This window comes from Moschus berezovskii, chromosome 2 (assembly GCF_049115385.1).
Source record: "Moschus berezovskii isolate FMDL1 chromosome 2, NW_MosBer_1.0, whole genome shotgun sequence".
Taxonomy (NCBI): Eukaryota; Metazoa; Chordata; class Mammalia; order Artiodactyla; family Moschidae; genus Moschus; species Moschus berezovskii.
This window is the reverse complement of record NC_142461.1, coordinates 41,271,497-41,343,585: the sequence shown is the minus strand read 5'-3', so window position 1 is coordinate 41,343,585 and position 72,089 is coordinate 41,271,497. Positions and strand designations below refer to the sequence as shown.

At 41.0% G+C, this 72,089-nt stretch overlaps 1 protein-coding gene across 1 annotated transcript; it reads left to right on the top strand.

The window, feature by feature from the left end:
* Positions 1–36,789: 36,789 nt before the first annotated feature.
* Positions 36,790–67,431, top strand: CPO (carboxypeptidase O). Its single transcript, XM_055398074.2, has 9 exons — positions 36,790–36,857; positions 48,169–48,268; positions 50,217–50,318; positions 54,445–54,549; positions 55,800–55,910; positions 57,429–57,519; positions 59,953–60,155; positions 66,299–66,383; positions 67,169–67,431. The coding sequence occupies exons 1-9, from the start codon at positions 36,790–36,792 to the stop codon at positions 67,429–67,431; spliced, it is 1,128 nt and encodes a 375-aa protein (XP_055254049.2).
* Positions 67,432–72,089: the final 4,658 nt, after the last annotated feature.

Genomic DNA, 72,089 nt, shown 5'->3' with positions numbered 1-72,089 from the left:
TTATGACTTCATTTCTACTGTGATTTTTTTTTTCTTTCAAAGATGAAAAAACTTTATACAGTCAGAAAAAACAAGACCAGGAGCTGACTGGCTCAGATCATGAATTCCTTATTCCCAAATTCAGGCTTAAATTGAAGAAAGTGGGGAAAACCACTAGACCATTCAGATATGACCTAAATCAAATCCCTTATGATTATATAGAGGAAGTGGGAAATAGATTTAAGGGACTAGATCTGATAGAATGCCTGATGAACTATGGACAGAGGTTTGTGACATTGTACAGGAGACAGGGATCAAGACCATCCCCAAGAAAAAGAAATTTCAAAAATCAAAATGGCTGTCTGAGGAGGCCTTATAAATAGCTGTGAAAAGCAGATAGGTGGAAGGCAAAGAGAAAGGAAAGATATACCCATTTGAATTCAGAGTTCCAAAGAATAGCAAGGAGAGATAAGAAAACCTTCCTCAACGATCAGTGCAAAGAAATAGAGATCTCTTCAAGAAAGTTAGAGATATCGAGGGAACATTTCATGCAAAGATGGGCTCGATAAAGGACAGAAATGGTATGGACCTAACAGAAGCAGAAGATATTAGGAGAGGTGGCAAGAATACACAGAAGAACTGTACAAAAAAGATCTTCATGACCCAGATAATCATGATGGTGTGATCATGCACACTCACCTAGAGCCAGACATCCTGGAATGTGAAATCAAGTGGGCCTTAGGAAGCATCACTACAAACAAAGCTAGTGGAGGTGATGGAATTCCAGTTGAGCTATTTCAAATCCTGAAAGATGATGCTGTGAAAGTGCTGCACTCAATATGTCACCAAATTTGGAAAACTCAGCAGTGGCCACAGGACTGGAAAAGGTCAGTTTTCATTCCAATCCCAAAGAAAGGCAATGCCAAAGAATACCCAAATTACCGCACAATTGCACTCATCTCATACACTAGTAAAGTCATGCTCAAAATTCTCCAAGTCAGGCTTCAGTAATACGTGAACTGTGAACTTCCAGATGTTCAAGCTGGTTTTAGAAAAGAGAGAGGAACCAGAGATCAAATTGCCAATATCCGTTGGATCATTGAAAAAGCAAGTGAGTTCCAGAAAAACATCTATTTCTGCTTTATTGACTATGCCAAAGCCTTTGACTGTGTGGATCACAATAAACTGTGGAAAATTCTGAAAGAGACCACCTGACCTGCCTCTTGAGAAATTTGTATGCAGATCAGGAAGCAACAGTTAGAACTGGACATGGAACAACAGACTGGTTCCAAATAGGAAAAGGAGTATGTCAAGGCTGTGTATTGTCATCCTGTTTATTTAATTTATATGCAGAGTACTTCATGAGAAATGCTGGGCTGGAGGAAGCACAAGCTGGAATCAAGATTGTTGGGAGAAATATCAATAACCTCAGATATGCAGATGACACCACCCTTATGGCAGAAAGTGAAGAACAACTAAAGAGCCTCTTGATGAAAGTAGAAGAGGAGAGTGAAAAAGTTAGCTTAAAGCTCAACATTCAGAAAACTAAAATCACTGCATCTGGTCCCATCACTTCATGGCAAATAGATGAGGAAACAGTGGTTGACTTTATTTTTCTGGGCTCCAAAATCACTGCAGATGGTGACTGCAGCCATGAAATTAAAAGATGCTTGCTCCTTGGAAGGAAATTTGTAACTAACCTAGATAGCATATTAAAAAGCAGAGATGTTACTTTGCAAAAAAAGTCCATCTAGTCAAGGCTATGGTTTTTCCAGTAGTCATGTATGGATGTGAGAGTTGGACTGTGAAGAAAGCTGAGCGCCAAAGAATTGATGCTTCTGAACTGTGGTGTTGGAGAAGACTCTTGAGAGTCCCTTGGACTGCAAGGAGATCCAACCAGTCCATCCTAAAGGAGATCAGTCCTAGGTGTTCATTGGTAAGACTGATGATGAAGCTGAAACTCAAATACTTTGGCCACCTGATGTGGAGAGCTGACTCATTGGAAAAGACCCTGAGGCTGGGAAAGATTGAGAGCAGGAGGAGAAGGGGATGACAGAGGATGAGATGGCTGGATGGCATCACCGACACAATGGACATGGGTTTGGGTGGACTTCGGGAGTTGGTGATGGACAGGGAGGACTGGCGTACTGCGGTTCATGCGGTCACAAAGAGTGGGACACAACTAAGGGACTGAACTGAACTGAATTGAACTTGCCCATGACCTAAGACATTTTACATTGCCCTTGCTTGGGATCCTCATCCAATCCTGAGGAACCACACATCCTTTTTTCAATCCTAGGAGTGTGAACTCCCCTGCAGCCCTCTCTTTGTTCACCTTCTAAGCAGCTAGATTTGTTGTTGTTCAGTTGCTCAGTCATGTCCAATTCTTTGCGACCCCTTGGACTGTAGCACGCCAGACTTCCCTGTCCTTCTCTATCTTCCAGAGCTTGCTCAAACTCACGTGCATTGAGTCAGTGATGCCATCCAACCATCTCGTTTTATGTCACCCTCTTCTCCTCCTGCCTTCAATTTTTCCCAGCATCAGGGTCTTTTCCAATGAGTCAGTTCTTTGCATTAGGTGGCCAAAGTATTGGAGCTTTCAGCAGAAGCTAGATGCACATCTCTTATTCTTTAGGTTTTCTAGGTAGACAACATGGCCACATATGAAACTCTCTGGGTAATCGTCTTGAAGCCTCTTCCTTTGTCATGAAATGAAGGATAAGGATTCCAGGGGACCCTCATAGAATTCATATCCCCTGAATACAGTCTCCAAATGCTTTCTAATCTCTAAATCCCAACCCCTTTATATCCTCCTATGGATCAGAAGCTTGAGATCACAAAACTGGCTTTTCTCCTTCTTTAGAAATTATATGCTCTTTAACCTCACTTTGGAATGTAATATCTTGATGCCTCAGTGGAACTTGCATTAAAGAAAATCTGGTTCCACTTGCAATTGTAAAAAATTAAAAATTACCCCAAATACAGCAATAAGGGATTAGTTAAATAAATTTCTCTACAGTATGCAATGCAATATTCTACAACTCCTTCACAAAAAAAGAATGAGGATGCTCTTTATTTGTTGATTTGAAATGATCCTTAAAATATAATATTAAGGGGAAATAACATCAGTGTATTTGATGTAATTGCCATTTTTAAAACGGTGAAAATACATGTGTTTTTGCTTGTGTTTAAAAAAGTATCTTTGTTAGGGCACATAGGAAATTGGTTGCTTCTAGGAAGGAATATTTGGGAGCTAGGGAAGCCACTCCAGTACTCTTGCATAGAAAATCCCATGGATGGAGAAGCCTGGTAGGCTGCAGTCCGTGGGGTCCCTAAGGGTCGGACACGACTGAGCGACTTCACTTTCACTTTTCACTTTCACACATTGGAGAAGGAAATGGCAACCCACTCCAGTGTTCTTGCCTGGAGAATCCCAGGGATGGGGGAGCCTGGTGGGCTTCCGTCTATGGGGTCACACAGAGTCGGACACGACTGAAGTGACGCAGCAGCAGCAGCAGCAGCAGCAGTAGCAGCAGCAGGGATAGATTTTGATACTTTTTGAATTTTAAACCAAGTGCACATTTCAGTTCAGTTCAGTCGCTCAGTTGTGTCCAACTCTTGCAACCTCATAAACCGCAGCACGCCAGTCCTCCCTGTCCATCACCAACTCTCAGAGTCCACCCAAACCCATGTCCAATTGAGTCCGTGATGCCATCCAACCATCTCATCCTCTGTCGTCCCCTTCTCCTTCTGCCCTCAATCCCTCCCAGCATCAGGGTCTTTTCAAATGCGTCAGCTCTTCGAATCAGGTGAGCGAAGTATTGCAGTTTCAGCTTCAGCATCAGTCCTTCCAATGAACACCCAGGGCTGATCTCCTTTAGGATGGACTGTTTGGATCTCCTTGCAGTCCAAGGGACTCTCAAGAGTCTTCTCCAACACCACAGTTCAAAAGCATCAATTCTTTGGTGCTCAGCTTTCTTCACAGTCCAACTCTCACATCCATACATGACCAGTGGAAAAACCATAGCCTTAACCAGATGGACCTTTGTTGGCAAAGTAATGTCTCTGTTTTCTAATATGCTATCTAGGTTGGTCATAACTTTCCTTCCAAAGAGTAAGCATTTTTTAATTTCATGGCTGCAGTCACCATCTGCAGTGATTTTGGAGCCCAGAAAAATAAAGTCAGCCACTGTTTGCACTGTTTCCCCATCTATTTGCCATGAAGTGATGGGACCGGATGCCGTGATCTTAGTTTTCTAAATGTAGAGCTTTAAGCCAACTTTCTCACTCTCCTCTTTCATTTTCATCAAGAGGCTCTTTAGTTCTTCTTCACTTTCTGCACATTTAACTGTATTTTAAAAGAAAGTGAAAGTGAAAATCACTCAGCTCTGTCCAACTCTTTGCGACCCCATGGGCTGTCCATGGAATTTTCCAGGCCAGAATACTGGAGTGGGTAGCCTTTCCCTTCTCCAGGGGATCTCCCCAACCCATGGATCGAACACAGGTCTCCCACATTGCAGGCAGATTCTTTACCAGCTGAGCCACAAGGCAAGCCCAAGAACACTGGAGTGGGTAGCCTATCCCTTCTCCAGGGGATCTTTCCAACCCAGGAATCGAACCGGGGTCTCTCGCATTACAGGCGGATTCTTTACCAACTGAGCTATCAGGGAAGCCATCATGAATAAATTGAAAAAGTTCAGTTCAGTCACTCAGTCATGTCCAACTCTTTGAGAACCCATGGTCTGAAGCACGCTAGGCCTCCCTGTTCATCACCAACTCAAGGAGCTTGCTCAAACTCACGTCCATAGAGTCGGTGATTCCATTCAACCAACTCATCCTGTCATACTCTTCTCCTCCTGCCTTCAATCTTGCCCAGCATCAGGGTCTTTTCCAATAAGTCAGTTCTTCACATCAGGTGAGAGAAGTATTTCAGTTTCAGATTCAGCATCAGTCCTTCCAATGAATATTCAGAACTGATCTCCTTTAGGATGGACTGTTTGGATCTCCTTGCAGTTCAAGGGACTCTCAAGAGTCTTCTCCAACACCACAGTTCAAAAGTATCAGCTCTTCGGTGCTTAGCTCTCTTTATAATCCAACTCTGACAACCATACACGACTACTGGAAAAACCATAGCTTTGACCAGACCAACCTTTGTTGGCAAAATAATATCTCCGCTTTTTAATATGCTATCTAGGTTGGTCATAGCTTTTCTTCCAAGGAGCAAACGTCTTTTAATTTCATGGCTGCAGTCACCATCTGCAGTGATTTTGAAACCCAAAATTAAAGTCTCTCACTGTTTCCATTGTTTTCCCAACTATTTGCCATGAAGTGATAGGACTGGATGCCATGATCTTATTTTTCTGAATGTTGAACTTTAAGTCAACTTTTTCTCTCTCCTCTTTCACTTTCATCAAAAGGCTCTTTAGTTCTTCTTCGATTTCTTCATAAGGGTGGTATCATCTGTTTATCTGAGGTTATTGATATTTCTCCCGGCAAATGCATGTGCAATAAGGAAGTAAAAATTATAGCTTATTCTTTCGAAGAGCTTGGCTGTGAAGAGAAAACAAAAAGGCAGGAGCTAGAACTGGATGCAGCATCAAGAAGTGATGCTTTATTTTGGGGGGGCTTCTTAACAGACACAAGGGCAGAGGAGTGGAAGCAATTACCTTCCCCTCTGTTTGCACATAACAGCTGTCCAGACATCATGCAGTGTGATGGGGCTTGAGTCCATTTTGAGAACATTGGTGGGCAGAACCCCCAGGGGAACTCTGCACCCCAACACAAAGCCCTAGCTCAGCCGAGGGGAGGCCAGCAATAAGTCATACTGAAGATTCAACAGGAGTCTTGAGGGGCTACTGAGCCCAAGGCAGCCATGATAGGACCTTGCCAGTGGCTGATAGGACCTCAACACGGGATCTGGCAGTGGTTTGGCAGAGGCAGGTCTCCAGCAAGGAACAAACACACCTTTTTTAAGAACACAAGTGAGACCCTCTTCCTCCCATTTGGGAATCTCAGATATACCTAGGGGCAGTAGTGGGTGGAGGTTGGGGTTAGGAAACTTGTTAAGGTACAGGAAAATGTTTGTAACTAGTGGGTTATTTTTTACCTTGTACAATCCAGGTTTAATCTGAAATTTGATGAAGCTAAGAGTAGTCATGTATAGATGTGAGAGTTGGACTATAAAGAAAGCTGAGCACAGAAGAATTTTTGCTTTTGAACTGTGGTGCTGGAGAAGACTCTTGAGAGTCCCTTGGACTGCAAGGAGATCCAACCAGTCCATTCTAAAGGAGATCAGTCCTGGGTGTTCACTGGAAGGACTGATGCTGAAGCTGAAACTCCACTACTTTGGCCAACTCACACGAAGAGTTGACTCATTGGAAAAGACCCTGATGCTGGGAGGGATTGGGGGCAGGAGGAGATGGGGACGACAGAGGATGAGATGGCTGGATGGCATCACCGACTCAATGGACATGAGTTTGAGTGAACTCTGGGAGTTGGTGATGAACAGCGAGGTCTGACGTGCTGCGATTCATGGGGCCACAAAGAGTTGGACATGACTAAGCGACTGAACTGAACTGAAGAGCATTTCAGTTCAGTTCAGTTCAGTTCAGTCACTCAGTCATGTCTGACTCTTTGCGACCCCATGATCACAGCACGCCAGGCCTCCCTGTCCATCACCAATTCCCGGAGTTCACTCAAACTCATGTCCACAGAGTCGGTGATGCCATCCAGCCATCTCATTCTCTGTCGTCCCCATCTCCTCCGACCCCCAACCTTTCCCAGCATCAGAGTCTTTTCCAGTGAGTCAACTCATCGCATGAGGTGGCCAAAGTATTGCAGTTTCAGCTTCATAATCAGTCCTTCCAACGAACACCCAGGATTGATCTCCTTTAGAATGGACTGGTTGGATCTCCTTGCAGTCCAAGGGACTCTCAAGAGTCTTCTCCAGCACCACAGTTCAAAAGCATCAATTCTTCGGTGATCAGCTTTTTTCACAGTCCAACTCTCACATCCATACATGACCACTGGAAAAACCATAGCCTTGACTAGGTGGACCTTGGTTGGCAAAGTAATGTCTCTGCTTTTTAATATACTATCTAGGTTGGTCATAACTTTCCTTCCAAGGAGTAAGCATCTTTTAATTTCATGGCTGCAATCAGCATCTGCAGTGATTTTGGAGCCCAAAAAAATAAAGTCAACCACTGTTTCCACTGTTTTTCCATCTATTTCCCATGAAGTGATGGGACCAGATGCCATGATCTTTGTTTTCTGAATGTTGAGCTTTAAGACAACCTTTTCACTGTCCTCTTTCACTTTCATCAAGAGGCTTTTGAGCTCCTCTGCACTTTCTGCCATAAGGGTGGTGTCATCTGCATATCTGAGGTTATTGATATTTCTCCCAGCAATCTTGATTCCAGCTTGTGCTTCTTCCAACCCAGCATTCCTCATGATGTACTCTGCATATAAGTTAAATAAGCAAGGTGACAATATAGAGCGTTGACGTACTCCTTTTCCTATTTGGAACCAGTCTGTTGTTCCATGTACAGTTCTGACTGTTGCTTCCTGACCTGCATACAGGTTTTTCAAGAGGCAGGTCAGGTGGTCTGGTATTCCCATCTCTTTCAGAATGTTCCACAGTTTATTGTGAAGAGCATTTAGTTTGCTTTATTTTAAAATTTATTTATAATTAAGTGCGTATGTGTGTGTGTGTGTGTGTGTGTAAGAGAGATGTATATGTTTACTATTGAGTAATTAAGAGTAAGATCCTGAACTTAAGAAGATAAAAGTGAGGGAGGAAATAAACCAATTTTTTCAGGTTTTGGTCCCCGATTAATTGGGGGATAATGATAGAGAGCTAGGATAAGAAAGGGCACTATTTCTGGTTTTTTTTTAGTCAAGAGGGGAAGTGTTGAGATGGAAATGGATTTTCAACATGGAGTGCACTTGCTCCTTGTAGACAGAGGCTATCTCATTTGTTGAGAGGTGAGAAAGGCAAGAGTAATCTGAGTGTCTTGAACCATGAGGTCTTAACCATTCTTTCAGGGGAATTGCGGTTGACTAGATAACTAGGGGCTTCTCTGATGGGTCAGCGGTAAAGAACCTACCTGCCAATGTAGAAGACTTAAGAGACAAAGGTTTAATCCTTGGGTTGGGAAGATCCCCTAGAGGAGGAAATGGCAACCCATTCCAGGAGTCTTGCCTGGAGAATTCCATGAACAGAGGAGCCTAATTGTCTACAGTCAAAGAGTCAGACACAACTTTTGTGACCTAGCACGCACTCAGACAACTACAGAAGATTGCTGAGTGGTGCCTGGGACCCCACTGGAATTGAAGACCATGAATTTGAAGTGGCATAGTCTTCCCTTGACCTCCTCTATCTCTGGGTTAGGTGCCCTCCTGTGGGCTTTCTCTGTAATTCCATCCTGAAGATCCTTGTCACATGATGTTGTGAATGTTGAGCTTTCCTGCCCCATCAGACATTATTCTCTAAGAGGGAGTAGATCTGGCTTCATTTACTGTTACATTCTTCTGAGATTACTATAGATTCTTCTAGTGTTTTTAATGCATACTAGATGCTCAATAAATATGAATTGAATAAGATCAGCAAGATGGTAGTTGTGAGGCTTCACCCATAACTCTCAGAAGGCAGAGTAGAAAAGCGATCAAGAGGTTTGCAGGGTGGGGTCACCTGGGGTGAAGATGTTAAGGATGCTGGCAGGATACTTGTTGACACAATGATCCAGAAGGGCTGGGTTGGGTAGGATGTGAGAGGTGGTGCCTGTCAAGATGGGGGAGAGGTCTGGGGTGAGGCCAAGGGAGTGGAGGGCTTATGGGAAGCATTAGGGTTGAGGCAGGGTTGGGATGTGACCTTGGCAGGTCTAAAAGTGCTTCTGGCCTTTCAGTTCTACTTCTCGGAGCATTCCTCACAATCCAATGGGAACCTCCCATCCATCAGGGATAAGGAGGGGAGAAAAATCTAAACAATAAATAGATTCTACTTAGGAAGTAGATTTGTGAGTGGGAGAAGGGAACAGACATTAGAACTTGGTTTTTAAATGACAACATTGACATTAAATTCCTACAGATACTTTTTTAAGGTAGTTAAAATAAGATTTGCACTGTCATATGGTTAAAGTTTGAAACTCTCATAGCTTTTGGTCACTGTTATCCTGGTTTGGAAAGCAGAGGCCACGCCCAAGTGATCTTTGTAGACCCTGGGCCTGGCAAATAGGATATTGTCCAGAAGGCTGACATTGCCATGAAAAGCCTCCAGGTCTTGCATTCATTTATTTTACTAGTAATTAGAACCTATTTCCAAGGACATCCCAATCAGTTAAATTTACATGTCTGTTTTAACAGTCTTTTTGAGCTACTCAAGAGTTTCCTATTCCTTTCGCCTCTGCCATGTAGAGACTGGGCTTCCCTAGTAGCTCAGTCGGTAAAGAATCTGCCAACTGAGACCCAGTTTCGGTTCCTGGGTTGGGAAGATCTCCTGGAGAAGGAAAATGGCAACTTATTACAGTATTCTTGCCTGGATAAACCCATGGACAGAGAAGCCTGGCAAGCTACTATCCATGGGGTTGTACGAATCAGACACAAATTAGTGAGTAACCACCACCGTGCCATTTAGATAACCCAGAGAAGATCTGGGAACTTTATAAGGAAGGAAAACTCACAGGTTCAGGAAGACTCCATTAAGACTAAGGACTGAGGGACTTCCCTGGTGGTAAAGTGGTTAAGAATCTGCCTTGCAATGCAGGGAACATGGGTTGGATCTCTAGTCTGGGAACTAATTTCCCACACACTGTGTGGGAACTAAGCCCGTGCCTATGAACCTCAGCTAGAGAGCCCTCGTGCTGAACTAAGATCCAACACAGCTAAGTAATCAGATAAATAAATAACCTAAACTAAGGACTGTTGGGATAATTAAATCTCACATCACTCTAATAGCGACTGAATACTCTGTGGAAGACAGTGAACAAGGGAAAACAGATACTATTCCTGCTCTCAAGAAGTTTACAGTCAGAAAATGATGAAAATGAATCAAAGACCTATAGGAGAAAACAGGATTGTGAAGGAGTCAGAAGAAAGATGGAAAGGCAGTGGAAATTTAGCAAAGAGAAAGAAACTACTGTCTGTGATACATAAAGAGCTTTCACTAACTACACTATTATAAACAAATGTATATTAGTAACATATTTTATATTTCTGAACTGTACATTTGTAATAAAAATATGGTATTAAACTATAAAAAGAGAAGTCAGTTCATAGGATGCCATACCAATTACAAAGACTATAATTAACATGTTATATGAAATTAATGCTTGGAAATCAAGAAGCAGTATAATAATTGAGAAAGGAATTATTAAATGATAAAAGAATGTCACAATTGGATATTAATGTGGAGAAAAATCATTTAAATTCATGTCTCTTCCCTGTGTATGTGCTTAGCCTCTCAATCGTGTCCAACTCTGTGGCCCCATGGACCATAGCCCACCAGGCTCCTCTGTCCATGGGATTCTCCAGGCAAGATTACTGGAGTGGGTTTCCATTCCCTCCTCCAGGAGATCTTCCCAACACAGGGATCGAACCTGTATCTCTTCCACTAGCGCCACCTGGAAAGAAGCCTAATCTTTAAAATCTCATTAATTTCCAAATGAATTAACGAGTTAAGTGGTGCAAGATTAGAAGAAAATAAAAGTGTATTTCTCCCACCTACAAAGAAGAGATATGTGTCTATTAAATTACACATTTTACCTCATTTAATAGAATAAATCTAGGAAATAAGACACATTTCTCTGAGTGAAAAAACTGTAGGATTAATATATGATGGAAACTTACTGTTAAAAATAGAGAAATTATATATTCCATGCATGCTAAGACACTTCAGTCCTGTCCAACTCTGTGCGACCCTATGGACTGTAGTCTGCCAGGTTCCTCTGTTCATGGAATTCTCCAGGCAAGAATACTGGAGTGGATCACCATTTCCTTCTCCAGGGGAACTTCCCAACCCAGGGATCAAACCCATGTCTCTCGTGCCTCCTGCATTGGCAGGTGGGTTCTTTACCACTAGAGCCACCTGGGAAGCCCCATACAAAGTCAATATTTGAAATGTAGTGGCTTCAAATGATAATCATTTATTTCACACTTGAGTCCATGGGTTTGGACTGGCTCAGCAATCCTTCTGCCTGTCTCTGCCAACTTACTCTGGCATCTATGGTCTTGCCTCTAAGGGATGGCGAACTGTCAGCTGGAGCCCTGGGGTCCCATGCTGTCATCATCTGAAAGTCTAGTCAAGCTTTGTTCACATATGGCAGAAAGTTTCCAAGTGCAGCCAGAGGGCAAACTCCGAAGCACATGCACTTGGCATGTTTCTTGCTTACATTACATTGGCTACGATGTGAACCAAAAGAGTCCCATGGTCAGTCTCAGAGTCCCCGGGGGCACTACTGAAGTATGGAAATGGGGAAGGGGCAGATTTGTGACCATTTTTACCATGCATCAGTGATTGGTAAAGGAGACTGCTTAGCTACGAAGAATAGTAGGTCATCACGTGGAAATTTTACCTTGTTACTGGTGATCAAAGAAGCATACATTCTTTAATGAAGAGTGAAAAATAAAGGCCTTCAGTCTTTATTTTGTAGAGAAGGAAACTGAGGCCCAAAGCCTTGGTAAGATGGTGTCACAGGTGACTTCCCAGCCAGCAGACAAAGCAGGGTCTCTGATGTCAAGCCCAGCAGTAAATGGCAAACTTGGGCTCGCCCTTGTTCTGCCATGTCCGATGGTGTAATTTTGTATAATATCTCTAAGCCTCAGTTTATTTCCATAAAATTGAAAAACAGCTACCTCACAGATTATGAAGATTAAATGAGATCATGTGAAAATACTCTCTACTGGCTCAGCTCACACTTCTTCCTTCCCGTGTCTCTGCTGCAGTCTTGTAAAAGCAGCAAAAAAGCAAAGTAAAACAAAAAGCCCAAACAAAAGCAATCAGCAAAGAAATAAATAAAACTCAGGAACCAAGAAGCAATTGCTACATCTGTGTATAAGTGGGGACTGCATACAGTTATTGATTCCACAATTATTGGGTGCCCTTCTGGGCATGACACTGTGTAAAGCACTGAAAATAGGTGATAAACAGAAAAAGGCAAACCCTTGCCCTCATGGAGCTTAGAGTCTGATGGGAGAGTTAGACAACAACCAAATCATCATATCAATAAATTGCATCCTTAATTAATGTTACAAAGGATTCTTGGTTAGTGCTCATACAAGAGCATATAATAGGAAGCTAGGATCCAGTTGAGAGTAGGAGGGGGCAAGAAAGACTTTGAGAAAGGAATGAGTTGAGGTATTAAGTGGACACTGAACACTGTCTAGACCAGGGAAGGGTTATAAGAAAGTATCAAAAGACGCTTTCCCTGCAGGAATTGACAAGGAGATTATCTTAACCCTTAAAGCAATGGGAAGTCATAGAAAAGTATGGCCAAATTTGGGATCTCAAAATGTTTCTCTGGGATTAGGGTAGAGAACAGACTGGCATGGAGAGGGAATGGTTGCAGGTAAATATAAATTAGAAGACTGTTGTTGTAATCTATAGTCTACAAAGTAGTTCAATTTTCCATAAAGTAACTGTAGACCTACTAATTCTTTCTTGGCAAGTCCTAAAGAAATATACGTCAAATGAGAGTACATTGATCAAAAGTGATCAGTGACTAACATTATACTGATAATAATACATTTCAGAATGAATAAAGTTGATTAAATGAGTTTTAGAAAGCTGAGTCAGTATTAAAATCCATATATACACTTTAAAAATTTTTATTGAACTATAGTTGAGATATAATGTGTTTAATTTCTATGTACAGCAAAGAGATTCAGATGTATTTATTTGTATTTATATCCATGTGTATTTGTATTTATATACATATGTTCTTTTCCTGTTCTTTTCCATTTGGTTTATCATGGGATTTTGAATATAGTTCCTTGCGCTCTATAGTAGGGTCTTGTTGTTTATCCATCTTATGTATGGTAGTTTGCATTTGCTAATCCCAAAATCCCGGTCCTTCCAACTCCCACCCCACCTTCCCTTTGGCAACCACAAGTCTGTTCTGTCTGTAAGTCTGGTTTGGTTTCTTATTTTAGATTCCACTTTTAAGTGATATCCTATTGTTTTTGTGAAGGGCAACAAAGTATGAGATGGTTGGATGGCGTCACTGATTCAATGGACATGAACTTGGGCAAACTCTGGGAGATGGTGAGGGACAGGGAAGCCTGGTGTTTTGTAGCCCATGGGCTCGCGAGGAATCAGACACAACTTGGCAACTGAACAACAACAACATGGTATTTCTCTTCCTTTCTTTGACTTATGTTAAGCATGAAAATCTCTAGGTCCACCTCATATATAGTTCCAGCAACCAAGAAGCCATACTTACTTTATCATGATTAATTTTAGAAATCCATGTACTGCAGTCCGGTTGCCCCTGACCTGATGTTAAAACTGTAGGGAGACTAACTAACGGCTGTGCCATTTCAACATGAAGAGATCCTGCACAGCTACCACCTACAGCAGGAAAATGTAGGTGATGTGAAGATGTAAAGTACAAGACAATCTGAATCCAAATTATTGGCAGCACACGTATTACTACAGAAAACTCACGAACAAAGTTCAGAAGAGAAATTGCAATTTTTCTTCTGGTCTGGGTACTTGAAAGATTTAAGAGTAACTCTTGAGTTTAGCAGTAGGATTAGGAATAAACATGCTCTCCAAAGAAGGCTGAGAGACTGCACTTCCTGTACCATATCCTTGTACTTGAGCTGTTAGTCACACATTCCCAGAAGTAAGACTGTAATACATAAATCCTCAATCCAAATGCTCAACTTTAGCATCATCATGGTAATAACTGTATGTTCCAAGTTTCTGGTACTTTGTAGTATCTTTGTCCTACAATTGCAAAATGCCTGTGGAAAGTGATTTCACCTCAAATATTTCAGCTTAATAAAAAATAGAAGTCGGAGGTAGATCTGGAAAAAAATCAGTTATTTGGAAAGTAATTTGTAAAATATCAGTGAAATTTGGTGACCGAAAATGAAATTTCAAGTTGCTGCCAAATCTAGAATAAATTTAGACCACATTGCGACGGGCCGCGCAGAAGCGCAGCCGAGAGGAGCTACCCCACGTCCGGGGTCAGGGGCAACGGCGGAGAGGACAAACCCCACGTCCAAGGAGCAGCGGCTGCCTGGGCACAGGAGGGTGGAGAGGAGCTACTCCACGTTCAAGGTCAGGAGGGGCAGCCCTGAGGAGATAACCCTAGTCCAAGGTAAGGAGCAGCAGCTGCACTTTGCTAGAGCAGCCGTGAAGAGATACCCCATGACCAGGGTAAGACAAACCCAAGTAAGGTAGGGCATCAGAGGGCAGACACACTGAAACCATAATCACAGAAAACTAGCCAATCTGATCACAGGGACCACAGACTTGTCTAACTCAATGAAACTACATGCCGTATGGGGCCACCCAAGATGGATGGGTCATGGTGGAGAGGTCTGATAGAATGTGTGGAGAAGGGAATGGCAAACCACTTCAGTATTCTTGCCTTGAGAATCCCATGAACAGTATGAAAAAGCAAATGATAGGATACTGAAAGAGGAACTCCCCAGGAGTGCCCAATATGCTACTGGAGATCAGTGGAGAAATACCTCCAGAAAGAATGAAGGGATGGAGCCAAAGATAAAACAACATCCAGTTGTGGATGTGACTGGTGATAGAAGCAAGGTCCGATGCTGTAAAGAGCAATATTGCATAGGAACCTGGAATGTTAGGTCCACGAATCAAGGCAAATTGGAAGTGGTCAAACAGGAGATGGCAAGAGTGAACGTCGACATTCTAGAAATTGGCAAACTAAAATGGACTGGAATGGGTGAATTTAACTCAGATAAACATTATATCTACTGCTATGGGCAGGAATCCCTTAGATGAAATGGAGTAGCCATCATGGTCAACAAAAGAGTCCAAAATGCAGTACTTGGATGCAATCTCAAAAACGACAAAATGATCTCTGTTCGTTTCCAAGGCAAACCATTCAATATCATGGTAATCCAAGCCTATGCCCCGACCAGTAATGCTAAAGAAGCTGAAGTTGAACAGTTCTATGAAGACCTACAAGACCTTCTAGAACTAACACCCCCAAAAGATGTCCTTTTCATTATAGGGGACTGGAATGCAAAAGTAGGAAGTCAAGAAACACCTGGAGTAACAGGCAAATTTTCCTTGGAGTACGGAATGAAGCAGGGTAAAGGCTAATAGAGTTTTGCCAAGAGAACGCACTGGTCATAGCAAACACCCTCTTCCATCAACACAAGAGAAGACTCTACATGAGGACATCACCAGATGGTCAACACTGACATCAGATTGATTATATTCTTTGCAGCCAAAGGTGGAGGAGCTCTATACAGTCATCAAAAACAAGACCAGGAGCTGACTGTGGCTCAGATCATGAACTCCTTATTGCCAAATTCAGACTTAAATTGAAGAAAGTAGGGAAAACCACTAGACCATTCAGGTATGATCTCAATCAAATCCCTTATGATTATACAGTGGAAGTGAGAAATAGATTTAAGGGACTAGATCTGATAGAGTGCCTGATGAACTATGGACGGAGGTTCATGACATTATACAGGAGACAGGGATCAGGATCATCCCCAAGAAAAATAAATGCAAAAAAGCAAAATGGCTGTCTGAGGAAGCCTTACAAATAGCTGTGAAAAGAAGAGAAGTGAAAAGCAAAGGAGAAAAGGAAAGATATAAGCATCTGAATGCAGAGTTCCAAAGAATAGCAAGGAGATATGAGAAAGCCTTCCTCAGCGATCAGTGCAAAGAAATAGAGGAAAACAATAGAATAGGAAAGACTAAAGATCTCTTCAAGATAAACAGAGATTCCAAGGGAATATTTCATGCAAAGATGGGCTCGATAAAGGACAGAAATGGTATGGACCTAACAGAAGCAGAATATATTAAGAAGAGGTGACAAGAATACACATAACAACTGTACAAAAAGGATCTTCACGACACAGATATTCATGATGATGTGATCACTCACCTAGAGCCAGACATACTGGAATGTGAAGTCAAGTGGGCCTTAGGAGGCATCACTATGAACAAAGCTAGTGGAGGTGATGGCATTCCAGTTGAGCTATTTCAAATCCTGAAAGAGGATGCTGTGAAAGTGGATGCTGTGAAAGTGCTGCACTCAATATGCCAGCAGATTTGGAAAACTCAGCAGTGGCCACAGGACTAGAAAAGATAAGTTTTCATTCCAGTTCCAAAGAAAGGCAGTGCCAAAGAATGCTCAGACTACTGCACAATTGCACTCATCTCACACACTAGTAAAGTCATGCTCAAAATTCTCCAAGCCAGGCTTCAGCTATACGTGAACCATGAACTCCCAGATGTTCAAGCAGGTTTTAGAAAAGGCAGAGGCACCAGAGATCAAATTGCCAACATCTGCTGGATCATGGAAAAAGCAAGAGAGTTCCAGAAAAACATCTATTTCTGCTTTATTGACTATGCCAAATCCTTTGACTGTGTGAATCACAATAAACTGTGAAAAATTCTGGAAGAGATGGGAATACCAAACCACCTGACCTGCCTCTTGAGACCTGTATGCAGGTCAGGAAGCAACAGTTAGAACTGGACATGGAACAACAGACTGGTTCCAAATAGGGAAAGGAGTATGTCAAAGCTGTATATTGTCATCCTGCTTATTTAACATATATGCAGAGTACATCATGAGAAATGCTGAACTGGAGGAAGCACAAGCTGGAATCAAAATTGTCAGGAGAAATATCAATAACCTCAGATATGCAGAAGACACCACCCTTATGCAGAAAGTGAAGAGGAACTAAAGAGCCTCTTGATGAAAGTGAAAGAGGAAAGTGAAAAAGTTGGCTTAAGGCTCAACATTCAGAAAACTAAGATCATGGCATCTTGTCCCATCACTTCATGGGAAATAGATGGGGAAACAGTGGAAACAGTGTCAGACTTTATTTATGGGGGCTCCAAAATCACTGCGGATGGTGATTGCAGCCAAGAAATTAAAAGATGCTTATTCCTTGGAAGGAGAGTTATGACCAACCTAGATAGCGTATTAAAAAGCAGAGACATTACTTTGCCAACAAAAGTCTGTCTAGTCAAGGCTATGGTTTTTCTAGTGGTCATGTATGGATGTGAGAGTTGGACTGTGAAGAAATCTGGGCGCCAAAGAATTGATGCTTTTGAACTGTGGTGCTGGAGAAGACTCTTGAGAGTCCCTTGGACTGCAAGGAGATCCAACCAGTCCATTCTAAAGGAGATCAATCCTGGGTGTTCACTGGAAGCACTGATGCTGAAGCTGAAACTCCAATACTTTAGCCACCTCATGCGAAGAGTTGACTCACTGGAAAAGACTCTGATGCTAGGAAGGACTGGGGGCAGGAAGAGAAGGGGATGACAGAGGATGAGATGGCTAGATGGCATCACCAACTCGATTGACATGAGTTTGAATAAACTCTGGAAGTTGGTGATGGACAGGGAAGCCTGGCATGCCATGGGGTCGCAAAGAGTTGGTCACGACTGAGCAACTGAACTGAACTGAGTAATAATCAAATTTTCCTTTTCATGGTAAAACTATAGCTACATTAAAAAAAATAAAGTTTTGAAGCTTTCTGGAAGTGACAATAAAAATCAAAATTAATCTGCAACCTTAAACTATGGGAGAGAGTGTGGATCTTGGCAAAGATGGGTTTGGTTCAAATCCCTGCCCTTGGTTGGGCAAATCCCTTTGTACTTCTGACCTTTCATTTCTTCATGGGAATAAAGGGATAAAAATGATTGCCTTTTAAGGTTGTTAGGAAGTTGAAATTAGGTATTACACAAACCAGTGAAAGTCACTCAATCGTGTCCAACTCTTTACGTCCCCATGGACTATATGTCCAAGGAATTCTTTAGGCCAGAATACTGGAGTGGGTAGCCTTTCCCTTCTCGAGGGGATCTTCCCAACCCAGGGATCAAATCCAGTCTCGCACACTGCAGGCAGATTCTTTACCAGTTGAGCCACAAGGGAAACCCAAGAATACTGGAGTGGGTAGCCTATCCGTTCTCAGTGGATCTTCCCAACCCAGGAATTGAATAGGGGTCTCCTGCATCGCAGTCAGATTCTTTACCAACTGAGCTATAAATTTAGACATTCTAATTTCTTCCCAAATGTTTCTTCTCATTTGCAGACTTGAATGAGCTTCTTGGTGCATAGTTTCTTTCTTTCCCAGGATAGCCATCTTGATGATAACTCCTTTCCAACATCAGAAGTTTCATCTCCTTACTAATAAAATTTGAACAGGCATCATAAAAGTCGGGGCTACTCCAGTTAAACCTTTGAGCTTCACCTTGTCTGTAGTTACTTGAAGATACCTGTAGCTAAATTAATCTCAATCAAATTCCTAATGAAGTGAGGCTTTTTACTTGGTTTACATCTAACCTTTCTATCTGTCCCAACATTCAACAGACCATAAAAACACTGAGTGTTATAAGGAAAAATTGTGAAAAGCTATGAAATGAACCACAAAAAGTCATGAGACATCCACAGTGGAAAAATGAGACACTGTCTAGAGCACTGTTGTGGTTGTCTCCTACTTTCAATGTTTTTAATCTGCTTTATAACTCTGTACATCATAGAAAATGAATAATAATCCAAATGATTCTTGTCCATAAAAAAGAAATGAACAGCATTTGGTGGAGTGGAAGTGACTAATTTTGCATCTGTCTGTAAATTCGTTTCAAAGTTCCTTATTGCCCACATATCTGTGGTTCTTTAAATTCTTCTTTGGACTGGTTGTAACATCTTACTGACTCCCTCTCAAATAAGATAAATTTTTTAAAATAAAATCTTTGACATATGTTCATGCTATATGAAAGTCTTGATTTTTACATTTGAAAATCAATTATCCCTTCTCAGTATCTTATCAATCCTTTTTCAGGTGTCCCCAGCACTGGGCTGGAGGCATAGGAGGTATACCAATTTAATACATATAAAACAATTGCAAACTACACATGAAAGAATGGGGCAAGTCAGTAGATTTTATAATAGAGATTGCCATTTAGAAGAGAAAGAGATCAGGTTTGGAGTAACTAGAAAGGTTTCAGATAAAATGTATGTTTCTGAGCTAGCATCTCAGAAAGCCCAGAAGAGATGAAAACAGAACTTGCTTTGAGAAGGGAAGACACAACTGAGGTAATATATGATAGAAATCGAGCTTCACTGGTGGCTCAGGGGTAAAGAATCCGCCTGCCAATGCAGGAGACATGGGTTCAATCTCCGGGTCAGGAAGATGCCCTAGAGGAGGGCATGACAACTCACTGTACTATTCTTGCCTGGGAAATCCCATGGACAGAGGAGCCTGGCAGGGCTACAGTCCACGGGGTCACAAAAGAGTTGGATACAACTTTGTGATTAACAACAACAAGTGATGGAAATCAGCTTACCTGTTCAGAGAGATTTTGTCCCTTGACAAGGTCTGTATAGGAAAATTAATAATCAAGGCTAAATTTTATTTGGCATTCACAGCATAGAAGGTAATGTGTGCCGGAGGTTCTCAGACCTGAGCAGCCCTTAGAATCACCGATGGATATGTAAAGATGCTGATGCCTGAGCCCCATTATCAGGAATTCTAATGTGATTGGTCTGGAGAAGGAGGTGCCAGGGAAAACTTCCCACATGATTCTAAAATGAAACCAAGCTACTGAATCCCTGTGCTACACAATTTACTTGTGCTCCCTGGTTTGATTTAGCCTCATAATGATCCCTTAAGAGAGGTTTCTCCATCCTTGCTTTATAGATGAAGAAGTAAAAGGCTCAGAGAAATAAAGAACTGTGCTCAGGGGGGTTTCTGTGACTTGATGTTAAGAGAATGAGGGAGAGCTTGATGAAGGGCGGGAGTGTGTGGATAACTTTTAAATGTTACTACCACACTGTGTCATTAGGAAAATAGAATTCTTTCATTCACCATATATTTACCAGATACCTACTATGTGCCAGACTATGTTCAAGGGACTGGGGATTAAGGCCGTGGTCAAAGTGTTTGATGAATGGAGGGGTTATCTGACTCTGGCTATCTGACTCTCCCAAAGAAGAGTGCTCTAAGTAAAGAAGAGCCAGGGAAGGAGGAAAATGGCATTCTTCTAGGGGGTTTAAGAAGCTCCTCATAGAAGCCAGTAGGACCCACAATAAACAAATACAGAGATAACAAAATGTGACTCATCTAGTTCAGTTCAGTTCAGTTCAGTCCCTCAGTCACGTCTGACTCTTTGCTACCCCATGAACTGCAGCACACCAGGCCTCCCTGTCCATCACCAACTCCCGGAGTTCACCCAAACCCATGTCCATCGAGTCAGTGATGCCATCCAACCGTCTCATCCTCTGTCATTCCCTTCTCCTGCTTCCCTCAATCTTTCCCAGCATCAGGGTCTTCTCAAATGAGTCAGCTCTTAGCATCAGGTGGCCAAAGTATTGGAGTTTCAGCTTCAACATCAATCCTTCCAATAAACACCCAGGACTGATCTCTTTTAGGATGCGCTGGTTGGATCTCCTCCCAGTCCAAGGGACTTTCAAGAGTCTTCTCCAACATTACAGTTCAAAAGCATCAATTCTTCTGTGCTCAGTTTTCTTTATAGTCCAACTCTCACATCCATACATGACTACTGGAAAAACCATAGCCTTGACTAGACGGACCTTTGTTGACAAAGTGATATCTCTGCTTTTTAATATGCTGTCTAGGTTGGTCATAACTTTCCTTCCAAGGAGTAAGCGTCTTTTAATTTCATGGCTGTAATCACCATCTCCAGTGATTTTGGAGCCCCCAAAAATAAAGTCTGACACTATTTCCACTGTTTCTCCATCTATTTGCCATGAAGTGATGGGACCAGATGCCATGATCTTAGTTTTCTGAATGTTGAGCTTTAAGCCAAACTTTTCACTCTCCTCTTTCACTTTCATCAAGAGGCTCTTTAGTTCTTCTTCACTTTCTGCCATAAGGGTGGTGTCATCTGCATATCGGAGGTTATTGATATTTCTCCCAGCAATCTTGATTCCAGCTTGTGCTTCTTCCAGCCCAACATTTCTCATGATGTACTCTGCATATAAGTTAAATAAGCAGGGTTACAGTATACAGCCTTGACGTACTCCTTTCCCTATTTGGAACCAGTCTGTTGTTCCATGTCCAGTTCTAACTGTTGCTTCCTGACCTACATATAGGTTTCTCAAGAGGCAGGTCAGGTGGTCTGGTATTTCCATCTCTTTCAGAATTTTCCACAGTTTCTTACGATCCACACAATCAAAGGCTTTGGCATAGCCAATGAAGCAGAAATAGATGTTTTTCTGGAACTCTCTTCCTTTTTTGATGATCCATCGGATGTTGGCAATTTGATCTCTGGTTCCTCTGCCTTTTCTAAAACCAGGTTGAACATCTGGAAGTTCACAGTTCACGTATTGCTGAAGCCTGACTTGGAGAATTTTGAGCATGACTTTACTAGTGTGTGAGATGAGTGCAATTGTGCGGTAGTTGGAGCATTCTTTGGCATTGCCTTTCTTTGGGATTGGAATGAAAACTGACCTTTTCCAGTCCCATGGCCACTGCTGAGTTTTCCAAATTTGCTGACATATTGAGTGCAGTACTTTCACAGCATCATCTTTCAGGATTTGAAATAGCTCAACTGGAATTCCATCACCTCCACTAGCTTTGTTCATAGTGATGTTTTGTAAGCCCCACTTGAGTTCATATTCCAGGATGTCTGGTTCTAGGTAAGTGATCATACCATCGTGATTATCTGGGTCATGAAGATCTTTTTTGTACAGTTCTTCTGTGTATTCTTGCCACCTCTTCTTAATATCTTCTGCTTCTGTTAGGTCCCTACCATTTCTGTCCTTGCAGTCAGCAAAAACAAGACTGGGAGCTGACTGTGGCTCAGATCATGAACTCCTTATTGCCAAATTCATACTGAAATTGAAGGAAGTGGAGAAGACCACTAGACCATTCAGGTATGACCTAAGTCAAATCCCTTATGACTATACAGTGGAATTGAGAAATAGATTTAAGGGACTAGATCTGATAGACAGAGTGTATGATGAACTGTGGATGGAGGCTCATAACATTATACAGGAAACAGGAATCAAGACCATCCCCAAGAAAAAGAAATGCAAAAAAGCAAAATGGCTGCCTGAGGAGGCCTTACAAATAGCTGTGATACAAAGGGACGCGAAAAGGAAAGCTATACCCATTTGAATGCAGAGTTCCAAAGAACAGCAAGGAGAGATAAGAAAGCCTTCTTCAGCGATGAATGCAAAGAAATAGAGGAAAACAACAGGATGGGAAAGACTAGAGATCTCTTCAAGAAAATTAGAGAACATTTCAAGGGAACATTTCATGCAAAGATGGGCTCGATAATACACTCATCTAGGGATCTTGTTAAAATGGACAATCTGGAATGAGGGTCTGAGGCTCTGCCTTTCTAATGGTGCTTGGGCCAGACAGTGCTGGTCTCCAACCCACAGTTTTTTGATTTTATGTTTCAGATAAAATGGTCAATGAAGACCTCTGTGACTTAGTCTCCTTTTCTGTGTGCTTAGTCTCTTAGTCATGTCCGACTCTGTGATCCTATGGATCCTATGTTCCTCTGTCCATGGTGATTCTCTAGGCAAGAATACTAGAGTGGGTTGCCATGCCCTTCTCCAGGGGATCTTCCCAACCCAGGGTTTGAATCCTGGTCTCCCACATTAAAGTGGATTCTTTATGGTCTGAGCCACCAAGGAAGCATGAATACTGGAGGGAAGCCTATCCCTTCTCCAGGAGATCTTCCTGACCCAGGAATCCAACTGGAGTCCTGTATTGCAGGCAGATTCTTTACCAGCTGAGCTACAGTGCTTTTCGGTAATTGAGGTCAGTAATCGATCCTACCACATAGTTTGTGCATTAAAGCAATTACTCTATAAACTGTCTTTGTAACTCTTTAATTAAAAAAATTTTAAGATATTTCTCATCAGAGTAACATGGTGTCTGTCTAGGGAATTAAGGAAGTGCTAATAGGAGCAAAACTTTGGATACCTCATGCGACGAGTTGACACACTGGAAAAGACTCTGATGCTGGGAAAGGTTGGGGGTGGGAGGAGAAGGGGACAACAGAGAATGAGATGGCTGGATGGCATCACCGACTCTGTGGACATGAGTTTGAGTGAACTCAGGGAGTTGGTGATGGACAGGGAGGCCTGGCGTGCTGTGATTCATGGGGTCGCGGAGAGTCGGACACGACTGAGCGACTGAACTGAACTGAACTGAATAGGAGCAAGAGGGACATAGGAAAGTTAGCATAAGGCACTCCACCCTTACTGACAATATTATTTCTGTGTATGCAAAGAACTAGTAGGAGTCTTGTGGAGTTTGGTGGTTTTAGTGTACAACTGTGAAATTGGACTTGCTGAATGTATTTGGGTTTATTAAACCCCATCATAATTTTACTAGCAACTACTTTTCTGTGTATAAAATGCATCTCAGTTTATGAAATAAGGTATGAGTCTCACTTCTATCCTTTTATAGAAATTGTTTTAGAGAAATAGGGAAATACACAGGAATAGGAATATGGGAATGACATTAAGTTGGGAATATTTTTATATAAGCAGTAATTATGCTGAAAGAATTTTCTTATTTTATAAACAGGAAGCAAGGATCATACCGATTATATACAGTTGATTTTAGCAGCTAAGATATAGCCCTTTTTCAACAGATGATACATTTCAAAAATCTCATTTTCTAATATATATAAAGCTGAGAAACCCCTCTAACCTCCGTCCCATGAAAATCCTTTGGTGAACTTTACATTCAGATATGTTGTGGTAAAAGAGAAAATAGTTGCACATTTTTCTTTGGAGGGAATTTAGTTTTTCTCTTCTCTATAGTGTGATTATCATATTGGAATAATCTTGTGTAGAACTATAATCTAGTTACAGATCCTTGTTATTAGTGTCAGTAATAATTACACTATACACTTTTGATGGTTTTTACAATCTTCAGACTGCTTTTACATACATTATTTCTTTTAATATGTTCCATAACTCTGACAGGCCAGACAAGGATAATTGTTTATGAAGGAAGGCAGGTGAAGTTTACCCCAAATTACATGGCTGATAAATACAGGAATCAAAATTAGAATCCAAGGCTTCTTATTTCTAACTCAGTGCTCTGCATTTGGCCCACCTAATATTGCATTGAGATTCTGACAATGAACATAGTAATCCATAATAATCTATAATGATCATGCTAAATATAGTAATTGGAAACTAAAAGATGCAGGGAAATGACCTTGGGGCAAAATCCAGAGAAGGAGAGGAAGATTGTTCTAAATATATTTTTACATATATATATATATTCAGCTTTGTTGAGATATAATTGACACATGTAAGTTTAAGGCAAACAATTTAGTTACCATCTCCATCTCCATCACGTCACTTAATTACCATTTTCTTTTTGTGGTATAACATTTAAGATCTACTCTCTTAGCAGCTAAGCATATAACACAATATTATTGACTATAATAACCATGCCTATACATTAGATCCCCAGAAGTTATTCATCTTCTAACTGAAATTTTGAATCCTTTGACCAAAATCTCCTCTTTTTCCCCAACCTTCATTCCCTGGTGACCACCATTCTACTCTCTGTTTCTATGAGTTTGGCTATTTTGGATTCCACATATAGTAAGAGCATATTTGTCTGTCTTTCTCTGACTTATTTCTCTTAGTCTAGTGCCCTCAAGTTCCATCTAAGTTATAGCAAGTGGCAGGATTTCTTTCTTTTTTCATGGCTAACCGATACTCCATTATGTATTTCTCTATCTACATAAAATCTTCTTTATTGATTCATCTGTTGACAGACACTTAGGTTGTCTCCATTATCTTTTGCCTCCTGTTTGAATGCCTTCCATTTAAATATCACCATTGACAAAACCCCGATGGCGATAAATCAGAAGTGTTATTTTTTTCTTTTTAATTTGATTTGTTTAAACTCATAAGAAGCAAAACAGTTTTTGAAAACCAGTTGGTGGCTGATATGGAATGAGATACTATCCAAATGTGAAAGAGATGGAAAAGTATCCAAAGGGCTAATTCTTAAGCTAATTGCCCTTACCATACCTTGGTTCTATGCCCATCTCACCTCCAGGCAGGTTGCTGGGGTTTCTGGAGGAAACCCAAGCTCCTTACTGGTAGCTCTTTAGTCTCCTTACCCTCCCATCTACACTCCTGGCACTTGAGAGCCTGTATTTCCTTTCTGTTCCTCTTTCTTCCCCTAATGACCTAAACAGAAGACACTTTAGCACAAAAAAGAAGTAAAGAATAGCTTGTTCTCTCCACGAAAAGATAGAGGACCTGCCATACAGTATTGGGAACAAAGTAGACAGGACAAGCAAGCAGTGATATAAAAATATATATATATTTTTTCAAGCCAACTAGTATGTGGCGCTATTTAGCTAGTGTATAATTTTCTGTAGTTTGCTGGCTGTGTTTTGGAAGCCTGATAAGATCTGGCCATGGAGGATTGCTCCTGTTCTTCCAAACCTCAGTCTTGTTTCTACATTTAATTATTCACAAAGTCCAAAAAGACTAAGACCAATTGTATTTACTTATTTTCATCTGTCCTGGAATCTGGTTGGTGTGTTGGCTGGATCATCTGAGAAATAGATGCCAAGATGGAGTTGGAAGTGGAAAAGATTTACAGGGGGTAGTTCTTGTGAAAGATAAAAGGCATAGGAAGCAGGAGAACCTTCAGAACTTGATGCAGTTCTGACACTCATTAAAGAGAGAGGGAAGAAAGGAGGATTGAATAGACCATGGTGCAGTTCCAAGAATATTGCTCATAGAATAACCCTGCATATATACAAGGGAGAGCTCTTATGCCATTTCTGTGTTCTATCATTGGTTGGGGTATGTCCAGGTAGCACATAGTTTTAGCTTGAGTACTGAGTAAGATTCTGAAGGCACCCACAGCCAGAGATTGGCAGAAGTTTCCTTCTTGAAAGTGAATCTCAATGGGGGTGCTCCCACAGCTGCTGTAGCTGGTAAAAGGGAAGCAGATAGAAACAGAAAGCTGAGTGCCTAGCTGTATACATGAGATGGTAGACATAGCCAAGATTTATGTCATGAATACAGATTCATGCATCCACCCATGAATCCATGGATCCACCACTTAACTCTCCACCATACACTCATTTATTGCCTTAGATGACATTAGCAATCTCTGAAGCTTCTCTCAAAACAAGAATCTTATCCATGGTGCTACCTCAGGAACCAAATCTAGATTTTGCCTCTTTGCTACCACAGCCACAATCTGTGAGTGACATCTAGCCTGTATCTCTACCCAGTTTGCTTCTGTTCCTAATTTAATGTACACTTCTGAAATGAAGTCCTTTAATAAACCCTAATTTCTGCCAGTCTGACACACCTCTTTCTTGAGTCTTAATGATACTTTGCTCCACTGGATAGACCATAATTTATATTATAGACCTTTGACTCAGTGCTGCAGGCATAAAAGGTGCAAGGCAAGTGATGAGGTTCACTGTGATGTCCTTGGGTTCAGGGTCAGTAAGGACAGCTAAGGGACAGCAGAGGTATGAGACAGCTTGGCTATGTGCCTTCCAGTTCTGAAGTCTCTGAAACTGTTTACCTTCAAGATAACCCTGGCCTTTGGTTATAATATTTCATAGCATCCTCTTTTCAACTAATACAGCCACCAGCCATGAGAAATCATGGACTTGATTTTGAGAGCTTATTATTTTGGAGGATAAAGATGGTGGAATTGTCTAGGGCTTGGCAGATGATAAAAAAAGGTTGATTTTTTTAAAAGAGATATTCCTGCCAATTAGAAATATATCTTCCACTATATCAGCAGTCTCTAAGGTCCTTTGCATTTCTTTCACCCTATTACTTATTCTATCAAAGGTCATGGATCTCACCATAATAGGAACTAATTCCTCCCTTTTTGTTTCTAAAACAGTGTTTACATTTTGGCAGGCCTTCTCTCACATGGTTTAAAGAACCACATGTGTTTGCAGGCATTCTATCAAGTAGTTTAGAGAACATAAAACTTGCAGTAATAATTTTGGGGAGTAAATTTTATTGTTATGGCTTTAAAACACAATCAAATGAAAACAAGAATTCCATTAGTAGTTGAATATTGTAATAATAGAGTTGAGAATAAATTTTACTGCTATAAGAATTATAAAACAGCAATAATAAAAACACTATTATTGTGAATAAATTGTGTTGAGATGACTAACTAGAAAGCTATAAAACACAATGATAAGGAATAATCTAATCACCAGAAAAGATATAATAATTCACGCTTGTTAGTGAGGAGTCCGTGGTTCCAGTTCATTGGTCCCGGGTTCTCTAGGTTACTGCCTGCATTCCATAAGGTTGCAGAAAGATAATCTTTGACCATTGGGTTGTCAGGAGACTACATATTACAGTGAGATTGGACATGGGGATTGAGGAAAATCCAGTTATCAGTGATTGTTAGGAAAACCCTGTGTAGTACTGCCAAATGTCCTCACAATGTATTCTTAAAAATTATTTGCAGGTTTCCATTAACAATTTGTATGCATTATTTGACCATGCATTTCATGTACTTCTTATTTTTATGTATCCTCTTTTTCTTCAGAATGACTGCATGGGATTGCATATCTATTGAGGGGAAAAGCCTATTTAATCTGGCTTTTTATTTAAACTACCCATGCATCCCTGAGTCCATCTGGGTCCCCTTCCAATTAGCAGAAGCACGGAAAGAAAACACCCTTATCTCCTATGTTCCTCTCTCCCTCTGTGGAGCTCTCAGCTCCATGAAAATATTTGCTTCAGAATTAGGACCACCCAGGTGGCTGACCTGTCTCTGCATTTAGGTAAGGGGAAGAATATCACAGGGGTTGCATTTTACTTCTCATGCTGAACACCATCAAAACTCAAATTCAAGATTTCCAAATTGGCAATTTCCCCAGGGGGATGAAGGAAGATTATTAACAATGAAGTTTCTATTAGGCTATAGAGGCATGCTGCAGAATTCTCTGTACTCCCCACCTCCTCTCTCTTCTTGGTCTTTTTTGAACCAACTCTAGTTGACTTTTGTCTTATCACATGCCATGTACTGACTGAAATTGCTCTTTTCAAGGTCTCCAGGAATCTCTATCCTGCTAGTTCTCAGCCCTCATCAGACTTGACCTCTTTACAGGATTTGGCCCAGTGGGTAACTCTCACTTTCTTAAAATGCTCTTCTCACTTGACTTCTGGGACACAACAGTCTCTCAGTTTTCTATTTACCTCACTGGCTGTTTTTTCTTCATTTCCATTGCGGGATTTCTCCTCTTCTATACCACAATCTCTAAATGTTTTACTGACCTACACCTCAGTCCTTGTTCTTCCCTTCTCAGTCTATACTTGGACCCTAGAAGGGCTCCTCTGTGTGGCTTCAAACACCAGCTCTTTCATCCCAGAGAGCCACAAATGTATGCACTTCACTCCAGCTTTCCTTTGAGATTCAGCCTGCTATAGCTGCTGCCCATTTCTAAGTCCTTGGGGTGTCGAAGAAACATCTCAAAATTATCAACCCTAAATCGAATCTTGACTTTCCATCCCCTCAGAGTCACTCTTCCTTTGATTTCCCCCATATCATAAGAAGTCACTACTACTCAGTCCATTTCGTGGCCCCTCAGTCTAGGAGTTGTTCTTGAGTTCCCTAATTTTCACATCAGTTCAGTTCAGTTCAGTTCAGTCGCTCAGTCGTGTCTGATTCTCTGCGACCCCATGAATCACAGCACGCCAGGCCTCCCTGTCCATCACCAGCTCCCGGAGTTCACTCAAACTCATGTCCATAGAGTTGGCGATGCCATCCAGCCATCTCATTCTCTGTCGTCCCCATCTCCTTCTGCCCCCAACCTTTCCCAGCATCAGACTCTTTTCCAGTGAGTCAACTCGTCGCATGAGGTGGCCAAAGTATTGGAGTTTCAGCTTTAGCGTCAGTCCTTCCAATGAACACCCAGGATCGATTTCCTTTAGGATGGACTGGTTGGATCTCCTTGCAGTCCAAGGGACTCTCAAGAGTCTTCTCCAACACCACAGTTCAAAAGCATCAATTCTTTGGCGATCATACTTTGTATTTATTCCAGAAGCATATGTGTTAGTCTGCTGCTAAAATAAATTCCCAATGCGACCATGGCTTACCATGTAGTCCATGAAATTTAGCCCTGGGCCCCATCATCTCTCCCCTGGAATGCTGTAGTAACCTTCCCCACTGTTCTTTCTGTCTTCATTTTTTATTATGAATTTAATTCTTTATCATTGGAGGATAATTGCTTTACAATATTGCATTGGTTTCTGCCATACATCAACATGAGTCAGCCATAGGCATACATATGTCTCTCTCTCTAGAGCCTCCCTCCCACCTCCCACCCCTTCCCATCCCTCTAGGTTGTTACAGAGCCCCTGTTCTCGTTCCCTGAGTCAAGCAACAAATGCCCATTGGTTATCTGTTTTATGTATGGTGGGGTATATGCTACCATGTTAGTCTCTCTATTCGCCCAGGTCTCCCTCCTCCCTCCAAACTATGCCCATAAGCTTGTTCTCTATGTCTGTATCTCCATCGCTACCCTGCAAATAGATTAATCAGTACCGTCTTTCTAGATTCTATATATGTGCATATATATGATATTTGTTTTCTCTTTCTGACTTACTTCACTCTGTATAATAGGCTCTAGGTTCATCTACCTCATTAGAACTGACTCAAATGCATTCCTTTTCATTGCTGAGTAATATTCCATTGTATGTATCAATAACCTCAGATATGCAGATGACACCACACTTATGGCAGAAAGTGAAGAGGAACTAAAAAGCCTCTTGAAGAAAGTGAAAGAAGAGAGTGAGAAAGTTGGCTTGAAGCTCAACATTCAGAAAACTAAGATCATGGCATCTGGTCCCATCACTTCATGGGAAATAGATGGAGAAACAGTGGAAACAGTGTCAGACTTTATTTTGGGGGGCTCCAAAATCACTGCAGATGCTCATTGCAGCCATGAAATTAAAAGACGCTTACTCCTTGGAAGGAAAGTTATGACCAACCTAGATAGCATATTAAAAAGCAGAGACATTACTTTGCCAACCAAGGTCCATCTAGTCAAGGCTATGGTTTTTCCAGTGGTCATGTATGGATGTGAGAGTTGGACTGTGAAGAAAGCTGATCGCCGAAGAATTGATGCTTTTGAACTGTGGTGTTGGAGAAGACTCTTGAGGGTCCCTTGGAGTGCAAGGAGATCCAACCAGTCCATCCTAAAGGAGATCAATCCTGGGTGTTCGTTGGAAGGACTGATGCTGAAGCTGAAACTCCAATACTTTGGCCACCTCATGCGACGAGTTGACTCACTGGAAAAGACTCTGATGCTGGGAGGGATTAGGGGCAGGAGGAGACGGGGATGACAGAGAATGAGATGGCTGGATGGCATCACCGACTCCGGGAGTTGGTGATGGACAGGGAGGCCTGGTGTGCTGTGATTCATGGGATCGCAAAGAGTCGGACATGACTGAGTGACTGAACTGACTGACTGACTGACCACAGATTCTTTATCCATTCTCTGTTGATGGATATCTAGGTTGCTTCCATGTCCTAGCTGTTGTAAATAGTGCTGCAATGAACACTGGAGTACATGTGCCTTTTTCAATTTTGGTTTTTTCTGTGTACATGCCTGATAGTGGGATCTCTGCATCATATGGTTGTTTTAGTCCTAATTTTTTGAAGAATCTCCATACTGACTTCCATGGTGGCCATATTACTTTACATTCCCACCAAAGTGTAAGAGGGTTCCTTTCTCTGCATAGCCTCTCCAGGATTTAAGATTTTTTGATGATGGCCATTTTGACTGGTGTGAGGTGATATCTCATTGTACTTAGTATATTAAAAAGCAGAGACATTACTTTGCCAACCAAGGTCCGCCTAGTCAAGGCTATGGTTTTTCCAGTGGTCATGTATGGATGGGAGAGTTGGACTGTGAAGAAAGCTGATTGCCGAAGAATTGATGCTTTTGAACTGTGGTGTTGGAGAAGACTCTTGAGAGTCCCTTGGACTGCAAGGAGAGCCAACCAGTCCATTCTAAAGGAGATCAATCCTGGGTGTTCATTGGAAGGACTGATGCTAAAGCTTAAACTCCAATACTTTGGCCACCTCATGCGACGAGTTGACTCACTGGAAAAGACTCTGATGCTGAGAGGGATTGGGGGCGGGAGGAGATGGGGACGACAGAGAATGAGATGGCTGGATGGCATCACCGACTCGATGGAGATGAATTTGAGTGAACTCCAGGAGTTGGTGATGGACAGGGAGGCCTGGCGTGCTGTGATTCATGGGGTCGCAAAGAGTCGGACACGACTGAGTGACTGAACTGAACTGAACTGAATAATGAGTGATGTTGAGCATCTTTTCATGTGTTTATTAGCCATCTCTATATCTGCTTTGAGAAATGTCTGTTTAGATCTGTGCCCACATTGTGATTTGGTTGCTTTTTCTAATATGGAGCTCCTTGTATAAAGTAGGTAACTAATGTGTGCATATTATGTGGCACAAGGAACTCTACACAGTACCTGTTGTGACCTGTTGAGGCTGTTCGGTCACTGAGTCTTTGAGACCCCATGGACTGCAGCGTGCCAGTCTTCCCTGTCCTTCACCATCTCCCAGAGCTTGTCCAAATTCACATCCACTGAGTTGGTGATGCCATCCAACCATCTCATTATCTGTTGTCCCCTTCTCCTACCTTCAGTCTTTCCCAGCACCGGGGTCTTTTCCAATGAATTAGTTCTTTGCATCAAGTGGCCCAAAGTATTGGAGCTTCAGCTTCATTATCAGTCCTTCAGATGAATATTTAGGGTTGATTTCTTTTAGGATTGACTGGTTTGATCTCTTTGCTGTTCAAAGGACTCTCAAGAGTCTTCTCCAGCACCACAGTTCAAAGGCATCGATTCTTTGGCACTCTTAAACATCTGTACATGGCTACTGGAAAAACCATAGCTTGGACAGTACAGAAAATTAATCCCTGCTCTTTAACATGCTGTCTAGGTTTGTCATTGCTTTTCTTCCAACATGCAAGTTCAGTTAAGTTCAGTCATTCAGTCGTGTCCGACTTTGTGACCCCATGGACTGCAGCACTCCAGGCTTCCCTGTTCATCACCAGCTCCCGGAGCTTGCTCAAACTCATGTCCATCGAGTCGGTGATGCCATCCAAGCATCTCATCCTCTGTCATCTCCTTCTCCTCATGCCATCAATCTTTCCCAGCATCAGGGTCTTTCCCAATGAGTCAGTTCTTTCCATCAGGTGGCCAAAGTATTAGAGTTTCAGCTTTAGTATCAGTCCTTCCAATGAATATTAAGGACTGATTTCCTTTAGGATGGACTGGTTGGATCTCCTTGCAGTCCAAGGGACTCTCAAGAGTCTTCTCCAACAACATAGTTCAAAAGCATCAATTCTTTGGCGCTCAGCTTTTTTATAGTCCACCTTTCACATCCATTGGTGACTACTGGAAAAACAATAGCTTTGACTAGATGGAACTAGGTTGGCAAAGTAATGTCTCTGCTTTTTAATATGCTATCTAGGTTGGTCATACCTTTTCTTCCAAGGAGCAGGCATCTTTTAATTTCATGGCTACTGTCACTATCTGCAGTGATTTTGGAGATCAAAAAAAAAATAAAGTCTATCACTGTTTTCATTGTTTTCCCATTATTTGCCATGAAGTGGTGGGACTGGAAGCCATGGTCTTAATTTTTGAAATGTTGTGTTTTAAGTCAGCTTTTTAACTCTTCTTTTTCAGTTTCATCAAGAGGCTTTTTAGTTCCTCTTTGCTCTCTGCCATAAGGGTCGTGTCATCTACATGTCTGAGGTTATTGATATTTCTTCCAGCAATCTTGATTCCAGCTGTGCTTCATCCAGTCCAACATTTCTGATGATGTAGGAGATCCAACCAGTCCATTCTAAGGGAGATCAATCCTGGGTGTTCATTGGAAGGACTGATGCTGAAGCTGCAATACTTTGGCCACCTCATGCAACGAGTTGACTCACTGGAAAAGACTCTGATGCTGGGAAAGGTTGGGGGCGGGAGGAGAAGGGGATGACTGAGAATGAGATGGCTGGATGGCATCACCGACTCTGTGAACATGAGTTTGAGTGAACTCCAGGAGTTGGTGATGGACAGGGAGGCCTGGCGTGCTGTGATTCATGGAGTCGCAGAGAGTCGGACACGACTGAGCGACTGAACTGAACTGAACTCTGCATATAAGTGAAATAAGCAGAGTAACAATATACAGCCTTGAGGTACTCCTTTCCCAATTTGGAACCAGTCTGCTGTTCTATGTCCAGTTCTAACTGTTGCTTCTTGACCTGCATACAGTTTTCTCAGGAGGCAGGTAAGGTGGTCTCGCATTCCCGTGTCTTTCAGAATTTTCCATAGTTTGTTGTGATCCACACAGTCAAAGGCTTTGGCAAAGTCAATAAAGCGGAAGTAGATGTTTTCCTGGAATTCTCTTGCTTTTTCAATGATCCACCAAATGTTGGTACTTTGATCTCTGGTTCCTCTGCCTCTGTCAATCCAGCTTGAACATTTGGAAGTTCTTGGTTCACATACTGTTGAAGCCTAGCTTGGAGAATTTTGAACATTACTTTGCTAGTGTGTGAGATGAGTGCAATTGTGCGGTAGTTGGAGCATTCTTTGGCATTGCCTTTCTTTGGGATTGGAATGAAAACTGACCTTTTCCAGTCCCATGGCCACTGCTGAGTTTTCCAAATTTGTTAGCCTATTGAGTGTAGCACTTTCACAGCATCGTCTTTCAGGATTTGAAATAGCTCAGCTGGAATTCTATCACTTCCACTAGCTTTGTTCATAGTGATGTTTCCTAAGGCCCACTTGACTTCTCATTCCAGGATGTCTGGCTCTGGGTGAGTGATCACACCATCTTGGTTATCTGGGTCATGAAGATCTTTTTTGTATAGTTCTGTGTATTCTTGCCATCTTTTCTTAATATCTTCTACTTCTGTTATTTCCATACCATTTCTGTCCTTTATTGTGCCCATCTTTGCAGGAAATGTTCCCTAGGTATTTCTAAACTTCTTTTTTTTTCTTTTGCCAAATTAATTTTTTATTGTAGTGTAGTTGATTTACAACATTGTGTTAATTTCTGTTGTATAGCAAAGTGATTCAGTTATACATATACATATATTCTTTTTTTTTATTTTTTTGTTTATTCTTTTATTGGAGGCTAGTTACTTCACAATATTATATTGGTTTTGCCATACATTGACATGAATCCGCCCCAGGTGTACATGTGTTCCCCTTCTTGAACCCCTCTCCCACCTCCCTCCTCCCCTTATCCTCCCTCTGGGTCTGTTTACCATTCTGTTGTTCTACTCTATTTCTTTGCATTGCTTATTTAAAAAGCCTTTCTTATCTTTCCTTGCTATTCTCTGGAACTCTGCATTCAGATGGGTATATCTTCCCTTTTCTCCTTTGCCTTTTGCTTTTCTTCTTTTCTCAGCTATTTGTAAGGCCTCCTCAGACAGCCATTTTCCTTTTGCATTTCTTTTTCTTGGGGATGGTTTTAATCAGCATCTCCTGTACAGTGTTATGAACTTCCATCCATAGTGGTAACCTGAATGGGAAGGAAATCCAAAAGGGATGGTTTATATGTATAAATATGATTGATTGATTTTGCTGTACAGTAGAATCTAACACAGTGTATGTGCATGGTCCCTTCAGTCATGTCCAAGTCTGTGACCCTGTGAACTCTAGTTGGCCATTTTCCTCTGTCCATGGGGATTCTCCAGACAAGAATACTAGAGTGGGTTGCCATGCCCTCTTGACCCTCAGGACCTTCCTGACCCAGGGATGGAACCCATGTCTGTTATGTCTCCCACATTGGCAGGGAGGTCTTTACCACTAGTGGCACATGGGTAGCCCAACACAACATTGTAAAGCAACTTTACATCAATAAGATTAATTAAAAATAAAAATATCAAAACACAACTTGTTCAATGATTTCTTAGAGTAAAATCCAAAGTCCGTCTTATGGTTTCTGCAAGATCTGGCTCTTGCCTATCTCTCTGGCCTCATTTTCCATCACTCTCTCTTGCTCCCACTTCACTTAAACATTGATTTTCTTCTAGTTCTTCTATCATGCCAAGCTCATTTCTTCCCTACACATTTGGCCCCCTTTACTTAAAATACCTTTTCTACAGACCTTTGAAGAACCACATCATTCAGAACTGTCTTATATCAGTCAGGAATGGCTCTCTCTCTCAATATATTCTTGGCCCATATCTTTCCTTACTTTGGTTTCCTTTACTCAAAATTGTATTATTTGTTTGTGAACTTGCTTATTCTCTTCTCAATTCTACTGTGAAATCGATGTAAAGAACCTCATTCATCTTGAATGTATTGATCTTTGTAATAGTGCTTGGTACCTGGTGAGTACTCATTACATTTTTGTAGAATAAATGAATGGATGAATGATCATACATGGCAAGGATTTAGATGGATCCCCAAATGCTAGAACCCTAACCCCAACCATGAGGGGAGATGCTTAGTGGCTCAGTTGTGTCTGACTCTTTGTGACCCTTTGGACTATAGCCAGCTACTGTCCTCTGCCCATGTGATTTTTCAGGCAAGGTTTTTCAGGAAGTGGATTGCCACTTCCTCCTCTGGGGGATCTTCCTATTTCAGGGATTGAACCCGTGTCTCCTGCATTGCAGGCGGATTCTTTACTGCTGAGCTTCCCTGGTGACTCAGATGGTAAAGAATCTGCCTGCAATGCAGGAGGCCTAGGTTCAGTTCCTGAATCAGGAAGATCTCCTGGAGAATTCCATTGGCAGAGGAGTCTGTTGGGACTGCATAGGGTCAGACACAACTGAACAACGAACACACACACAACCCAAATGCTAAGAACTCTGTTTAAACCCCTTACGTCTCTGCACTAAAATTTGCCTAGCTCAGTTAGATTTTAATCAGTAATCTTAACTTGAACCTTTGTTTTACTGGTCACTGTTTGAGATTCGAGGCATATCCTGGGTTTGCCTAAAAACATGGGGATGGGAGGCAGTGTCTGCCAAGAGTCCTTTATGTAAGAAGAATGTATGGGGAAATCCACTTGGGAAAGGATTTAAAACATTTTCATTGCTCAGATATAGAGAGGCCTGGGTTTGTTTAAGAAGCTGATGATGTGGTCTACCAGAACAAGAGAAGACATTTGACCCCAGATAAAGCCTTAGATTGCAGAGTGAAGTGAAGATCCCGAATAATAATCATGCCCGCCATGACCAGAGCAGAAGACACGCCCCCTATTATCCTATTATACTCAGTGACCTGTGTGGAAGAAAGAGCAGGAGTAGTCTGCTCTTGAATATGGGTAATGGGGATTCCTAGAACTGAGGACTTTACATAGGGAAGAAACTTCTTTCTGGATCTGGGGGAGCCAAGAGCTTTAATAAAGTTGATTTTAAAAGAGAAAAAAGTCAAATAATGTTCCACTATTAAAAAAAAGTTGTTTGAAGACATGATGGAGTTAATGAAGCAACTGCTCACATATTAACTTCTGCTGAGACATCCAGTAACTCACTTATCTTATCTTGATTGTGGGAGCCTATGCCCTTATGCATTCTCAGAAACACAGGATCCACTGACCTGCAGGAGAAGCACAGGATTTTCTAGCTCTCTTTACAGAAGAATGAAACCTCTGCTTGGAACCTTTTATCTGTTGGGTATGCTGGTTCCTGGTTGGTTGGGATACGATAGGTGAGTATGAAGTGGAAGGAGGGGTGACTGATCTGATTTGGATTGTCTAAATGGAAAGCTTCTTTTCAAGATCAGTGCAATTGGATTCTCCACTGTTCCTACCCATTACACAAACCACCATGAAATGAGAATAATAATGACTGAAATTTTGTCATTGAGCATTACTCTGTGTGTGTGTGTGTTAGTCGCTCAGTCATGTCTGGCTCTTTGCAACCCCATGGACCTCTGTCCATGGAATTCTCCAGGCAAGAATACTTTTCCAGGGGCTCTTCCCAACCCAGGAATCAAACTGAGTGTTACTCTGCTGCTGCTGCTGCTAAGTTACTTCAGTTGTGTCCAACCCTTTGCAACCCCATGCATCATAGCCCACCAGGCTCCTCTGTCCATGGGATCCTCCAGGCAAGAATACTGGAGTGAGCCATTCCCTTCTCCAGAGCATTACTCTTAATAATCTTTAGATAAACATATAGATCTTCAACAAAGATTTCCTAGCACAGTGTATGATAAATACCAATAGATATGTCATATTTTGTAATTGAAAAAAAACTGTAATGAAAATTCTATATCCCTATTTACATAATTTCTCCATTGATAAATCACATTATTCTAATTATTCAGAAAATGTTTCAAGTGTTTAAAATTACCAAACAATTTCACTAAGACATAATTACTGTTGATGTTTTTGAATAGATAGTGAGATAGCTAATTAAGCATATAGTACTACTGCAAACATTTTTCAGTTAAGTTGTCTTATACAAAATTTCTTATGGCATTCATAACTTATTGAAAGCATAATGCAATCACTAATAATATTCCATCATTGCTACCCTATAAGAAAGAGTGATTTCTACTGTCATCTTATACATAATGCTGTGACGCACATCCAGCCATATGATAATTTTTGTTGTTATTGTTGCAAATTTTTTATTATTTCCCTAATGCTAAAACTGAAACTCCAATACTTTGGCCACCTCATGCGAAGAGTTGACTCACTGGAAAAGACTGATGCTGGGAGGGATTGGGGGCGGGAGGAGACGGGGATGACAGAGAATGAGATGGCTGGATGGCATCAACAGCTCGATGGACATGAGTTTGAGTGAACTCTGGGAGTTGGTGATGGACAGGGAGGCCTGGCGTGCCGTGATTCATGGGGTCGCAAAGAGTCGGACATGACTGAGCGACTGAACTGAACTGAACATAAGTTATAAGAAGTGGAATCACTGGGTTAGAAGCTGCAGAAAGCTCAAGAATCTTGCTTGAGATTCTGCATATTGCCAAAGTGCCCTCTAGAAAAGCTGCATCAGTTTACACTTCCAACTACAGTGTATGAAAGCACTTTTTAAGCATCCAATTTGACAAGTGAAAAATACCCACAGTTACTTATTTTTCATTTTGCTGATTTCTTATAAGGTTAAGTATTTTGTCTTATTTGTTACTCATTTTATCAGTTTATAAATTGCTCATTCATGTCATTTGCCCATTTTGTGTTCTTTCTCCACTCATAATGAATAACTTTTTTGAATATATAAATATATATTAAACATTGCGTGTATGTGTAGTTTCAACACAAAGTATATTTCCCTTTATTAATATTATACATAGTTTATTATTCTGCACAATTAATATATCTCATCATGCATGTATGGTTATAAACAGTGTTTCCTCTCTAGTTTCATGTTTAATCTAATCCTACAGCAAACACGCTCTCACCGAACAGAGAAATCCAGTCCAATTTTTGCCCCAGATTAACTGTATGATGTAAGCCTGTCCCTCAGCTTCACAGACAGTCTGATTTCAGATATATAAAGAATTCCAGGATATATGTGATACCTAAAGCTGTTTGGACATCACCATATCATGTTTCCATTACTTTACTTGGGTTTCATATAGATATTGCATTTATCTTCTCTTCTGAGATTCTCCATTCATAAATCAGAGACAAAGACTCATATGTGTCACAGGACTTTGATTGGAATAAAAAACTTGCTTAAAATATCACAAACCTTCAAACTTACATATTCTTTGAACCGGTATTCCTTCTTCTGTAAATTTACATTGAGAAAACAAACTATGGAAAGAATCATATGCACTGAGATATAGCTTTATTTATAAGATAAATATGATATTAAATATTATAACATTTGGAAACAACCTACATGCCCCATATTAAGATATGTAAATATTGATACATGACTTATGACAGTAGGATATTATTTATCCATTAGAATAATAACTATGAAAAAATTAATAGCATGGGAAAAGATGTTTTATGCTAAAGAAAGATGCAGAATACAAAATGTAATAAAAATACTTAAAAAAATAGAAGAAACCAGATATGTACCAAAATGGACACTGATATCTTTGGCTGGTAATTCTTTTCCTTTTCCCTCAATTATTCTTCATTTTGTAAATATCTACAAAGGAGATACATAACATTTTTATTTTAAAAATGATTGACAAGCCCAAGTTAAATTATGGAAGTGATTTGGCTCAGATATGGGGAATCAGAAAAGATGGCTTCCAGTGTACAGCTCCTCACCCCAGCACTTGAGCAAAACATTTCAAATCTGCTAGTCCTGGTCCTTGCTGATGGTTTCCATTTTCATTATTATTTACTGACATAAAATAATGTCCACTTTCATATGGCTCTTACCAACTCAAAACATAGGTTAGCTGTCATTTTTGATCCTCCTACGTACTTTGTGTGATGTAATCAGTTCACTTTGGTTCAGTCACTCAGTCATATCTCTTTGTGACTCCATGAACCGCAGCATGCCAGGCCTCCCTGTTTATCACCAACTCCCAGAGTCCACCCAAACCCATGTCCATTGAGTCAGTGATGCCATCCAACCGTCTCATCCTCTGTCATCCCCTTCTCCTCCTGCCCTCAATCTTTCCGAGCATCAAGGTCTTTTCAAATGAGTCAGCTCTTTGTATCAGGTGCCCAAAGTATTGGAGTTTCAGCTTCAACATCTGTCCTTGCAATGAATACCCAGGACTGATCTCCTTTAGGATGGACTGGTTGGATCTCCTTGCAGTCCAAGGGACTCTCAAGAATCTTCTCCAACACCACAGTTCAAAAGCATCAATTCTTCGGTGAACAGCTTTCTTCACAGTCCAACTCTCACATCCATACATGACCACTGGAAAAACCATAGCCTTGACTAGACGGACCTTGGTTGGCAAAGTAATGTCTCTGCTTTTTAATATGCTGTCTAGGTTGGTCATAATTTTCCTTCCAAGAAGTAAGTGCCTTTTAATTTCATGGCTGCAATCACCATCTGCAGTGATTTTGGAGGCCAAAAAATAAAGTCTGACACTGTTTCCACTGTTTCCCCATCTATTTGCCATGAAGTGTTGGGACCAGATGCCATGATCTTAGTTTTCTGAATGTTGAGCTTCAAGCCAACTTTTTCACTCTCCTCTTTCACTTTCATCCAGAGGTTCTTTAGTTCTTCACTTTCTGCCATGAGGGTGGTGTCATCTGCATATCTGAGGTTATTGATATTTCTCCCGGCAATCTTGATTCCAACTTGTGCATCCTCCAGCCCAGTGTTTCTCATGATGTACTCTGCATGTAAGTTAAATAAGCAGGGTGACAATATATAGCCTTGACATACTCCTTTTGCTATTTGGAACAAGTCTGTTGTTCCATGTCCAGTTCTAACTGTTGCTTCCTGACCTGCATACAGGTTTCTCAAGAGGCAGGTCAGGTGGTCTGGGATTTCCATCTCTTGAAGAATTTTCCACAGTTTATTGTGATCCACACAGTCAAAGGTTTTGGCATAGTCAGTAAAGCAGAAATAGGTGTTTTTCTGGAACTCTTTTGCTTTTTTGATGATCCAGCGGATGTTGGCAGTTTGATCTTTGGTTCCTCTGCCTTTTCTAAAACCAACTCGAACATCTGATGTAATAGTAGTCCAGAAAATCTACAATTAACAAGGATGACAAGCTTTGTAATCTTTCCCTTGATTATTTAGGGAGGTGGTCTATTATATATATTACATATTCCCAATATGTAGAATCATTTGGATCTGGCACTATGAATCAAGGATGGATGCTTCCGCATGCTCAGTCATGTTCATCTCTTTGTGACCCTTTGGACTGTAGCCCACTAGTCTCCTTTGTCCATGGAATTTTCCAGGCAAGAATACTGGAGTGGGTTTCCATGCCCTCCTCCAAGGGGTCTTCCCAACTTGGGGACTGAACCCCCATCTCTTACATGTCCTGCATTGGCAGGTAGGTTCTTTACCACCAACACCACCTGGCAAGCTCCAATAATTACTGTCAAATACTATGCAGTCAATAAAAATATTTATAATGAGTTTCTATTAGTTTGAGAAAATGTCTCTGGTAGAATATATAATAAAAAGAAGAAAATACAAAATTATATATAGATATAATTTGCACTGTGTTTATGAAAAAATATGCACTGATAAAACCCTGAAGGGAAATATGTCAAAATATCAGCAGTGGTTAACTCAAGAAGATGGGAGGATTATTCCTTCCTTCTCTTTTCTATTTTTCTTCTCTCTGTACTTCTTAAATTTTCCACTTATAAGCAAATGTTAATTTTGTAAGAAAGAAAAAAAAATTGAAAGTACATTACTGTCATGAAATATTCATGTAACTGTTTCCTAAGTATTTAAATACAAAATTTGCCTCAATATATATTAGGATTTTTTGCCTCTTTCAACATTCCAAAAAAAATTTCATCAGACAATCTTTGATCTGCAGTATTTATTAATAATGTACCCCAAGAGATCATTTTCTCTGTTAAACATTTTATGAATTCCTATTCAAAAAGAATACACAACGTACAATAATCTTTTCATTTGATTGTGAGATGAGACTGGTGATAATTTGGGGGATTAGCCAGCTTTTTCCTTCCCTCTCTACATGTATTATGCATCACCCAAGACATTGCCTGGAAACAGGAAGCTGCCTTTTCTAAGTATATGGTTTATATGTTGCTTGAACTAAGTAACATTTGGGGTTTTGAGATATAAGCATTGTGCTTAATTTCATGTAAAATGATCAGCACTTCTAATATTTGGAGTTTTCACTCAAATCTCATATGGTTCACTTTTTTTGCCTATGGTATGCACCCAGTCATTCAATGCTGGGCTTAGGAGGCATCATACTCACACATTTTCCAGACATTTAACTGGAGCAAAGTTGAAGGTTGGTGCTTGATAGTGTCGAGTGACCTTTCATTTATTCCCTTCCATATTGTGAAATTGCCTGGGAATGCCAGCACAGTTGAAATAGGAATTCACCAGCTGCCAGGACTGCTTTTTAGTGTACTCACTTTCCTATGCCACCAAGTAGATGACTGTGATCGAAACAGACCTTTGCTGAACTATGCGATGGAAAGAACTGTGTTGCCTTGAACAACCACCATCCCTGGTCCCAACCCCACAGGAAAGCATCTGCAGTGATCTCCTTTCCCAGTTGGACAGCCAGTGTGAGGAGTGAGTGGGAAGGGCTGAAAAGACTCTTCTCATTAGCTTCATTTTCTCTCCTCTCCCCATTCTGCAAAAGCACTGAAACTAGGTCTCAATGCATTTACAGTGCTAATACTTATTTAGCTTTCTTTGTAGTCCAAATTAGAGATCGATAACTTCAAAAATATAGGCTAACAAACATTTTTATGCATATTTTCTGGAGTATAATAAATGTATAATTTGACTTCCCAGGTGGCGCTAGTGGTAAGAACCCCCCTGCCAATGCAGGTGGATGTGAGATTTGTGGGTTGGATCCCAAAGTTAGGAAGATCTCCTGGAGGAGGGCATGGCAACCCACTCCATATTCTTGCCTGGAGAATCCCATGGACAGAGAAGCCTGGCAGGCTACAGCCCATGCAGTAGCAAAGAGTAGGACATGACAAGTGATATAGCACGCACGCAAATGTCTAATTTAGCCTCTGTAACAAAATCTTCAGAGAAGAAAAAAAAATCTGACAACCTAGGATACTAGTATTTACCTTAAGGATTGTTGTTAGAATTATATATAGAGTTAGAACAGTGCTGACATGCATAATTGCTTGTAAAATATTGGTTGTTACTCTTCAGTTTGGAATTCTCCCTCTCCTGTCCTCAATACACTCAGTGCTCTATTTAATTGGTAGTTAGGCTCTAGCTTATCATACCTCACTTTATATTTTTTAATAGCTAAGTTATTTTGCTTTTCGTGTATTTATATCTCACTTCCTTAAGTAGATTTTAAGCTCTCTAAGGAAGAAATCTATATTCTATTACTATTACTATGTTATCACTTTGGCATAGAGTCCCAAGGGTGCCTACCTATTGGGTTGTTGAATGAATTAGATAAGATAATAATGTAAATGTTTAGACTGGTGCCTAGAATATAGTGCCCAATAAGGGTTAACAAATGTTAATATAACATATATATACTAGATGATTAATTGATAATAGCAGATGAAATGAGTTTCTGAAAATTTATGGGTAAGTTGAATTTTTTAAATTTTAAACACACCATTGGATGTGTGTTTTCTTTATGAAATGATAATATGTTTTATAAATAATCAGCCTCAACATATTACACTTATAGTATTTTTTAACTGAAATTGTTCATTCTGAAGCACTCTGGTTTTCTTAAAAAATCGAATAAATGATAAGCATTAGAAATGCATCATTGAGTGGAAAAGTGTATTGCTCCACAACAATTACAATTTTAATAGCATTTGTTTCTTGCAATCTCCTTTCAAAATTCATTTTATTGTTTTAACTAATTATCTAGACAATCATATCTTGTGAGCTTTTCTTGGACAAGCTAAATGAAGTACTACTCATTTAACAATAAAACATTTACAGTTTTGAAGATAAAGAGCTTCTGCTAAGTTCAGATTATTATTATTAATATAAGCAACAATTAAAATCATGGAATTGTGTAGAGAAATTGATTTCTACTACAGTGGGTGATTATTATGGTACATGGTGTTAATTGAACAGATTAAAAAATTAAATGTAGTCAGTTCTACATTGGAGTTATATAGATGTGAATGGAACTTGAGTTTTAATTAATTCTATCAGAATATTTTGTAGTTTGATATTTTTTGAAGATAATATCAGTTAGATGGCTAAATTATTCTCCATATAATTATTATTTTCAATATTATTGTAGCAAAATAAGGTTTTTACTTAGCATTGTTTTGAATTGCTACTGTGTTTTAACATACATTAAGCATTAACTAAGTTTCAGAGATTAATTTATTTTCAACATGGACTAACTAATTTAATCCTCATAAGAATCCCTTGGAAAGGTATTATTCCCATTTTACAGATTATAAAATGAAACTAAATATAATGCCAGAATGTTCAGAGAAAAAAAATTTTGAGAAAATAGATAAAATCATTGAAACATTAGCTAATTAGATCACTAACACATTTCTTTCTCTCTATCCAAAAGATCACACCCTAGCTTCACCAAAAACTCACATCCTAGTGCTATTAACGTAGAAAGAAATCACTCCAAATATAGTTATTGGGTAAATGAATGATCAATTAGTATGCTTTCATAATGAAAATATAACCCTACTTTTAACTTAGGTGAAGACTTTTATTTAGGGAACCAAAACATTCCTCAAACATCTGTGTGGTTTGGAGACAGAGAATTAGCTCTATGACTTACTAACTCCATGACTGTCTGCAAGTTACTTGATTTCTCTTGGCCTAGTTTCCTTATTTGTAAAACATGGATGATGACATTTCACAGAGTTGTAATGAGAATAAATCATATAGTGTGAATTATTGTCCTGGCACAATATCTGGCACAAGGGAGAGGCATTGAGTACTTTTATCAAACTGTTTGTTAAAATATAAGCCATGCATGGCAATGTATTACATAGGCCTATATCTATTATGGGCTTCCCAGGTGGCTCAGTGGTAAAGAATCCGCCTGCCAATGCAGGAGACCTGGGTTCTATCCCTGAGTTGGGAAGATGCACTGGAGAAGGAAATGGCAACCCAACCCGCTCCATTATTCTTGCCTGGGAAATCCCAAAGACAGAGGAACCTGGTGGGCTAAACAGTCCATGGGGTCACAAAAGAGTCAGACAGGACTTCACAACTAAGCAACAAAGAATATATATTATAGAAATTGAATCAATAATTAATAACCTTACAAAACAGAAAGCAGCAAACCCAGGTGGGTTCACTGGTGAGTTCTATGAAATATTTAAGGAAAAGGTTATATCTCTACAATCTTATCCAAAAACTAGAAGCAGAGGGAATATTTTTAAGTTCATTCTTCGAGGCCAACCAAATATCAAACCCAGTCAAAGACATCATGAGGGAAAAAACACTATAGATCGATATCTCTCATGAACATTGATGTAAAAATCCACCACAAAACACTAGCAAATTAAATCCAAAAATGTAGAAAATGAATTATATAGCATGCCCACTGACTGAATTTATCCCAGATATGCAAGGCTAGTTTAACATTTGATAACCAAATAATGTAATCTATTACATCAATAGGCTAAAAATTTTTAAATCACATGATCATGTCAGTAGATTCAGGAAAAAAAATTTGAAAAAATCCAATAAATGGTGTTGGAACAATTGTACAATTCAGTTCAGTTGCTCAGTCGTGTCCGACTCTCCGCGACCCCATGAATCACAGCACACCAGGCCTCCCTGTCCATCACCAATTCCTGGAGTTCACTCAAACTCATGTCCATTGAGTCGGTGATGCCATCCAGCCATCTCATTCTCTGTCGTCCCCTTCTCCTCCCGCCCCCAATCCTTCCCAGCATCAGAGTCTTTTCCAGTGAGTCAACTCGTCGCATGAGGTGGCCAAAGTATTGGAGTTTCAGCGTTAGCATCAGTCCTTCAAATGAACACCTAGGACTGATCTCCTTTATGATGGACTGGTTGGATCTCCATACATCCACACACAAAAAAAGTGAATCTAGACACAGACCTACATTCTTTACAAAAATTAACTCAAAATGGATTATAGACCTAAAAACTATAAAATGTAAAACCATAAAACTCCTAGAAGATAATGTAGGAGAAAGCCTAGATAAATTTGGGAATAGTGATAATTTTTTAAATACATCACCAAAGACATGAACCATGATGTAAATAATTGATAGCCTATACTTTATTAAAATTAAAAACTTCTTCAAAAGATAATGTCAAGAGAAGGAAAAGACAAGCCACAAAGTGAGAGAAAATATTTGCAAAAGACATATCTGATAAAGCATAGTTATCTAAAACATACAAAGAACTCTTTGTTAACAATAACAAAGAGACAACCTGATTTTAAAAATGGACAAAGGATCTGAATGGACACACCTTACCAAAGAAGATACACAGGTGGCCAATAAACATAGGAAACATTGCTGGAGAGAATGCGAAATGGCACAGTCAGTTCAGTCACTCTGGAAGACCATTTGGTAGTTTCTTACAAAATTAAACATACTCTTGCCATATGATCTAGCAAACATGCTCCGTGGTATGATCCAAATGAATTGAAGACTTACGTCCACAAAACACTGCACACAGCTGTATATGGCAGCTTTACTCATAACTTTCAAAACTTGGAAGCCACCAAGATATCCTTCAGTGGGTGAATGGATAAATAAACTGTGGTAATATAGACAGTAGAACATCAGATAGTGCTAAAAACCTGCCTGCCAAGGGAGGAGACATAAGAGACCTGGGTTCGATCCTGGGTTGGGACGATCCCTTGGAGGAGGGCACAGCAACCCACTCCAGTATTCTTGCCTAGAGAATCCCCATGGACAGAGGAGCCTGGAGGCTACAGTCCATAGGGTTGCTCAGAGTTGGACATGACTGAAGTGACTTAGCATGCACAAAAAGAAATGAACTGTCAAGCCCTAAAAAGACATAGAAGAAAGTTAAATACATATTACTAAGTGAAGGAAACCATTCTGAAAAGGCCACATGCTGTATGATTCCAACTACATGACATTCTATAAAAGGCAAAACTAAAACTGAAAAGATCAGTGGTTGCCAGGGGTTAGGTGGGAGGGAAAGATGCATAGGCAGATCAGAGAAGATTTCTAGGGCAGTGAAGCTGTTCTGTATGATACTATTAATATAATAGTGGATACAAGTCCAAATTCATAGAATGTACAACAGCAAGAGTCAACCGTCATGTAACCTATGGACTTTGGGAAATAATGATGTGTCTATGTAGGTTTATTATAACAAATAGACTGCTCTGGTGTGGGATGTTAGTAATGGGGGAGGTTGTGTGTGTCGGAGGGGGCAGGGAACAGTAAATATATAGGAACTCTCAGTATTTTTCATCCAATTTTGCTGTGAACCTAAAACTCCTCTAAAAAACAAAGCTTGTACTGCATTAAGATTCTTACAACTGTATACAGTATTGTGGTTAACACTTTTCACTCGGGCTGTCAGAGTTTAAGTCCTAATAATACTTTCCCTGTGACTCAATTTCTTCATCTCTGAAATGGGGGTAATAAGAATACTTTGGGGCTTCCCTGGTGGCTCAATGATAAACAATCTACCTGCAAATGCAAGAGACACGGTTTGATCTCTGGTCTGGGAAGATTCTGTGTGCTGTGGAGCAACTAAGCGCGTGTGCCACAACTATTGAGCCTAGGCTTTAGAACCTGGGAGCTGCAACAAGAGAAGCTGCTGCAATGAGAAACACCAGCACAGCAACTAGAATGTAGCCCCTGCTCACAGCAACTAGAGAAAGCCCACTTGTAGCAACACAAAGACCCAGGGCAGCCAAAAATAAATAAATAAAATTATTTTCTTAAAAAGAGAACACTTTATCTCAGGACTTAACCAGTGGTCCAGTGGCTAGGACTTCACCTTCCAGTTCAGGAAACGTGGGTTTTATCCCTAGTTTGGGAGCAAAGGTTCCATATGCCTCAGGATGTGGCACACACACAAAAAATACCTGATCTTAGAGTTTTCCAGAAAAGTGAGAGATTTAAATTGATTAATCTAATGAATGTCTCACAGTAAGTTTTAGTTCAATAAATCTTAGTTATTCTTTCTTTTACAAATTTAAAAAGTGTTCTTATCTACAATATCTTGCTGAATTATCCCAGCCTCCCTGAAAAGTGGGAATGGCTGTCCCCAACCTGCAGATGAAGAAACTGTAGCTCAGAGGGGCTCAGTGGTACCCATGGTCTCACAGTTTGTAAGCTGCAGAGGTGAAACTTGAGGACTGACTTCTGTCCTCAAGGTGCTGTGCATGTTGGTTTCCACTACTTTTATCATCAACCTTCCAACCCTCATGATATCCTGGTTTCACTGCTGCTTTTTTGTCTTTGCAGATCCCTCACACAACAGAGACAAGAAGTTGTGGATAAAGTAGTGAATCCATGGAGGATCCTGGAGACATATTCTTATAACAGATACCACCCCATGGAGGAGGTGAGCACAGACACATGGTGGGGGGCTTGGTGGTGGTTACAACTGCTTTGCAGTAGGCAAGGGATAGTTCACTTTTAATATCTTCTCAAAATGAGAAGCTGAGATTTGTCTGTGCACTGAGGTCAGGGGATTCACAAACATCATCCTGTGACCATCACCATTACAGATACAAATCTAGTGGTAGAAATAAAAAGGCAAATCAACAACCAAAAGAAAAAAAAAAAGGAAAAGAATGCCCCAATCAGTTTTTCTAGTGTAAACATGGATCAAAATTAAATGTTACTCTTGTTCATCAAGTCTTTTAGCTGCTTTAAGTAGGGCAGGATCAGTGTGTATATGGATGTAAAACACGGGTGGAGAAGCCTTCTGATTGAATCCTGTTTAGCTGAAAGGGTGGTATTTCCAGTAGCATACAAGAAACACAGGCAACAGCTCTCAAAAGAAATATTTGTATTGCTATGAAGATATGTGTAGTGGTTTCTGAAACTGGATACAGTAAAAAGTATATATGCATTTATGCAGTGTGTGTATGTGATATTATATAACACTTCTTTTGAAGTATAAACTTCTAAAAATAGAACTACTGGGTTAAACAATCATTTGCATTTTTTATTTAAATGCCCAAATTGCCCTCCAGCCAGGCCTTGCCACTTATTTCCTCAGTCTTGGGGAATATATTAATATTTTCCAGATTTTTTTTCAAAGAGTACAAGAAAGAATTTACACTTTCTTCTATAACATTCACCCCAAAATACTAAAGTCTCATAGGTTTTTTTTTTTTTAACAAGATCCAGTAAGATCCATGAGAAGTGTACGTGCAGGTATCAGAGATGAGATATACTTGACTTGGCTACTTGCTCTGTGACCTTGTCCAAGACATTTAATCTCTTTGTTCCTTATACGTGAAAAAGGAATAGCAGTACTTCTCCTGCAGTTTGGTTGTGAGAGTAAATGAAATAGGCTATACTTTTACTGATGAAGCAATAAATAAAATGATAGCTACAACTGTGATGTGCTATTTATATCTCTCCCAGGACTCAGGGCACCTGCATCTGATCCACTCTCATCACAGAAAAGCATGTAGTACCCATGTGATGAATTGTTAATCTCTTCCCTCACTTAAGTATTATTACTGTTATAATAATGCATTTTATCCATAGATATTCCATGCTAAGATGAAATTCAATTGAGACACAGCAATTCGTCTCAGAATTGAGACAAAATTGAGACAAAGTCAATTGAGACACAGAAATTCAAATAGAATTTGTTATGCCAAATTAATTATTATCATTTACCATAATTCTTATCATTCAGATAATTCTGCTATACAGAAATTGAATGTGGAGGGTATCATATGCTGAGAACTGTCCTAATATGTCTTATCTTGGTTAATTGCTTATTTCATTCTCCCTTAAAGGACCCTTAAAGGACTTTATTTCATTCTCTCCTTAAAGTTATTAACTTGGTCTTGATTTAGAAATTTCACTATTCTGTGAAGGGGCATACCCAGACTCTTCTCCAATTTTGGATCCATAGACATTAACAAAGGATATTTTGGGGATTCAAAGAAGATCCCACAAAATAAGCTTATCCTGAAATTTCTGGCATGATTGAGTGCCACAGCAAAGTCCAGAAGTCTGGTGGCTATTTGAGAATTGTGTGATTGGATAATGTTTTGGAAATGTTACTCTGCATTGTTGAACTTGATCATTCTCAGTCATTTATTTGTGAAGTTCAACAGGGTGTCCTAGCCTGGGTGGTGGAGTAGATCTTTAAAGAATATGGGAGAAGGGATAGTTATAATTCATTGGTTTAGTCTTTCATTTGTGTGCTAATGAACAGCCAAGAGTTGAGAGTTCAGTATCTTGATGAAAGAAACAATTATCTTAATTAGAGGCAAGCAAAGGATCTTCTAATTGATAACCTCAATCCTCCCTGGCTGCTTCAGATCTACCAGTGGATGAATGAGATAAGGGAGAAGTACACAGAAGTGGTGACACAGCATTTCCTAGGAATGACCTATGAGAGCCGGCCCATGTATTATTTGAAGGTGAGTGAGAAGGCTGAGAGTTACAGCCTTATCCAAGGATATTTGCTTACTATTCAGCGGCTAGTCAGAAGTACGGACAAGGTTAAAGAGACAGGACAGAGAGATGCTGACTTTTCCACCCTAAACTGGGCTTTTAAAATTAACAACTTGTAAATGCTTACATATTAATCATCTGGGTGGAATTATGTTCAGAAGTAAAGAGAACTTGGAATGGTTGGGTGACACCATGGGCCTGCCTGCTCAGTCGCTCAGTCATGTCCAACTCTTGGCAGCCCCATGGACTGTAGCCCATTGGGCCCCTCCATCCATGGGATTTCAGGCAAGAATACTGGAGTGGGTTGCCATTTCCTTCTCTAGGGGATGCTCCTGACCTAGCAATCAAACCTGCATTTCTTCAGACTCCTTCATTGGCACTAAGATTCTTTACCACAGTTCAGTTCAGTTCAGTTGCTCAGTCATGTCCGACTCTCCGCGACCCCATGAATCACAGCACGCCAGGCCTCCCTGTCCATCACCAACTCCCAGAGTTCACTCAAACTCATGTCCATAGAGTTGGTGATGCCATCCAGCCATCTCATTCTCTGTCGTCCCCTTCTCCTCCTGCCCCCAATCCTTCCCAGCATCAGAGTCTTTTCCAGTGAGTCAGCTTATCGCATGAGGTGGCCAAAGTATTGGAGTTTCAGCGTTAGCATCAGTCCTTCCAATGAACACCCAGGATTGATCTCCTTTAGAATGGACTGGTTGGATCTCCTTGCAGAACTACCTACCTAAGGCCCAGAAGTAAGAACTTACTCCTTAGTTTTCTTCCTGCTGGGCCTCCCTTGTCCCTGCTAAAACTGAGGAACTTAGAATTACAGATGGTGGCTGAAAAGGACTTAAGACGTTCTGGCTGAGAGATTTCCAGACTGTGTTCTGTGAAGGCCTGTATGCCTCCAGTGCTGGGGGGAGGTGGGGGCAGGAAGGATGGTCTACATAAAGGTGAAATCCCCAGTTCACTTTTCATGCTTTTGAGTTTTTACAAAATTGTTTTTTTAACACATTCAGTTCAGTTCACTTCAGTCACTCAGTCGTATCCGACTTTTTGTGACCCCATGGACTGCAGCGTGCCAGGCCTCCTTGTTCATCACCAACTCCCGGAGTTTACTCATACTCATGTCCATTGAGTCGGTGATGCCATCCAACCATCTCATCCTCTGTCGTCCCCTTCTCCTACAGCCTTCAATCTTTCCCAGCATCAGGGTCTTTTCAAATGAGTCAGTTCTTCGCATCAGGTGGCCAAAGTATTGGAGTTTCAGCTTCAACATCAGTCCTTCCAATGAATATTCAGGACTGATTTCCTTTAGGATGGACTGGTTGGATCTCCTTGCAGTCCAAGGAACTCTCAAGAGTCTTCTCCAGCACCACAGTTCAAAAGCATCAGTTCTTCAGCGCTCAGCTTTCTTTAACACATTATTTTCCATAAAAATATTTGAACATTATGGACAGCCTTTATTTTTGGTTCCCTCATTTTCTGAGGGAACAAAAAACCCAGAGAAGTAAAGTGACTTGTGCAAAGTCACAAAATCAGATCATAGCATAGCCAGAGGAATAAGCCAGTCCAAAAGTTCTCTGCCCCTTTTTCATATGACATAATGAAAGTTTTTGAGGCTGATTAACCACTTTTCCATAGACTCTCAGGTTCGGACCAATGATTTTTCAATCCTGATTGCTTAATACTGATGCCTGGGTCACATTCACGGAGATTCTGAGCTAATTGTTCCAGGATGGGTCCCAGGCACCCCTTGAAAGCTCCCTAGATGATCCTAAGGTACAGGCAGGGTTGACGACTGCTGCACCTAATCAGTGGGTTTTCAAAGGGTGGCCCTGGACCAGCAGCTTCAACATTACCTGGGAACTTGTTAGAAATGCACATGCTTGGGCCTAACTGGAGATCTGCTGAATCAGAAACTCTGCGGTTGGGCTCAGCAATCTGTACTTTAACAAGCCATCCCCAAGGTCATTTTGATGCACACTCAAGTTTCAGAGGGCTTCTCTGGTGGCTCAGATGGTAAAGAATCCACCTGCAATGTGGGAGACCTGGGTTCAATCCCTGAATTTGGACGACCCCCTGGAGAAGGCATAGCAACCCATTCCAGTATTCTTGCCTGGAGAATCCCCATGGACAAAGGAACCTGGTAGGCTATGGTCCATGAGGTCACAAAGAATTGGACATGACCGCGCAACTAAGCACACACATGCACAAGTTTCAGGACCACAGTGCATTTCTAACAAGTTCCCAGCTGGTGCTGATATTACTGGCCCAAGACTGTTCTTCAAGAACCACCACCAAAGCAGTTTGGCATTAAAAACTAGCATTATTTGTTTGCTGTCCTCTTACTACTTACTATAGACATGTTATTTTGCAAAGCACATCCTCAAATTTTAATTACCCACAGTTACAAAAAAGCCTATTGACCTCAAAACAGAATTTACCCAGGAGTTGACTGCTATGTTAAACGTGGGCCACCTACCTACCTGACTTTCAATAGGCTGTCAAGCTGAGCTGAGTCAGTCAAGAAGACATCTAAACATCCTTTGCACAGGGCATCTTTTAAAAAAGAGAATTGGCATGTAATAAGGCGACAATGGCAAGCCACTCCAGTACTCTTGCCTAGAAAATCCCATGGATGGAGGAGCCTGGTAGGCTGCAGTCCATGGGGTCGCTACGAGTCAGACATGACTGAGCGACTTCACTTTCACTTTTCACTTTCATGCATTGGAGAAGGAAATGGCAACCCACTCCAGTGTTCTTGCCTGGAGAATCCCGGGGACAGGGGAACCTGGTGGGCTTCCGTCTGTGGGGTCACACAGAGTCGGACACGACTGAAGTGACTTAGCAGCAGCAGCAAGGCGACAATAAAGATAAACTTATGGTTATATATATATATATATATATTCATAAAAGAGGGAATTATAAGACAGAATTTAAGGTAAAAGGTAGATTAGGAGCTTTGAAAATGGGTGAGGCTAAAAGGAAAATTTCCTTGAATATGATGAGTTCAAGCCACATATTTCAAAATTTGTAACTTTCTCATAGATACAGAGGGAGAACCTTCATCAGTCCAACTCCCAAGAGCTTTCAATGAACAAGAGTCCAGGACATTTACAAAACAGAAACAGATGTGACTGTTACAAACATGGGCATGTTCACAGCTTCTCCACCAAAGAGAATCTGTAATTTCTAGGTTAATCCATAATTGCCCCGAAAGAGGAGGGAATCTCTATTGCTTGAGTGAGGCTGACCTGATAGACAAGAATGACAAGTGGGAAGAGGAGAAAGAAGACTGGGTCAGCTGGGACTGGAGGAGTCGCTAAAGAAAGAGGAAATTAATGAATTTAATGAGTATTGCAGGAAATTGTGTATTTGGATACTTTCACAGTTTTCAAGAAGTTTAAATGTAGTGCATGTGTGCATGTTAAGTCACTTTAGTTGTGTCTGACTCTTTGCGACTCTATGAACTATAGCCCGCCAGGCTCTTCTGTCCATGTGATTTTCTAGGCAGAAATACTGGAGCAGGTTGCCAGTTCCTTCTCCAGGGTATCTTCCCAAGCCAGAAATTGATACGGCATTTCTTATGTCTCCTGCATTGGCTGGGGAGTTCTTTACTGCTGAGCCATAGGGGAAACCCTTAAATGTAGACTGGGATTCAATTTTACTTCTTTTGATTTTTGTATGTTACTACTTGTGTACTTTTTTACTCTGAGTGAACTCTATGTGGGAAGGCTTTATAAGGTTTATAGAGACTTAGCGTCACAGTTTGTGGCTTGGAAGTTTAAAGTTAGGGAATAATTTAAGGTATAGGGGAGACCAGGCTTTGTGTGGGGGATACGGGGGAGTCAGTAAGTTGTCCTAAGAACAACTTAGGTGACCAAGTTACCTTGGTTAGGTAACCAAAAGAGAGCAAGTATAACCATAGGAGGGTCATATTGGTGGGTGTCTTTATCAGCAGCCTTGCCTCATCCTTGAAACCACAGAATGGAGGAGACAGGTGCCCTGAAGGGAATTAAAAAAAAATCTAATAACTTTTCACAGTGGCTTGCAATCATAAGCAATTGTTTGATAATGGAACACAAATGTCCCCTCCAGATCAGCCAACCATCCAATAACCCCAAAAAGATTATCTGGATGGACTGTGGAATTCATGCCAGGGAATGGATTGCCCCTGCTTTCTGCCAGTGGTTTGTGAAAGAAGTAAGTGTTTTTAACTTTCTCACAATGGCTAGTTGTGCTTAGTCGCTCAGTCGTGTCTGACTCTTTGCAACCCCATGGACTGTAGCCTGCCAGGCTCCTCTGTCCGTGGGGATTCTCCAGGCAAGAATACTAGAGTGGGTTGCCATGCCCTCCTCTAGGGGATCTTCCCAACCCAGGGACTGAACCCAGGTTTCCACATTGCAGGCGGATTCTTTACTGTCTGAGCCACCAGGTGGTTAACCACCCTGCAAAACACCCATCCCATCTCGGCTATTTGGGGAGCATGTGTCGGCAAGGCAGCTCTCCTCTGAGCTGCTCCTTCACCTCAAAGTGAATGGAATTCATAAGTAGGCTCACTGAAAACTGAGTTAGATGTTCTGTTGTCTATCTAGTGCACCCAAAATCATTTTTATTGGAAGGTAAACAAATCTAAATGGAGAAGAAAATACATCTTGGGAGTCAGAGATGAGTTTGAATCCCAGAGTCACCTCTTTCCGGTTCAGTTCAGTTCAGTCGCTCAGTCGTGACCGACTCTTTGCGACCCCATGAATCACAGCACGCCAGGCCTCCCTGTCCATCACCAACTCCCAGAGTTCATTCAGACTCATGTCCGTCGAGTCGGTGATGCTATCCAGCCATTTCTTTCCAGTAGTCTGGTGCACAGTCTCTAACACCAGGACCCCTAGTTTTTCACCTGCAAAAAGTGTATGAAACAACTGCTTCAGTGCCTGCGGTGTGGAGTAAGAGATCAACACATAGAAACCATCAATACCTTGCACCGTGAATTCTCACGTATTACCTATACCCCTCCTTAGAAAATAAGACTTTGAAATTAATATAAGATACTTTGTGTCAAGCCTCTTCAGAAGCCCAAACAGGATGACATCCACAAGGAGTAGTTCTCCAAGTGTGGTTCCTAGACCCATAGCATCAACATAACTGGGAACTTGTTCAAAATGCAAATTCTCAGTTTCCACCTCACTACCTCATACCTAGTGAATTGGGGCTGGGGGTGGAGATAGGGGTGTGTAGCCAGGTGGGCCGTACGTTAACAAGCCAGCCTCCAGGTGATTCTGATGCATGCAGAGGTTTCAGAAAGACCACAACGATGAACAGGACAATTGAGGCAGGATTGATGGGCAAAGGCCAGTGCACACTCACCTCCTACAATTAAGCAGAAATTGTTAGAAAATTGACAGAAAAGACCTCTTCTCAGGATCATTCCAAACATCTTTCTATTAAACGTCCAGATTCTACAGAACTATAAAGACAACTCAAGGATAAGAAGGCTCCTTAAAAACCTGGACTTCTATGTGCTTCCGGTTCTTAACATAGATGGTTACATCTACACTTGGACGACTGTGAGTACATTGAGTTTGGTCCTGGGATGGGTTCACGAACTAGATCTTGATTCAGGTTCATTTTCTGACTTCAGTCACTGCAACTATAAAAATGTTTTGTGGTCATTTAAAGGAAGAAGCCTCATTTGGGATTAAAATCCACATTTTTAAGTCAACAATCTAAGTTTAGGATTGAGGAGGATGAAGGCCTTTTTTGAACATTTTGTTTGTTTGTTTTTGACATATTCCCAGTTTTTCAGCCAGAGTTAATGTTTCTTCAACTCCGTCTCCTTAAAATTTGTGGATTGCCTGTCACCTGATAAGGATTATATTGGTATAAAATTCCTATACTACCATGTATCCTTAAATCAGTTCTTGAAACATGAGTGGCACAAATAATCTATAAATTCTAACCCAACCTTTATTTTTCCATGGTGGTCATGCATATGGAGTTGGGGGCAGGGGAACATCTCATAAAATTATCTTTTTTTTAAATTGGCTGCTGCTGCTACTAAGTCGCTTCAGTCGTGTCCGACTCTTCACGACCCCATGGATTGCATCCCACCAGGCTCCTCCATCCATGGGATTTTCCAGGAAAGAGTACTGGAGTGGGGTGCCATTGCCTTCTCCGAAATTGGCTGCATCGGGTCTTTGTTGCCTTGTGCAGGCTTTCTGTAGTTGCAATAAGCTTGGGGTACTCTTCGTTGCTGTGTGTGGACTTCTCACTGCAGCGGCCTCTTCTGTTGCTGAGCACAGACTCAAGGGTGCACAGGCTTAGTTGCTCTGTGGCACGTGGGGGTCTTCCTGACCAGGGACTGAACCCTGCATCGACAAGCGGATTCATATCCGCTACACCACCAGGGAAATCCAAGATTTTTATTTAATAGACAACTTCCTCTTTAAAAATGTTTCTAAAGCATACCGCTCCAGAAGTCAGAGCCCCTGTTTCTAGGGAGTATTTATTCCTCCCACTTCTTCTGGCTCCCCCAGACTTTCAAGGGACCCCTTTCTCTGTAACGGCCCCTCTGGCCCAGTATGAATCAAGCCCTTCCCTCCCGGCTTGTCTGGTGAAACATGTCGTTATCCCTATCTCTACTCATCAGTTGTGTGCTTCCAGAAATGTGCACAAGCCATCTCTGGTGCACCTGGAAGAGCCTTTTTCCATCTGCCAAGCCATTTCTCTTTCATTCCTTATCACTTGGACCTAAAAAAAATGACTCTCTGAAGCTTTTCCTGGTTAAGCAGATCACATCCACCAGGCAGTATTAATCTGCCCATGAGGGAGAGGCCAAATTACCCATCCAAAGTGATGGTTTACACACGTGTGCACTTAGGGTTGTACAGATGTTCCTGTTATTGGAGGTTACTAACCCATCTTGGGGACTAAAATTTAAATGCACTAGCTTGATAATATTGAGGCAGGTTCTTCTAGACAATCCTAGGAACTATTTTTCATGTTCGAGGACCACCCATCATCATTAACAGTGTGATTTATGAGACCTTAGAATGACAACATCCCTGTTTGTTTCCCTGTTACAGGACCGGCTTTGGAGGAAGTCCCGTTCACCTCATAATAATGGCACGTGTTTTGGAACAGATCTCAATCGAAACTTTGATGCATCCTGGTGTAGTAAGTACATGCTTACTAAGTACATCATTAGTAAGTAGATGAATAGCAAAAAGCAAATAAATGGAGCAGAGAAGCCAGGAAAGAGGTGCATTACTAGAGTTAGTGCTATTTATATATGCAACTTTTGAAATAACCATCTAATTTTGTATAGCTTTCTGGACTTCCTGGTCAGTGTTACTCTGTCTAAAGAGATGATATTACCTGTGCAATAAGAACAGCAACACTCATATGCAGGACTCTTTTCAAGTGAGATTGCCTATAAAATGGCAACGATGACTTTGATCAGTGTGAATATGTTTGAAACCCATCACTTTGTTTTAAAATATATTGTTCAGTCACTAAGTCATGTCTGACTCTTTGTGACCCCGTGGACAGCAGCATGCCAGGCTTCCATGACCTTCACTATCTCCCAGAGTTTGTTCAAACACATGTCCATTGAGTCAATGATGCCATCCAACCATCTCATCCTTTGTTGCCCCCTTCCCCTCCTGCCCTCAGTCTTTCCTAGCATCAGAGTCTTTTCCAATGAGTCAGCTCTTCACATCTGGTGGCCAAAGTATTGAGCTTCAGCTTCAGCATCAGTCCTTCCAATGAATATTCAGGATTTGTTTCCTTTAGGATTGACTGGTTTGATCTCCTTGCTGTCCAAGGAACTCTCAAGAGTCTTCTCCAGCACCACAGTTTGAATGCATCATTTCTTTGGTGCTCAGCTCTCTTTATGGTCCAACTCTCACATCTGTACATGACTATTGGAAAAACCACAGCTTTGACTATATGGAACTTTGCTGACAAAGTGATGTCTCTGCTTTTTAATACGCTGTCTAGGTTTGTCATACCTTTTCTTCCCAGGAACAAGTGTCTTTTAATTTCATGGCTGCACTCAGCAGCCACAGTGATTTTGAAGCCCAAGAAAATAGTCTGTCCCTGTTCCCAGTGTTCCCCCATCTATTTGCCATGAAGTGATGGGGCCGGATGCCATGATCTTAGTTTTTTGAATGTTGAGTTTTAAGCCAGCTTTTTCACTCTTCTTTTTCACCTTCATCAAGAATCTCTTTATGAATTGTTATAAAGAAAAGTCAGAGAATTATCCTTGCAGATATTTTTTACAACATGAGGGCAGAACAAGACAAACATTTTCTTCTCATCAAGGCATTTTCATGTTCCTAAATCTCAACAGACTCAATAGATTGGAAGCAAATAGAAATAAGGATGGATAAGAGCAGTCTGGTTAAAAACCAGATGACAAAGGTTCAGATTTGGTGGCTGTGTGTGTGATCTTGGAAAAATTGCTCTCTCGGCTTTAGTTTTCTCTTTTTTTTTTTCAACATAATACCATCTTATCAGGAGGTTGCCGTGGGGATTCAATGAGATGTATCAACTTGAAAAATATTCACAACCTAAAAGTTGAGAATTATGTTTTATTCGGTGAGAATTTTTAGGACTTCAAGCCTGCGAGACAGTGTATGAAGTGACCTTGAGAGAACTGCTCTGAGCGGGTGAGGGGAAAAGCCAGGTTTATGTAGAGTTTCGCAATAAAGAGCAGGTGGTCTGAAGGTCAAAATATTATTGTTAATGAAAGAAAACCAGATATACCAAGATAAGGAATTTAACCCTTTCTATGTATCAGAAGATGCAAGAGTCTGGACTCCCTGAAATCATTCCTTTGATATGCACCTTGACTGTCTGGGGCCGGTATTGTCTGTTTTTCACCTCCTGAACTTCCCTGGGACTCACTGCAGAGGGTGACTGCATTTTGATGGCTGCTAGATGGCAAGTATTCTTCTCCTTCCTGAGTTCCCTCAAGGCTCAGCTCACATTGGAGGGCTTCAGTTGGTGATGACTGTGATATCCTTGTTTATTGATATGGAAGGAAATATCCCATTTCTCAGATGTCTCACAGGAGGGGCTGAGCACAGTGCCCAGTATGGAAAAGGTGCTCTGTTGATGGTCCTTATTATTACTGGTGAGGACAACTGACTGAAAATAACTGTTTTTCTATCCTTGCAAAATAGCTCTAGAGAGACTCATACCAGTAAAACAGCAAGACAGACACTTAGGACAATGAGACTATGACAGAGGCTGACCCTGGAACCCAAGAACTGGTTCTCAAGCATTTGTTTCAGGGTTCACCAAAAATTTAAGTGCAAGATTGCTTAAAATGATTTTCCTTTTTGCATCTTCTTTCCCCAGCCACATAAGCAGGGAGTTTGTTTCTAAATCTGAACATCAGCCCTCCTGCCTTTCTATGCTCTTCCTTAAATGACTTATTTAACCAGGACAAACTTAGACAAGCAAAGGCAAGCCTTGATTCCACTCACAGATGCCCTGAGTAAGAGTGATTCCTCGCAACCCACGCCCCCATCTCAACCCCCACCCAGGTCAGTGCTAAACGGAGACCATGATGCCTTCCTTGGGGTTTCCTGTATATTTCAGGTATCGGTGCATCTCACAACTGTGAAAGTTTAACATTTTGTGGAACGGGACCCATGTCTGAACCAGAGACAAAAGCTGTTTCCAGCTTTATCGAGAGCAAGAAGGAGAACATTGCCTGCTTCCTGACCATGCACTCTTACGGGCAGCTCATTCTCGTGCCTTATGGCTACACCAAAAATAAATCAAATAACCACGAAGAACTGGTAAGCCCATACACCGTGCCGGAACCCTGAGAAGCCTCAGTAGGACTCTGCCTTCCCTTACCCCCTCGTTTCCTTTAATAGGATTTTGGCTCCAGCCTTGCTTTTGTTCCCTCTGCTTTTCCTTATTTTCTTTCTCCTGCTTTTCTCACCTTGCCAGACGCCTGCTGGGAAGGCTTCAGGTTAAATGCTGCTTTACCTACATTAATTAACTACCTGTTTCGAAAAGTGTCAAGTTGGGAGACATCTTAGGTATTCGTGTATAATATAAATGAGATGATTATGTTAATAATCTGTAGGAATGTGCTTTCATTTCTGTAAATTCTCTTGAAGCTCAGTTCAGCAATTATAGCTTCTGAACCGTGCTTTAAAGAACTTGCCAGCTGTTAGTGGAATATGGCATATCTAAAATAACATGGCTAAATAATCTCTGCTCTCTTCTCTGCTCAACACAAAGCTTTATTTCCTCCTGAACTCTGCTTCTAGTTTTTGCCTAGGAATATTTGTAAGGGGAAGTGCCAGTGGAATTCAAGCTGGGGCAGGGAAATTCTGCTTTGTCTTATCTGGAGTCCTTTTCTGAAGCTCTGTTTACCCAAGCCCTGGTGGGCAGAATTGCTGGAAAGTTCTGGGCTCTTGCCCTTTTGTGAACCTGAGAACAATAGACATAAGTCAAAGAAAGGGTCAATTTAGAATTGTTGTATTATTTGTTATCTTTTCCTAAAATTTATTGTTTCAACTTTTAATTGTGGTAGAATAGATATAACATAAAATTTACTATCTTAACCATTTTTAGGTGGACAGGTCAGTAGTTTCATATATTCACATTATTGTGCAACCAATCTTCAAAACTTTCACCTTGCATCATCAAATATCTCTACCTGTCAGACAACAACTCTGGATCCACCTTGTCTCTGGCAACCACCATTCTCCTCTCTGCCTCCTGAGTTTGACTACTCTAGGTAGCTCATATAAGTGGAATCTTACAGCATCTGTCCTTTTGGTGACCGGATTATTTCACTTAGCATAATATCTTCAAGTTTCATACACGTTGTACCATGTGTCAGAAGTTCCTTTTTTCAAGGCTGAATAATACTCCATTGTATGTATATACCACATTTTCTTTACCCATTCATTAATCAATGGGCAATTAAATTGTTTCTATCTTTTACCTATTGCAAATAATGCAGCTATGAACACAAGTGTACAAATATCTCCTTGAGACCCTGCTTTCAATTCAGAATCTGCCTGCAATGCAGGAGACACAGGAGATGCAGTTTCAATCCCTGGATCAGGAAGATCCCCTGGAGGAGAAAATGGCAACCTGCTCTAGTATTCTTGCCTGGAAAACTCCATGGACAGAGGAGCCTGGCAGGCTACAATCCATGGGGTCTCAAAGAGTCATACATGACTGAGCACATGGCACATCCAGAAGTAGAACTGCTGAATCACGTTGTAATTCTGTCTTCAACTTTTTGAGGAACCATCATTTCCAGAGCAAGTACACCATTTTCCATTCCCTCCAATAGTGAATAAGAGTTCCAATTTCTCCACATTCATACAACACTTGTTATTTTCTGTATACCCTTTAAAAATATTTTTTAAACAAGTTTCTCATTATCAACAAATGCTGGGCTGGATGGGGGCCTGGCTTGCTTTGTTCTTAAGATTACAGAAGGCTGGTGGCCCATTGGCTGTCATTCCTCTTATCTCTCTCCCCCTGGAACATCACTTATAAAACACATGTCTGGGCACTAAAAGAAAAACCACTCTAGATCTTTGCTGAGGGGAATACCTCCTCCAGTAGTCAAAAATATCCAACAGTACCCCAGTGTCTTTCCACAATTGTTTGGAAATTTGTACTACCGGATTATTTTGGGCATTTGTACTACCGGATTATTTTGTACAAGGTAGAAATAACATTTACCTAGAACTTTAAAAATTACAAGGAGATTTTATGGCCCTTATCTGATCCTCACGACAATATAGTAAGCTCACTTTAGAGATGCAGAAATTAAGACCTTGAGTTAATAGTATTTCTGAAATCCCTGTAGACGGTAAATGGTGGAGTCTGGGTTGGAGCTCACGTCTTCAGATTCCAAGCGTCACATTCACCAGGCCACCAGACACTGCCTCTCCTCTCCACTGAAGAAGGGTTTGCAACTTCTGGAAGCTGTCATTGACTTTGATGCCTGGGCCACCGTGTCCTATATTCTCCTCACTCTGTGCCCCAGAAGTTCTACTTCTTCAGTAATGTACAGAAACAGGGATTTCAGTCAAGAAGCCCAGACCCCTCCTTACCTCCCAGTTCCTGTGATATTTGCATTGTTGTTGTTCAGGCGCTGACTCTTTGCGACCCCATGCACGATGCCAGGCTTCCCTGTCCTTCACTGTCTCCCAGAGTTTGCTCAAACTCATGTCCATTGAGTCAATGATACTATCCAACCATCTCACCATGGGTGTTTGACTTCTTCTTAAAGGATTCTATGACAAATACAAATGAACCACCACAGACAGGCCATTATAGATCTTTGATGGGACAGGTCTTCTATCAGCAAAAAAAAAAAAAAGAGGCTCATATATCCTAGTATTTTTCTAGGTAATTTCATTCCTTTTATTGGTCCAGGAAAACAGATACTACATCGCCATGTTGCAAGGTTTGCATTCAAAGATCATAGGGTCTTGGACTACTGATGGCTGTCTCCTTAGAACCCTCTGACCACAGATGGGTACTGACTTTACCACTAATGGAAGATGGAACTCTAAGATGAGAATTACGGGCAATCCTTAATACTCTATGTAGAGATTGGAAAATTGAATTGACAAAGATTGCTTCAATTCTGTGTCTCTTAGAGTATCAGGTGTTGAAAAGTTAGCATAACATTCATCACTAAGACTTCTCCATAAAAAGACTGAAAATGTTGCCACCATGTGTCAAACTCACTGAAGCTAGTTAGCAGTGTTTTTAGGTTCTCAGTGGTAAGCTTTGATAGAGCACACAAAGACAGAATCACACCAACTGTTCCAGGAGTTTTCCATTTCTGGTATATTTACAACCACCAGAGACTAGTAATTAATCTCTATGTATTTACAAAAAGAAAAATTTGTATAAATCATGATAAATATTATACTGCGTGATAGACAACTTGGCAATCACTACCTAGGGGAAATAGAACTATATATAGCCTCATTCGAAACTTCTCTGGAAATTAGAATAGCTATAAGAAGTCTAATGTTTCAAATGCTGACATTCTTTCCATTTGAACTCTTTCCATATCAACCCCTGTATCCCATTCCAAGCTCCATCCTCCCACACAGATGCCAGGGCCTTAATCAATCTTGTTGAGTGCTTGCCTGTGAATATATGCCTATAGGAAACTCTCTGGGCCCAGGAAAGAAGTTATTAAGCATGCATGAGGTCTTTAACAATGTAAATTACACACTACTGGCAAAGAGATTTTTTATTATTTTGACTAGAAGGAAACTTTAGGCTGAGAAGAAGGACAGCAGAGGAATTGGCTCTCTATGGCCTTGCAGTATAATGTTGAAAGGAGGCAGAAGAATAATCAGGAGGTCGACCCCTAGAGATAGGGAAATCTAGGGAAATCATTTCATGTTTTCAGAAAGGACCAAACTCATAAGCTAAGTATCACAGCTGTGTGCTTCTCATAGATGTTATATTTCCTATTCCTATCTACTTATCCATTGTAATTCCTGGTGTAATCATTTAAAAAAAATCACAAGTTCTTTTGTCAATAAAGAAAAGGAAACTGGAAAGACTCTTTCCCACCCAATAGGCAGGATTTAAGGAGAGGGAACTATATAAAATTAAGTTTGGCCATGAGAAGAAAGAATCTTGGTCTGGAGTGAGTTGCAAGAAATAAAAAATGAGTGCAAGAACCCATCTGAATAGAAAATGTAGCCTGGAGCTGCCTCATGAAAACCAAATAATGGTTAAGACCCCACATGGACAAGTTAACAGAGTTTAATTCAAAGAAACACAGAAACACATGGGAATTAAGAATAATTAAAAGCAATTCATATCTCTACCAGAGACTCCCAAAGAACTACAAAAAGGAGTGAGCTGCTAAATTTTAGCAACTCTTTCTCCAGGGTGCGTGTTTTAATTTCACTCACACACAGCAGCTACCCTGAATCCTTCCTTTCTCTCTACTCTTCTTTCTGATTTCCTTAATGGAATTTTTCTCTCCAGAAATCCCCTCCCTGACTCTCTTCTCCTTCTTATAATTTCCTCTTCATTCTGCAGACAGCTCTCATACCCCTTTCCAGAGGCTTCTCTGGTGGCTCAGTGGTAAAGAACCTGCCTGCCCGATGAAGGAGACAAGTATCCAATCCCTGGGTCAGGAAGATCCCCTGGAGAAGGAAATGGCAATCCACTCCAGTATTCTTGCCTGGGAAATCCCATGGACAGAGGAGCCTGGCGGGTCACAAAGAGTCACACATGATTTAGCGATTGAACAACAAAAAGAGCAACTTCTTTCCAGTGTAAGTGATTAAAACCAGATTTATTCCTTGCATTTATTTAACCCTTCCTACCCATCATTTCAGTTCTGGAGACAGGAACAGGAACTAGGGCAGATGTAGAATCTTTCAGGAAGAGAGAGAGAATGTAAAATTCAGTAGTGAGTGGAGAGGAGGCAAAAAGGTTGCAAATATATTCAGTTTAAAGTTCTGAGTCCTGCCACTGTTGCATGGAACCCTACCACCACTTATTACCTCTCCTGCTTTTCCTTTTGAATGTCACTGTGCCTAAATCCACTCTACCCAAACACCACACTGTCATACGTTAGGATTCAGTGGGACAGTACAGGAGTAGGAAAAAAAAGACAGAATCTAAAACAAGATCTGTCAGTGGTCAAGGGAAGAAGTGTGGGAGCTGATGCTCCTAAAAGTGTAGTCCGGCTGTCCTAAGGGGTGAAGGAATGGGCGATCCAGGCAGGTGGTGGCCAAGGGGATTTTCATGGTGTCTTGTGTATAACCCAAGGGGAAGTAGTGGGGTAAGTCATCAGGTGGCTAAATCTAGGGTGGGGAATACTTAGACTGTCAGTAGGGTATGAAAGGAGATTTATTGCATGGTCAATAAACATAGTCAATACACTTGTTTCTGATCTTAGGAAAGGGTCTTCAGAGAGCAAGGCTGAGACCATAGACATCATCTAGTTCTGAAGGGTTTCCAATGCAGTCAGGTGACATGGTGATAGGTACAGAGAAGGGTGTCATTTCCTGTTCTGAAAATCTATGAGCTTGTGAAAAAGAAATATCGAATACCTTTAAAGAAAAATAAGAGGGAAGCAATAAGAGGAATATGAAGAAAGGGCTATGTAAGAAAAAAAAAAGTGGGGAGAGATAATCTAGTCACAGTGCTCAAGAAAGACCTACAGAGAACTTGGCATTTGAGAAGGTTTTGAGGTGGTGTCGAATTTCAACAGAGATAAGAAGTGAGACATCCCAGGTAGAGGGCATATCTTGAGAAAAGGCAGAGAGGCTGAGGAACATGGGGCACACCTGGGGAACGGTGGGAGAACTGGAGTTTGACTATATTCTAGGGTAGGATCAAGAGAATATGATGCTGGAAAGGTGGGTTAGGTCCTTATTGCAGAAAATCTGAAATACTACACTGAGCAGTGTACCCTAACACAATGGGCAACCAAGAGTCAGTGAGGGTTTTCAATAGGATCATGATCACAGTCCTGCTCTACAAAGGTTCACCCTGAAGTCAGGGAGATCAGCTGGGATTAAGGATTGGTGAGAGGAAGGAAAACTTATTAGAAGATGATAACTGTCCATTTCAGAGTTAATAAAACTGAAATAAAGTGATGTTAGAAGTGCAACTTGGTCATTATTTGAGAGAAGAATCAAAGATGATTGTCAGAATTTACATATTGGAGTGCATGATAAGACAAGATGATGAAAATCAAAGCAGTCTTTTTAGTGGAGGAGATGATGAAACTGGATTTGAGTATGTTGAGTCTGAAGTATCAGCGGATGACCCAGGTATAGGTGTTCAGTGGGAAGTTAGAGAGATGGTCTGGAACTCAGAGGATGGATTTGGACAAAATAGCACACCCTCTGGATTGTTAGATTTATATTTAACACCAGATATCTGTCTCTGCATTTCCCACCTACAGATCCAAGTTGGACAGAAGGCAGCAAATGCACTGAAAGCAAAGCATGGAACCAATTATAGAGTTGGATCGAGTGCAGATATTTTATGTAAGTATCTTTTTTTTTTTGCCTCTTCAATAGTATCTAAGGCACAAAAGAAGTCAGTGGACTTTGGAGTGGGTGGGGTGGACAGGATAAAAGCGTTCCATGGATCAACAGGAAGTTGTACAAATCAAAATGATCAAGGATAAAAGGCAGTCTGTACAAATCCAGAATTGTGTTCTCTAGGGATAAGGTGCAAGCTAACTAAAAGTCAAAATTAATATACTGGCTCAGACCAGTACTCCTTCTGGCTTCTAGCCATGAGAAGGTACAGGAGTTAACAGGAAAGACCGTTTCCAGTGACCCTTGCTCAGTTGATTTAGTTCCCAGAGGACTATCAGGCTAAGAAATAAAAAGAGGTGGGGTCTGGAGTTTTTTTAAAAAAAGAATTTAGTTGAAAGAACAGTGTATTGCTTCCCAATCCCCAGCTACTACCCCCTCCAAGCACTGAAGAACCAACAAGATGGTATTTTTCCTATAGGTCATTTTGTTTCTGTCCTTGATATGTCAGTTGATTCTTACTGTCCAATATCAGATTATCTTGTCTTTGATTCAGCTGAGAAATTTTAACCAAACCTCTGTTATGTGCCAGACATAATGCCAGGTATTGTGGGGATGGTAGGTGGAGACAGAAGCCGAAAATATCAAAGAGAGGAAGAAGTCAGCTGTTCATGGATCCTAATATGAAAGAGTTGATTTTGCTAGGCTGAACCTTTAGTCCCTTAAACAGCTATAGAAATCTATCTTTTCCCAGGGTAACTTCTAACTCTGCCTCCATGTTTTATTTGTAGATGCTACATCAGGATCCTCAAGAGACTGGGCTCGGGACATTGGGATCCCCTTTTCATACACATTTGAACTGAGGGACAATGGTACCTATGGATTTGTCCTGCCAGAAACTCAGATTCAGGCCACCTGTGAGGAAACCATGGAGGCTGTGCTTTCAGTCCTGGATGATGTATATGAGAAATACTGGTACACAAACAGTGCCGGAAAGGCAAAATCTACTGCTCTGGTGCTGAGCTTGCTGATGTCCTTCATGTCTCTTCTCTAAGTGCATCCTACCCGGGCCTGCTCAGCCCCAATGACATGGATATGGCTGCCCAAAAGGTGTTTTTGCAACTATGGAGAAATCATTTAACTAGAAATACTTTCAATAAAAATGAATCATCTTTGTATTTTCATGTTTGTTCTGCTGTAATTAATTTTTATTACTCTAAAAGAGTATAATATTAGTTGCTGGTACAGTAATGCTACAAGTGAAAGTCACTCAGTCGGGTCCAACCCTTTGCAACCCCATGGACTATATAGTCCATGGAATTCTCCAGGCCAGAATACTGGAGTGGGCAGCCTTTCCCTTCTCCAGGGGATCTTCCCAACCCAGGGATCAAACCCAGGTCTCCTACATTGCAGGCAGATTCTTTACCAGGTACCACTCAACAATTCAGTGGCTCACACATCTATAGGTCATCTAGGAAGTTCTGATCTTGCCTGTGCTCACAGAAACTGATCTGTGGTCAGTTTCAAGGCAGCTGCCTCAGGGTCTAGAAAGTTTTTCCCCATCTAAATTCTTTAAAAATTTTGCTTGTGGCTTTGATCCAAGTTTACTCTTAATTTTGTGTAACTGTGTTAGTAGCAGCAGTGAGAAGATAAGGTTATATGATTTCTCTATCGCTGTTGCTTTAGGGTTTTACTTATATATTTAATATTTTACTTATTCAAAAAAAATTTTTTGAGAATCTACGAGGTACATTTTGCTAGGCTCTGGGTATACAATGGTGAATAAAGTAGACATGATCACTGTTCTCATAGAATTTCTGTTCCAATGGGTGAGATTGACTGGAATGGACAGTGTTGCTTACCAGGCAAATCTCCTTTCTGGAGAGCCATTATAATCAAGAACACAAATATATAAACTAACCATAGCAGCTTGTAACAGGGCTAGGAAAGAAATAAAAAGTAAGTAGAGAGGTAAGTAAGGGCCAGATTGTATGTTTCCAGGTACACAGCCATTTAATGATGCCATCTTGTCCATGACACTTTACATGCTCTTCAGGTAGCACCTATGACTGTCATTTCCTATGTATTTCTATGTGACACCTTGAAATGATGCTAAGCACTTGTCAGGCTTTGAACAAATGTTGTTGCTGTGACCAACTGACAAGGCATCCTTGGGTGTTCAGTCACCCATTTCTGAATTTCCTTGTTGATCACAGTCACAATACACTTCTTGGTTGTAACCCTTTTATTGCCTTTCTTTGTCCTTCTTCTTTTTTTGTGTTTTGCCAGTGTGTGGCTGATAAGGGTCAGAAAGGAAAATGTCAGGGGCAGTGGGGCTTAATGAATCAGAGAACAGCTATTTACATAAAAATGCCAGCTTCACAATTGTGGCATTGTCGGGGAGCAAATGGTTGGGTTTCATCAATGGTCAGCCTGTGAAGGAAGAAAGCTAGTATGGTCACCAATGCCATATCCTAGAAAAGAGCTGAGGTACTGAGGCTTGAGACTCAGTTTATTAGCTTTCATTCAGCCCATGTTTTAGTTTCTTAGGCTGTCTGTTAACAAGTTGGACTTCTGAGTACTATAGGAGCTACGAAGCTCAATTCATGTCTAAAGATTGAGTCCATGGCCAAATAAAGGAGGTAGGGAATGGATGGAAATGCAAGCTATCAGCTTGCCTGAAACCTCCCACAGGGATCTTTCCAAAAGTTTCAGATATAATTGTAGCTTTCTCAGGGGCTTCACATCTCTCTCAGGGTATGGGAGACCAAGGGCCACACCATGACATGTTTTTTTACTTCTTCTGAAAGTGCTTTACTCTGTATGAAAGGATACTAAAAGCAAAACTAGAACAGTGATGAATGATCACACTGATCTTTCTCAGGAATGTTTTCAACTTTCTGGTCTTAAATGGTAGTAGTTTGGGAAAACTTCACAACTGATGCAACTAATGCAATTTTGAAAGTATCCTGTATTGGAGAAGGAAATGGCAACCCACTCGAGTATTCTTGCCTAGAGAATCCTGTGGGCGGAGGAGCCTGGTGGGCTGCTGTCCATAGGGTCGCACAGTCAAACACGACGGAAGCCAATTAGCATGCATGCATGTGTGCATTGGAGAAGGAAATGGCAACCCACTCTAGTATTCTTGCCTGGAGAATCCCAGGGACAGAGGAGCCTGGTGGGCTGCCGTCTATGGGGTCGCACAGTAAGACACGACTGAAGCGACGTAGCAGCAGCTTCAGCAACAGTAGCAGCAGCTTTGTTGGGTCTGAAATTTTATTTCACCCTACTTTAAAGCTAGGGCTTCCCAGGTGGCTCAGTGGGTAAAGAATCCACCTGCAATGCAGGAGATGTAGGAAAGACACGGGTTCAATCCCTGGGTTAGGAAGATCTGGAGGAAGGCAAGGCGACTCACTCCAGTATTCTTGCTTGGAGAATCCCACAGACAGAAGAGCCTGGCAGACTACAATCCTTAGGGTTTTTAGGGGAAGCACACTGACTGAAACCGCCCACTCTGGCCAGGCACCATAGTAACCATTTGCATGAGTTGTATTACGACAGGAGATCCTGCTAAGGAACACAGAACTAATAAGCCACCACCAACCAGAAGAGTTCCACCGTAAAACCCGAGACTGCAAGCCATGTGACAGAGCAGTTCTCCTGGGTTCCCTTACCCTACTGCTCTCTACCGGGGTGCCCTTTCCCAATAAAATCTCTTGCTTTGTCAGCACATGTGTCTCATCAGACAGTTCATTTCCGAGCGTTAGACAAGAGCCCAGTTTCAGGCCCTGGAAGAAGACCCCCTTCCTGCAACAGGGTCACAAGGAGTCAGACATGACTGATGTGACTGAACACACAAGACACATTTTAAAGCTAGGAAGTTAGCTTGTTGCTGTTTCATGATTTTTAGCAAACATGAAACCCCTGAGTCAGAGACAGGAAGTTATCACATGCAGCACAGGAAACAGCTTGAACATCAGCATATTTACATTTGTTTCCTTTGTTTCCAGGGCTTCCTGGGTGGTACAGTGGTAAAGAATCTGCCTGCCAGTGCAGAAGATGCAGGAGACATGGGTTTGATCCCTGGGTTGGAAAGATCCCCTGGAGAAGGAAATGATAATCCACTCCAGTATTATTGCCTAGAAAATTCCATGGACTGGAGAAACCAGCAGGTTACAGTCCGTGGAGTCACAAAGAGTCAGACAGGACTGAGTGTGCGCACACACCTTACTTCTAAGTTTAAATATTTTGCTTTTTTGTTTACTGTTTCTTTCTTTCCATTACACTTGGTTGATGCTTTTCTCCTTATAACAATTCCTACGAAGGATTGAGATCTTCTTGACCCATAGGTGAATTTAGAGCTTAAAATGATGCAAAATGATACACTCAGATGGTACTCAAGCTTCTAGCACTTTTTTCTACCTCAGTGTCAAAATGAGTTATATTTTTACTTACATTTGGTATGGCCAAGCTCTGTTTCCCTTCCTTTTCTTGTGCAGTTTAGCAATCTTTGGTATATTACTGAAAATACATTCTTCATATTGCCTGGTATTATTCTTATCTTCTGCATATAATTTGAATCTGGTATAATACTATTATGTCACTAAGAGAGACCTACTGCCCAAGAATATAAAATTACAATATTAAATATGAAGGAGTTTTTAAAAATTAAATTAATAATTATTAATTTGATACTATAGGTAGTGATTAGAATCCTTTGTGTGTATTCCTTTGCATAATACTCACAAGAATTCTCAGTTGGGCACTTTTATGGTCACATTGTTCTTTTTTTTTTCCTCTATCAAATGTCCTTGCTTTTATTTAAAAAATTTTTTTTTACATTTATTTATTTATTTGGCTGCCCCAAGTCTTAGTTGCGGCATGCAGAATCTTTGATCTTCATTACAGCATGCAGGGGACTTTTTGTTGGGCGTGCGAACTCTTCGTTGCAACATGTGGTACCTAGTTCCCTGACCAGGAATTGAACCCCAGACCCCTGCATTGGGAGTGCAAAGTCTTAGCCACTGGACCACCAGGGAAGTCCCCAAATGTCTTTATTTTTACAAGGCCACACAGGTCCAAGAAAACACATCTGCATCCTTCATGTGGTCACACTGTTATTAATCATTCTTGATTGATCAAATAATTTCTTGGGATAGGAACTTCCTGGTTCTACCAAGTTAAAAGTGCTGTCTAGTGGCCCAGGCCAGTGCTTCCTCCACATCCTGTCAGGTCCCTTCTCCTGCATCTCTCTCTGTCCTTGATGAGTCTCTGTGACTCTTTATCCAGTGTCTGCCCTTGGGCTACTGCATGTGATTTGCCTGCAGCTCCAGAGAACTTAGATGCATTTGTGAGTTCTACCCACCACCAGAAACTCCCAGCTTCTGCTGGGAATGCGGGGGTCCAATAGTATGAAACCCAGCCCCTTGCAGTGGGTTGGGAAAGACTTCAAAGCATCACTCGCGTCCCAGAGTTCCTGTGGGATACGGTTGAGGTGACTCTCCAAAGCCTTTCTCTGAGATTTCAGCCATGCTTGGCTTCCACCTTTCCTGTCCTGTGTCACTTCCCTTGGTGGTACCTCCTAAACAAGGCTTTTGTACATGAATCCTCACTTCTGGATCTACCTCTAGGGAACCCAACATAAGACAATCTCCTTGGGAATTATTACCAAAACATAATACTTTATTAATTTCCTAAAATGGCTTTTAATAA

Excerpts from the sequence above, each read along its gene's own strand:
- CPO (XM_055398074.2), top strand. The coding sequence starts at position 36,790 with ATGAAACCTCTGCTTGGAACCTTTTATCTGTTGGGTATGCTGGTTCCT. Across the intron at positions 36,858-48,168 it reads GGTTGGTTGGGATACGATAG|ATCCCTCACACAACAGAGAC; the intron begins GTGAGTATGAAG and ends TTGTCTTTGCAG. Across the intron at positions 66,384-67,168 it reads ATCGAGTGCAGATATTTTAT|ATGCTACATCAGGATCCTCA; the intron begins GTAAGTATCTTT and ends TTTTATTTGTAG.